Here is a 71,426-nt window from a genome sequence, read left to right on the forward strand (position 1 = left end):
TTTAATTGCTTCATGTTTTATTCCTGCATTGTGTCTTCCCAAAGTGTTTGTATAATTCTTTCAGTTCAGAGTGTACGTTGCTGTACGTTTACTATTCTCAGCTACAGACTTTAGACAGGAAATTCAAGATGAGATCTCCCTCCTACCCCTTTTTGTTACTCAAATTGGATCACAATAGGTTTCCCATGTGTGCACTTTCCCTCCAACATGGGAAATGACACCCAGGAAAGGTCCTGGCATTGAGGGACAAACGATCACTGAATCTGGAAAAAACTATTAATAACTCTTGATCAGCAATGCTTTTGGAGAAAGATCTTGATCAGAAGGGGTAGGTGTGAAAATTAATGAACAGAAATCTCATTTAAATGGAGTTAGGAGGCAAGAAGAGAGAACTCTAACACACGTCACTCAATGCACACTACTGACCCCAACAGGAAGTACCTTGCTTTTCCAACTGAAGTGATACTACCGTGTTTCCCTGCAAATAAGACCTAGTTGGCCCATCAGCTCTAATGTGTAAAATTAATATAAGACCTGGTATTATATTATATTACATTGCATTGTATCATATTATATTATATTATACCCAGTATTATATTATATTATATTATATTATATTATATTATATTATATTATATTACATTACATTACATTATATCAGGTATTATATTATATTATACCCGGTCTTATATTAAAATATAACTTTTATACTTTAAATTTTATATTTAAAACATATTAATTTTTGCTCCAAAAGACACATTAGAGCTGATGGTCTGGCTAGGTCTTATTTTTGGGGAAACACAGTATCTTACTACTCAGCAGGGGAAAGAAAAGATGCTTCCATGCCCAGTAACAGCTCAGCCAATGGGAGACTGCCATAACTCAGCCAATAAAAAGTCACTGTACTTCAAACTTTCAGTTTCTTCCAATGGACTCTTCGTTTACCACAGCGCCTCCCAAGTCCATAAAAGAGGGTTCTTCTCCTTTGTTTTGCTGGACTTGCACATGGTTCCCCCTTAGACTGCATGTCCTGAATTGCAATTTTTTTGTTGTTCCCAAATAAACCCATTTTTCTGGAGAAATATCTGGCTATTTGTTTAAGGTCAACATAACTAAAGCCATTATATTTAGTCCTCGGGTCCCCAAATTATTGCACCCAACTGACCAGTTGATCCTCAGATCCCAAACGGGCCATCTCCACCCGCCTCCAACAGCAACAGGCTCACTGACAGCTGAGGATGAAAGACTTCCTCCCCTCGGGATCGCTTGCCAGTCAAGTTCCCAACTTCTTCCGCTAGAAGATCCGATACTGCATATTCTCAGAGAAGTTAGCAGCCCCATTCTGCAAAGTGAGAGCAATGTGTCTGCACATTGAGGACTAAGTCTCACCTGTTACATATCAATTACTACTCAGGAGCTAGTGAGGGAAACCCACTGGTCTTGAAAGAAGAGGATCTGGGCCCAATCCTGAGAACACTAACAATGGCATGACCTTGGGCAAGTCACTGGATGCCTCGGTACCTCTGGTCTCCTGGTTCTAACGTGGGGACGCTATAATTACTGGGTTGTTCTAAAGATCCAATGAGAAAACACAATGAAAACAATGGAGAAGCCATAAAGAACCATGGAAATGTAAGGTAACGAAAACTTCTGGTCTAGCATTCAACTGCCAGTATATTTAACAACGCATTTTTCATTGTGTTATTGTGCAAACAACTTAAAGTTTAAAAAAAAAATGTATGTAACTCATTCATAATAATATGCATTAAATAAAGAAAAACATTAGAATCATTAAGAATCATTAAGGACTCCACAATTTTGACTAGAGATCATTTGTTTTAGAATTAAGGCTTTACCTTTAGTCCCAGTAAATTACAAGCCAAAATACCATGTTTAGCAATGTATTTTTTTTAAGAAAAAGGAAAAAGAAGCAATAGGATAAAGAAGGGAAATTAGCAGGATGTCATTACAAGAAAGGCACCGTTTAATAAACTAGAACTTAAAATGAGGTCTGTTTTCAACCTGAGTTTTTTCCCCTAAGGAGTGTTTAACTACTGCCTTATTTCCCAGACACAAGGCCCAGAGCTCCCCTCTCCTGGCTAGAGTGAGCTTCTGCAGAGCTCTGTGAAGTAAGAGCACGTTGAGGGGAGCAGTTACACCAGATCTCCCCCATCGTATCACCCAGTTTGGGTAAAGCACACAGAGAACTGACGTGAGTAAACAAGGATTTTCAGGGAGACATGAATTGCTCACAAGTTAATACACAACTGCCTCGTTTCTGAGCCTGGGAAGTCTTTTCTCATGCCTGCCTGTATTCTAATAAGCTCCATTACCTGGTCTCCAGGTCCACAGAAGCAGAAAAGCAGCAATTTGAAGGGCAGAGGGACGACTACAGGTAGGGCCAGTGAGAATATAGCTGACGGCAATTGAAGAAACAGAAACAATTAAGAAATGCCAAAGATAATTAAACAACAACAAAACAAAACAAAAAAAAAACACAAAACACCCAAGTCCTTTATGGGAGCTGAGTTATAGTTCAATTCTTACTGGTGACCATGAGTTATCATCAAAGTTCAATGAGACTCCTGTAGTTTTCAAGATAATAGGGTATGAGCCATTTTGAAAAAGGTCTCTATCACAAATAGTTAATCTTAATTCTTAAAAACTTGGCTATCTTGAATAACCCACTCCCGGAGGATTCCAGATTATTGTGGTTTTACTGTAGTTAGATAGTTTTATGGTTAATGTATCGTGGTATAAATAAATATAGCTTAGCCTAAGCGTCTCCACTGAAAATATGTATGTCATAAAGTGACAAATAAGATAGGTCAATAACCAAACCCATAGTAAATAATTCAAGTATGAAAGTACATAACATTAAAATAAACTAAAATTTGTCCTCTTCAAAATTGACAATAAATTTATTGAAAGTGGACCTTCAAAATAAAAAAGCTAAATGTCCAAAGGTAAATAGTGAGAAAAGAGGTATAAAATTGCTAACTTATACCCTTGTGATAAGCTCTAAAGAATTATACAGTACATTCATGAGAAGAGGCTACAGAGAAACAAACCTACCTTTTGCATCTGTGTTATGATGAAGTGAACATTTTACACCATTCTTATTTGATTTCACATCATAAAGAAATAGTATATGCTCTATAAATTGTTACGGAACAAATATAACTCGCAAGCAGTTTGGATGTCATATACGGTAAATAAAACATGGGAGATACCAGGAATATCACCAACTTTTTGGGGGGAAGGGGTGGTTAGACATCTAAGACATACAGAAAGGGAAAGAGAAAGAGTTTGGACCTCAAAGGAGATTGCTCCACTGACGGCTAGAAAGCATACGTTGACTTTGACTGCATCTGGGGCAAAAGCTGCTGGTTAGCTCATAGAGTAGGGGATTGCGGCTGATCTGAAGACACTCGAAATAGTACCAGAAGACGTCAAGGACAAAGTCACAGTCCCAGCCTCACAGCTCCCCTGGGACTAGCCTCACTACTAGTCAGGCTGACAAAAGATGTCCTGACATCCTGACATCTTTTGTCAGCCTGACTAGTAGTGAGGCTAGTCCCAGGGGGGCTGTGAGGCTGGGATTTGTGGCCCTGGGGAAATCGGGTGGCAGGGTGACCTCCATGGAGCCCTCAGGGTCACAGGGAGGTGACAAAGGCTATATGTATTATTGGCCAGCTTTCCTCACCTCCCTGGTGCTGGTTATGTCAGGGTTTTAATAACCCCACATTTTAGATTTTAATTTCCATGGCTATTTGGTTTGGGCATTTTATACAGTATAAGACCACAGAAGCAGGCATGCTTGCCTGTAATGTCTACGGGCTTAATTTATGCATTGCTATACTGTCTTACCACTCCGTTAACTCAAAGATGTAGTAACCTTTGCCATTTTCCCCCTGGGCTGTGAATTCTAGACAGTAGACCAGGCAATGGACACTGGTATCCTTGGTAAGGTCCCCAGCCTTACCCCAGTTTAGGAAAAGCCTAACTCCACACTCCACACCCAGAGTTCACACAGCCCACCAAAACGCAGGCGACACTGCCGACATTACAAATTCGCTTTAGGGCAAAGTTTTAGTCCCCGCATAGTTTCACAGTAAGCGTCCCACCGGTCTATCTCATAAAGACCTGGCTTAGGGATTAATTTTACAAACACCTACGCCACGTGCAGCGCGTGCCATGCATCTTTCACTCCACGTTTCGGGCCTCTGCAACTGATTGGCAAGTAGGGGCAAATTACTCAGTGTTTATGCTATTTTAGAGGGAGAAAATCCAGGGACTTAGAAACTCTAAAGGTAAACTTAGCAAGGCCTCTGAAGGGCTATTTAGAGACCAGGCAGAAGAAGGGGCACATTCTCTCTCTTTTGAGCAGGGTTTGGCAAACTACACCCTATGCACTAAATCCAGCCTGCAGAATGTTTTTGTAAATGTTATTGGAACACTTTTATAAAAGTGTCATTGGTACCCAGTCACACCCACTTGTCTATGGCTGCTTTTACATTGCAGTGACAAAATAGTTGCAACAGACATTGTCTGGCCCACAAAGCCTAAAATATTCACTAGGTGGCCCTTTGGAGAAAAAGTTTGCCACGCCCTGCTTTAGAGGGTCTCTCTCTGGGAAGGACGGGAACCCCAGGAATCTGCCTCAACTCTGCAAAGCTACATCCCCCCACCCAACCTCCCTCTCCCCCACCCCTGAGCCGTCCAGATGCCAGTTTCAGTGTTACTTGGTAATTACTCCTACCAGTGGCCTAAGACGCAACGCCCTTTCCGGTGGTGAGAGGCGCAGTGAGGACACAGGGCTGTGACATTATCAGAGCTATGACTGAATTCAGGTACAGGAAAATCTCAAAGAAGAAGATGATAAAGGACATGTGGGATTTCACCAGAAAAGCGTGAGAGGAGGGAGGGCCTTCCCAACAGAAGAGGCAGGAGACGTGCAGGTGTGGGGCTGGCCGTGCATGCTGAGGTCTATTGTAGGAAAACCAGTTGCGGTGAGAGAGGCGTGCATGGTGGCAGTGGGAGAAAACGAAGCTGGAGGAGTTCTCCGGTCAGGTGGTGAGTGGCCTTGTGAACGACGCTGAGAAGCTGACAAGTGTTAGGCAGGCGCACGTCTCTAAAGGATTTAAGCAAAGTTGTCACCTGATCAGAGCTCCATTTTAGGAAGATCATTCTGATGGCAAGGGTGAGGTAGAAGAGGGTGGGAGATGTCTATGCTCACTCACAGGACGCTGCACCCTCCCCACCGCATGGACTCTGAAAACCCTTAGTCTTCCTTCCATGTGACTCCAGGCAGTTTGACCTTCGTCCCCAGGGAGCTCAGGGTACCTTCCAGACAACTGCAACAACGGTGTAGCTCCCATCCCAAATCAGCATGTTTTTGACTGCCTCTTAGTCCCATGCTTCTCCATCCATCTGTCGTGCAGGGCCAATTGCTGTTTTGTTTTATTCCTGAATTCCAGTTGTCTGTGGATCAATATTCTTGTAAAATATAAAATCGTGTGCCTGGGTATCACGGCAATGTCAAAGTGCTAATACAAGTTTCGAAATGCTTTCTCTTATTTTTGGTATTTATCTTGTCATGGGCTGATAAGAAAAGTTTGTGGACTTCCAGTTTCTGGTCTGACGTGTAAGGAGCTTGGAAGTCACCACTCCACCCTAACAACAAGTAAAAAGCTAAGCAAACTGAAAAATCAGCAAATCTTAGATCTCGAAGAGAAGTGAGGTCACAGGGCAAACTCCCTCAAATTGGAGAGCCAGCCAGGTCAATACAGAGAATCACAACTTACCTCCGCCAGAACCAATTCTAGGGCAGGAGAAACCTAAACTGTAATTGATAAATTGCTGGAGGCTCAGAGAGTCAAAATCTCCAGGGGATGTAGTCATAGGGTGTTCTCCACACTTTTGTGAGTTTTCTCTCCAGTTCAACCAGCTTCGCACAGTGAATACCAGAGAACAACCTTCTCGAGCTTCCCAGGTTCCCGCAGGGGGAGGGGAAAAGGAATCATTTTGAAAAGTGCCAGAGCATTCTGTTCTTCTTAACAAGACATACTTTCAGGAGAAACTATTTTAATAGAGCCTGATCTGCTGGGGTTTTATCAGAGCCTAACTGATGTGGGGGAAAAGAAACACCCACTTCCAGTTGGCTTTGGCCTTCCACATAGAGAAAGGGAAATATGCAACGCCAGCCTTCTCTAAGGGGGTTCTCTCTTAGATGGGAGCCTGTCCCATCTAAGGGGGGTGGGTGACTGAGAAGCATCTCTGAAGTTCAGGCAAGAGGCACAGGCTCCCTAAAAGGCTGAGAGCTAGTCACAGGGCTAATGGATGCTTCCCCACCTACCATGACCTATCTCCACATTGCTAAAGGCCTATTTACAACAGTTCCATTTACACGGTACATCATATCTGAATACCAAGAAAAAATTACAAAGCAAAACAAAAACAAAAGCAAAAAACTAAAAGGCATAGCAAAAACAGAGTTTGAAGAGAGAGCAAGCATCAGAACCAGACTCAGATATGACAGGGATATTGGAATTCTCAGACCAGGAATTTAAAACAACTATGATTAATATGATAAGAACTCTAAGGGATAAAACAGATAGGATGTAAGAACAAATAGATAATGTAAGCAGAGAGATGGAAATTCTAAGAAACAATCAAAAAAGAAATGCTAGAGATAAAAAATGCTGTAAGAGAAATTAAGAATGCCTTTGATAGGCTTATTAGTAGACTGGACATGGTTGAAGAAAGAATCTTTGAGTTTGAGGATATCTTAGTAGAAATCTCTAAAACTGAAAAGAGAAAGAAGACTGAGAAAAACAGAATATCCAAGAACTGTGACATAACTACAAAAGATGTACATATGCATAATGAGAATACCAGAAGTAGAAGAAAGGAACATAGAAGAAATATTTGAAGCAATAATGACTGAGATTTCCCCAAATTAATGTCAGATAACCAAACCACAGATCCAGGAAACAGAACAAGCTGGATAAATGCCAAGGGTGGTGGTGGGGAACCCTACACATAGGCATATCACATTTAAATTGCAGAAAAGCAAAGATAAAGTCCTGAAAGAAACAGAGGAAAAAAATGCTTTACCTACAGAGGAACAAAGACAAGAATTACATCTGATTTTTCAGAATCATGTAAGCAGAGGAGAATGGAGTGAAATACTTAGAGAGGAAATAAAAAAACCCTCACCAATCTAGAGTTCTGTACCCTAAAAAATTATCCTTCAAAAGTAAAGAAGAAATAGACTTTCTTAGAAAAACAAAAATTGAGAGAATTTGTTGACAGTAGACTGGTCTTGTAAGAGATGTTAAAACAAGTTCTTTAGAGAGAAGACAAATCATATAGTTCAGAAATTCAGATCTACATAAAGGTTCAACACAGGAAAAGGAGTAAGTGAAGGTAAAAAACTTTATTTTTCTTAATTGACCTCACAGATAAAAGTTTATTCAAAATAATAGAAACAACGTATTTTATCACACACACACATAAAGGGTGCCAACAAAATGTATACACATTTTAAGAATGGAAAATACCTTATTAAAATTGTAAAAATATAAATAGATAACAAAAGATGAGCACAAGTCATGTGTATATTTTTTTGGCATCCCCGCTACACACACACGCACACACACACATACACACACACATGAAGTCTGACAATTAAGTTCACCAATTTGTTGCAAGTGTTGCTAACCTTTTTTATATCAGAGGGATTATTCATTATGAATTTGTACCAACTGGACAAACAGTTAACCAAGCTTGCTATTTGGAAGTGCTGAAAAGGCTGCGTGAAAAAGTTAGATGACCTGAACTTTTCGCCAACAATTCATGGCTCTTGCATCACGACAATGCACCAGCTCACAGGCACTGTCTGTGAGGGAGATTTTAGCCAGTAAACAAATAACTGTATTGGAACACCCTCCCTAATCACCTGAGCTGGCCCCCAATGACTTCTTTCTTTACCTTAAATTAAGATAAAGGAAATACTGAAAGGAAGACATTTTGATGACATTCAGGACATCAATGATAATATGACGACAGCTCTGACGGTCACTCCAGAAAAAGAGCTCCAAAATTGCTTTGAAGGGTGGACGCGGAGCTGGCATCGGTGCTTAGCTTCCCAAGGGGAGTACTTCGAAGGTGACTGTAGTGATATTCAGCAATGAGGGATGTAGCACTTTTTCGAGGATGAGTTCACGAACTGAATTGCCTGACCTCTGTATGTCAAGTATATTAAGCAGACACTGATAGGAATATCATAAAGTGCTAGCTACCTTCAGGATTTCTAATCTGTCAGCTAGATACAAACTCTGCGAGGGAAGGACCATTCTCATGGGAACTGTGGCGCCCACTCTATGGCCAGCGCCGTCCGGTACCCAGTATCTAGTAGGTGCTGAGTAAGCACTTGTGGAATGAATGTTGGCGGTAATAAGACCCAGATACCATTACGTACTAATTACTTAAGCATACGTGTAATCCAACCTCATCAAGTTTCTAAAAACAAAAGTATTCTCCAGTGTTTTTCCTGGAAATGTTTTGCCCCTCGCTCTCTTTAAATTTCTATGCACGCCTGAAATGTAGTACACTTAATTCATTGAACTGTTTAGTGGCTAACTATAACTAGGAACACCGCTTTTCTTACTTTACATGCTTTTGAACCCCATCTTTTTTCAAAACAAACGTTGCTCAATAATAATGAACAATTCATCTCAGACTTGTTTTTCACCGGACCATTGCAGCTATATTACACAACTAACAAAAAAAATGCAATAATGAAGAAAACGTTTCTGAGAAATTGGCCCTTTAAGAGAAAAAAAATGTACACCACTATAAAAGAATAGATTGTGCTCCCTGCCTGCTACTAGATTGCAAGTTCCAGACTCCTTGGATATTCTACTGGCACCTCAAAACCAAACGCTTGCCCACCCACAGTGTATCTTTTTCTCCCCACTAGACCTGCTTTCCCTCAGCTCCCTGTCTCAAAACACCAGCACCGCCTCTGACTGTTGAAACTGTCTGGACACTCGTTGACATGCTTTTTCTTTATCCTCACATGTAACCAGTCACCAAGTCCTTTTATTTCCAGCATCTTAGTATCTCCCATCAATCCACTGACATCTCTCCTTTCTCTGGCCACTCTTTTAGCTCAAGCAACTATTCCCTCTCACCTGGACAACTACTAGCAAAAATCACCGTACTCGTCTCTCACCGTCCAATCTTGCTGGTCTCCAATGCACTTCCTATGTCACCACCCAAAGTGATATTTCTAAAACACAGACTTGATCAGGTGAATGTAAAACAAAGAGCAAACTTCTCTGCCGGGCACATAAATGCCCTCCACAGCCTGGCCCCTGCTTACTCTCGTCTCTCTCCCATCTCTGCACACACCTCTCCCGTGACTCTCAAACTGCTCACAGACTCCCAAAGCACTGTGCTCTCCTTTGTCTTTGGTCTTTGCTTCCCCTGCCTGGAACCCACTTCCTTCAGGGCTCAACCCCAATGCCCCCTCCTCCGGGAAGCCTTCCCTGATCTTGTCCACCCTGTCAAGCTTGGTTAGGGATGGTGCCCCTGTGGTCCCATGTGGTCCCACGACACCTGGCCTTTCCCTCTTACCATGCTGTGCTGAAATGGTCTGTGTACGCTTTTCTCTCCACAGTAGTTCTTAGCTCCAAGCTCCACAAGGGCAAACGCCGCATGCTGTTCACCATTTTCTCTCCAGGCCTGAGCCCAGTGCCCACTTTCTTGAATTCAGGGAACATGTTGTATTCATATGTGATTCCCTGGATTTATCACAATGTTAAAACACAGTAGGTATGCATAAATGGTCATGAATTCTAGTGGTTAAAATCCAATTCTGAGATGAGCACACTTTCACTTGCTACTTGTCCCCATATTCAGTGCCAAAACGTTTATATGACATGTACAGATGACAGCAGACATTTATTTCTACCATATATAGAATAAAATATTACCAAGAACAGGGTTGTGATACAAGTATCTGTAAGCTGAATGTTCAGAATTGGAGACGTGCATCGTCACGTTGGCAGTATTTGCTTTGGAGTCAAAGATCCTCATTATCACTTACTAGCAAGTCATTTCATCTTCCTGGGACTCGGCTTCTTCATATGAAAAACAAGCTTTCTCCAGCTTCAAAAGCCTGCAAGTGGCAGTGGCCTGCTATTTTTACCATTGAGTTTGAAAGGTATTTTGAATAAGAAGGCTCCTGGAAAAAAATAAAGTAGTCTGCTAATGTCTTGCAACTGACACTTGAGTATATTCATACATAAAGTTGAAAGATGACAAGTGGGTTAGGGTAATTTAGCAGTAAGTTGTTCTAAAAACATTTTGTGGAGAAAATATATATAAACAATTATAGACAAAATTATAAAGTGCCTGGTATTTTAAAAGAATATACAGAGAATACAGCAATCACAGCAGAGTCAGGAAGTCTAGTGGTAACCAACCTATGATTTGCAGTATTTGTAAAAAAATTTTTTTTTAAACTGTCTAAAATTGCACCCGTTTTCTTTTTCTTTTATTTTTTTAACTGCTAGATAAACAGTATTACAAGATGATTCCACAACGGTTGGTCATTATATATATACTCAGAACTTTGAAGTCGCTGACCTAATGTAGCCCTTTTGCAAAACATGATTCTTTTCCGCCTCCAATATTGGCAATGCCATATAGTTGGGGATATCGGAATCAATATTATTACATATAAAATCCTGAATATCTTAATTTTAATGTCTTTTATAACTGCTTTGGTCAAACCTATGATTTATAGAAATTTAAAGCAACTCTAACAGACCCTATGTCTCTTCATTTTCCCAAGTTCCCCAGTTAAAGGGGCCTCAGTCATATTACAGCTTTCCTATTTTAGCCACCTAAAATTAGATGCATATTTAGAAAAGGCTCTTAGCTCTCTTACTACCTTGAAAAATAAGGTATTTTTATGCATTGAGTTTGAAAGGTATTTTGAATAAGAAAAATAATGCACAGAAATACTTGTATTTTCTTAGGGTGCTCAAAATAGTTTCTTAGTAAAGTAATCAGCTCTATATATAATCTTACAAATGTACTCTTTCTGTAACTTTTTATCTACATGTGATCTTGCTGTTTTAATTTTGGAGTTTTTCCAAATAAACTTAAATTCTTTTGCTATTTTAAGCCTAAAATAAACTAAAACTTTGAAAAGTATTATAGTGTTATAGATAATGCATTTAAGACAACAGACAAGTTTTATAAAATATTCTATTCCTTATAAAACATAGGAGGGAAATTATATTTTATTTTACACATACACACCCACACACCTATATACAAACAGATTGAGCCTCATGAACTAAAAGATACTTCCAAGCCCGAGTTTTTTTCACTGAAACCCACATTATTTAAATTCAAATATTACTCTGTTTAAAAAGCAAGCCTCATTTCTGGTGAGTTCCTAAAACATAGGAAGCTGTTACATATACTTTGGGGCTGTGATATAGCCCCTTTGATGCCCCAGGAAATTCTAGCCAGACCAGATTCCACCCCACTTCCGACAAACCACACCTTAGCTCATTTCCCTCCCTCTTCCTATCTGATGTCCTCCTTCTCCATATCACATATAGACCAGGGGTGCCAAAAAAATGTATACACATGTTAAGGGATGTTATCTTACAATGTGTATACAAATTTTTTGGCATCCTCTGAATATTCGTATGCTTCTTCAAAATTCCAGCCTATTTTCTGTGAGGTCTGCTCCAGCAGTTTCAGCATTGCTAGTCTCTCTCCTGAATCCGGAAGGTTCTTGATTTCTAGTAATGCATAACCACGTTGGTCTCTGTCTCAGTTCCTTTTTACTTTCCCCGTCCCCACTGCCCAAGCTAAGCGCGGTGACAATCACGCTAAGTGAACAGTAGCTGGATGGCTCTTCTTTACTGTTCCCAGGGCCTAGAAGTGCTAGATAATGGGGTGCTTCAATAGCTGCTTAATGATAAATGCCTACTGGTGTATAAAGATTCCATGTATACATACTTTTATCCAGGTCATTTTTAAGGGCAAGGATTTTGTGTTATCTTACATCATTTATATCACTATGGTCATGACCAAAATGATGAAACTATATTTAGAAGCATTGAAAGATGGGTCCCCTGAGCCTAGTGCTTCACTCAAAAAATTAAAGATTTATAATATTGACTGTTATTAGGATTATTGTAATCAGTTAACCACATCCAATGTTTCTTTAAAAAAAAAAAATGAAGCTGTATCTTCCATCAGAGTTTTAAAGTTAACATATATGGTGGAAAATCCGAGTAAAAATTATCCTTGAATATCCTTTTAGTGGGTCTCCCCTCAAAAATAGCACACACAATTTTGTACATACCTCACTATGTCTCAGTAATTATAAAACAGTATTATTTCCATCAAGGTTTGGAACACAGCTGTTTCTTCCATTAAACATCCTATAAAGCAGTTGCATTTTTAGGGGCCATGTACTAAGATAAATACTTAAATAAAATTTTTTCTTTTTCCTACTAAGTGCATCTAGTTGAATTAAATGAGCATTAAATGCAATACCACTGAATACAAATTGTAAAGATAATGAATTAATTCTATAAATAAAAGTTGCAGGGAAGATGACAGCAACAAAAGCTAAAGAGTCTATCAATTCAGAAATTGTTACAATATATCCTGGAATGTCAAGTCTCCATTAACACCTGGAAAACTCCCCCTAAATTTCTTCAAGTAACCTCTCAGCTTTGCTACATTTTTTCTACAGTATGTCTACCTTTATTCCTTTACACAGGAAATTGTTTCTCTCTCACAAGATAGTTCTTTAAAAATTTTTAAAAAGTATTTCTCCAGAAATAAAAAAATCTAGGTTGTGGAAAATTTTTTTTGACATCCGGGTACAAGTTATTTACGATAGTCTGCATGTTTTAAAATCCTAAACAAATCCAGTTAAAGCAAAAACACCACAAAAATGGAGATGTCCTCCTCGTCTTCCCATCCACACACAAAATCACTTCTAGTCTTAAAAAGAAATACTCTGTATAATTATCATATGAACCACAATTGCACTCCTAGACATTTATCCCAGGAAAATGAAAACTTAACGTTCACACAAAAAAACTGTAAACGAATGTTTATAGCAGTTTTATTTGTAATAGTCAAAAGCTAGAAACAATGCCCTGTCCCAGCTGGTGAATGGTTAAACAAACCATGGGCCAATCATACCAGGGACCACTACCCAACAATAAAAAAGAACAAATTATTGATATATGCAAGTTGAATCTCCAGAAAATTATGCTGAGTGAGAAAAGCCAGTCCCAAAAGGTTACATAGTACATGATTCCATTTAGGTAACATTCTTGAAAAGACAAAATTATAGCAATGGAGAACAGATTAGTAGTTGTTAGGGTTAAGGGGGTGGGTTAGGAAAGCAGTGAGTATAGATATAAAAGGGCAACCTGAGGAATCTGACGGTGTCAATGTCAACACCCAGGCTGTGACCGTACTAGACACTGGAAGGTGTTACTATTGGGGAAACTGCGTAACGGGTACAAGGAATCTCCATGATTTAGCACAACTGCATGGGAAGTCTATAATTATCTCAAAATATAGTTTAATTAGAATAATAAAAAAAGAAATACTCTAGCCTGATAAACTGACTTTGCCCTACTGAGATCTGAGCTTAAGAATTCATCATAGCACTTTGATCCTTGGTCAAAACTACAGAAGTGGATGAAGTAGAAACTGGGTTACTCCCAACACTGTAACTCAGAGCAGTTTCCTCTGCGAATTTCCCCAGTTCCCTAGCTGAGGGCTCTCTCTGGTGAGACATACCCCTTCACAGTGTTCACACCGCAGAGGCGGGAGGCCTGCCTGCCACAGAGGAAGACGAATCCTTCCGTTATCCTGCAGTCACCACAGAGGTCACAACAAGGAATTTCACAATGGGGAGGCAAGTCCTCATTACTGAGTCTACTCTAATGTAAGAACTCTGTGAAAACTGGATATCAACCTTCTTTACATAAATCAAATGTTCAAACACATAGCAGACGCTCTGCCAGTCAAGGCGACTGTTTCTTGTATGCGAGCTGAGCTAATAGATTTGTTAAGGAGAAAATGTTCTATTCCAGAGGGACTAATATAGAGAATTAAAATATAGACACGGATATGTTTCAAGTCCTTTTTCTCCCCCAAACATAATAGGGTCACAGAAGAAAGTGATTTTAAACCTACTCTAATGATACTGGATTGCCAAAAGATTGCTATGATGGAGAAAGGGATTTTTTTTTTCTTTTGAGACCTCTTTTTCAGGTATAAACATGCATTCAACCCAAAATAAAGACATTTTAGGGGGGAAAAGTCCACTTCTGAAATTGATTTTTCTTATACTTTGATTAAAACAACAAATGTTTAGTGATACTCTACAATACTAGCATTTCAAATAAAATTGGTGATCAAGAAGCACATAACCTTCTTCTGAATGACAACTTGGGATTTTAATGGGAAAAATACTGTAGTCTATAAATAGGAACATCCAAAACATTTAAACCACTTGAGCACTTGATTTTTCCATGTCTTTTGCATCTAGATTGAACAGACCTCAGGAAATTTCGAAGACCGACAGCTGAATCTAAAAGAAACAAACAAAAAAACATTTAGTTGTCATGATCACTGTCACCATCAATCCCTATTATCTTACACTTCACCAACTGCACTTAACTTTGCCCTGCTGCTTTATGCTTGGGAGAAGACAAATCATTAATCAATTATGTACACTAATTAAAAATGCTACCTTTAGGAGACATTTTAATAACTAAGTACCAGGGGTATTTCCTCTAACTGCTTACTTTAAAACATTCGACAACACATGAGCCAGGATGCACTGAACATATGCAAACACTTAATGCTACAGTCACATAAACTATCAAATTGTCCCCCAAAAGTGGCAGTACAATTCTACAACTGCTTGAGGTGACATGGAAAATAGAATTATATGCTAATTTGTTCCTATATTAAATTATCATAGGTCAGATCAAACACAGTAAAATGAATTCTGGAAAAAAATTAACTAAGTAGATTGGTATGTACTGTGACAAAGTAAACTGTTTATCTTAATAGATAAAAATACGTGAAAGATTTTTCAAACTCGGTATTTTCTCCTTTTCAAAAACTAAATGTTTTAACCAACCCAAGATAATGAATTGCATGATTTAAAAACACTTTATATAGTTATTCCCTGAAGAAAAACAAGGACAAGTTATTTTTTTTTTAAGGGGAGAAGAGAAACGGAGAAAGGCATAATATCCAAAACAGAATAATTTTCCCAAAAAAACTTTACTTTATCTACATATTTATTAAATTTAATTCACGTAAACAGTTCTACACATGTACTGTAAAATGAACACACATGTTCAAACTAAAGAATGAGATCAAAGGTAGTGACTATAATACATTTATTATTTTACTCCAAAATAAACTAAACAATATAGATGTTTTCCTTAGTGTAGATTTGTCTGAAAAAACTACAAAAAAATAACTATTAAATAATCTATACCCATTTTTTTCTGGAAGGTATAACTATCGTTATGCCTTATCCATAGATACCTATGTTCTGTGGATACTACATCAACTTAAAAAACTATAAACCAAATTAATCGTTGAAGAATTTGGATTATCAGTTTTATATATGATGATGGTACATCCCTCATATTTCTATTTTCAAGGGTCATTTTAATAGAGCAAGGGAAAGAATTTGAGGGAGCGGTGATGGAGAAATGAAATCTTACACCACTTGAAACCATGGGACCAGTATTTTATATAACATCTAGTTTATTGCAAGACGCAACTAAGACGAATGACAGATCATCTGTGTCCCACCCTTGGGCAAATACCTGGGAAAAAAATAAAATAATTTTTTTGTTCTAGAGTCTATCCTTTTTTCCATTAGAAGATATGTCTGTATTTTTCATTTTATTGCAACATTTCCAATGCCATGCTACAAAAGAACTAGCACAAAAAGCCATCTGAATTTTCTTTAAATCATAATTCATTTTTAATTTCTAAAGGGACTTTACCTATTGCTTTTAATAAGACTTTATTACTATTAGTTATCATAAAATGTTAGGTTCCCATGAAGTATCAGTTTGACATCTTGTTCAAATACTGACTTTTCGGCTATTTATTACTGGCATTGTTTACCCTATTTTCTCCTTACCAAGTTAGCTATGGAGATACTTATTCAGTCATAAAATCTTCAGGCTCCTTGATGGACTATAAAATAAAGCGATATACATCTCTGCTATCATTCTTGTTTGAAGGACCTTATGTACTGAGATCTTAATCCATAAAAAGGTTAGAATTACATTTAAAAAAGGGGTAGAAGTCTGACAAAAATGAAAACATGCTATGTTTCACGATGCCTACAATATCAGGACTTAAGTAAATTAATCTTCATTCCCACTGAAAGCAATCTGATGTCCAGGGACTGGGAATTATTCTACCATAAAATACGGCACATTAAATACTACAATAACCCATTTGAAATGTCTTCAGATAATTATTATGTCATCTACAAATGATTGTATATATAGTTATATTTTAATATTCATTATCGGAGATTGTAATACAAAATATGTTGAAATTGTAAAAATATTAAGTTGGGTAACGATAAGATCAAGCAAATCTGTAGCTATTCTGTGGCTAAAAGACTCCAAATAAGATTTGAAAAAGAATCAGTAAAAACAAGGGCAAAATATTTGGACCCTGGTTATCATTCCTAATGGTTTGCATATAAAACTCCTTATCTCCACTAGCTGGTTGAAAAGAATGAAAAGCTTCTTAGAACCAGCTAAAAAGAAAGTCTTTACCATGCTCCTTGAAAAAGCTCATTTTCACATTACTCAGGCTTCATTATGCTAAATCAATATTCGTTTAGTCACTGGGGTTATTGACATATTTTAAAATAAAAGTATACCCTTCAGCTACTGCACTCATTACAGGTAATTTGTCTTGTCAGAGAGCAGGGAATATTATCCTAGTCTTTCAGGGGCTGACAGCCCATGGAAATACCTCCCCATGGTTACAACTGTAAATAATTTTAAGGTAAAATATTGAAAAATCAATGACTGTTTCCTGCAATCTGTCACAAACAAATCAATCATAATCTGTACTGCCAGAGAGTATGATTTGAAGGAGATGGGAGCAGATGTAATTCTTGGCTGGAATCTCTCATTTCAAAATCACTTCACATAATGGTGTCATCATTTAAACACTTAACAGTCAGTGCAACTGCCACTGTAACATCTAGTTGGACAAAACCACAAGGAGGAGGAGGAGAAAATGCCATCACTATTATGTTAACAAACATTTAATTTAAATGGTTGCTGTATTAGGAAATTTCAGCTGAAAACAGTTTTACCTGCCCCCTTTCAGAGTTCTAAATTAATCAAGGCTGCTTTCCTATGTACTAATGCTTAATAAATTAGCCCATGACTCAAAATTTTACTTTCTAAAGCATGTCCATTTTGAATACAGAGAATCAAATTTGGAGTTAATGAATTAGACGTTTGGATTGTAGAATATCCATAATTCTATCTATATAACAAAGACAAAAAATAGTGCCATAGATGTCGAGATCATACTTTTAAAGTAGGTCTAAAGGTCTCAGTTGCCAAGATATTAAATTTTATATTTTCCTTCTATTAATACATATTACATTTCAACTTTATAATATTGTAGCATATTTTAAGATGACCAGCAAGATCTACTAAGTCAACTCAAAAATACCCTTGCATTCCCTAAACAAGCTATACCATAGACCGCTATTTTCAAAGCTGGAGTAATAACCCAAGTATATAAAGTGTAAAAGTTCGTCAAGGTCATAATATCGAATTGTTTTGCAAATGTAAACTGCTTTCCAAGTAATCACTTTGATATCACCATTTTTTCTAGGCTACATGTTAATGGCTTCCTTAGCTGCTTACAAGCTCTACCTAGGCATGAATAAAAGAATCTGAGATTGGTATATTTCCCCTTCCTGTTGTGTTAATCAAAAATGTCATTTGATTTAAAGATTTAAGACTCTTTTCCTGAAGGTTTTGTTTTTAAATGTATACTAGCTTCCTTAATAGAAGAAACTGATTTTCGTTACCACAATGCTTACCAATTTCCTCATTATATAATTAGACACCATGAAGCCCTTTATTGTTCTACTAATATCCCTCCATAGATGTAGTTCAGGGAGTAGGTATTTTTGATGACTAGAAAAGTGTATTTTTTTAAAAAAGGAAAAAAAAAGATATAAACACCATTACACAACTTAAGCCTGTATAAACAGTCTTAGCTGTAGTAACTAGTCTTTTATAAAAGGGTTTTATGTTTTCAATGTAACCTGCATATTCAATGTGGCAACATAGCTTGAGACATAGAAGCTTTTTTATTGATACAAATTGAACATAATTTCCGTTCTTTAAGAATCTTAGGTTCATTCTTTAACATCAACGTTGGGTTTTTGAAAATGAAACAGCACACAAATAAATTATCAAATATATCATGCAGAATAATACAAAGTCCTCGACCATTCCATTTGAGTCCCTGCAACAGCTGCAAAAGCAAGCAGCAAGCCAACCTAACGAGAGCAAAAGGACAGAATTACCCGTAGCCAAGGATTACACGAAAAATGGAAAGGGACTTAAAGCTGTGAACTAGAAAAAGCACTCGTGTGTGTTTGTGTGCGTGTGCGTGCGTGCGTGTGCGTGTGTGTGTGTGTGTGTGTGTAAGCTCCTGGCCCGCGGTGCACTATGGCAGCTGAGGCTGGGCCCAGCTAACTCCTTGGTAGAGCTCTGGAGCCAGTTGTCAAGCCCCAAGTCTCCCACTCACAGTTTGGTTGTGGCTGGCAATAAACCGCCCTGCAGAAGACAGCATTCCCCCAGAGAAGGCAACAAAGGCGGGGAGGTAAATGAGGACAGCCCAACAACCTGCTAACTGCATACACATCAGCTACCAACTAAAATGACATCTACTACAACTGTACAGGCCACCATCACAGATCCAATTCTCAGAAAGACGCTATTTTAAGGGTGCTGAGTATGCCTAGATGAGATTTCTCAGCTCTCCCAACACAACCCATAGCTCTGGGAGAAGCAGCTCAAAAACTCAGCACAGGAAAATCAGATCATTTTCATATCTCAAATGTAAAGAAATGGCTGTCTACTAGATAAAGTTCTTATATGTAATAAAGGCTTAGGATTACAGAGGAAAGTATTCTTTTAAAAGAGATAATATTACCTCCCTATCTTCAGAATCTCCTCCTTCCAATAGCCAGCACAGTAGCTCCATTATGAACTGTAGATTCTTAAAAAGAAAAACAGCAATAGTTAGCTTCATCTTTCCTACCACTTCCTTCCTTCATGGAATTACAATTTAATTACCAATACTTCGATTGATTTTATTCCTGAATGATACATTTCTCAAAGAGCATAGTCTAGCTATTTCCACCAGAGAACATTTAACACAACCTTCTCAATTAATCAACCATAACCTATTACTGCTGAAAGGACGTGTTTTCTTCAGATTTTTAAGAGTGGGGAACCTCCCCCCTCACCACACACACACCTATTTTATATAAAAGAAGTGTGAGTTTTAATACATTTGAATACTATTAATATATATAACATATGAATCTTAATAAATTTTGGTTGACAACAGATAAAAACCTCAACTAATTCACATATATGTTTAGATTTTTTCCTATATTTATCCTTAAGAGGAAAAAAACCCCAAACCTCTTATCTCTTAAATTGAACTACTTTACACATGGTTCAAAAAAAAAATTAAGTTTAAAGGCAAACAAAGAGCAATCAGACTGCTCACTGCTTAGTATTTTCTTTCTATTTATGTTGTGTATTTTCTAACTGGCTGTAATGCTTCAGCTCTTGGTCATACATGAAACCCCATCTCCATAAGACCTAATCAGTGATAGGGGAACACAAATGTGTTATTTAAGAACAATTATATATTACTTCATATTATGTTAAAAATCATTTTAATACCTTTGAAAGTATTCACAGAGAAACATTTGTTCTATTGCAGGCTCTACTAACTATAGCTGCCTCCTGTAAAATTAGCTTTTTTTGGGTCATACAACCATCTTTTTTTACTTAACAAAATGGTCTCTATCATTAAATCCAGTTCCTTGCTCTCCCCACTACACAACACAGATAGTCTGCAAAATAATTTTTTCTCACAGCTTTCTCATCTGCTTGCACTGAGGAGCCCCACTTTTGATGAGAAATGACAAGTTTTACATACAATTGTGTACTCTTTGTCATTAAGAGAGTTTGGTACTCATGACTGGAGCTGATACTCCCACCAAATTTATTCTGAACAGAATGGGTAATGAAAATAATAAAATTAAAAAAAAAAACACCCAACCTATAATTTGATATAAACAGATTATTTCCTTCAAATAATCATTCTATTTTTACAAAAATATCGTAACCTTAGTGTTAAAAGTTTTATGAAAAGCATGGAGTTTATAAATTTCACTAACCAATGATATCATTAAAAATAAATTATTCAGTGTATTTCCATGAATCAAAAATTTTTCTATTTACCGAACCTTTGTTTAATGCATTAGTAAAATGTTAATAATCAAAAGCCTCAAGTGACATTCTGTCCCTAGTCCCTATTACCGATATAAATACTTTGGTAAAACCAGCACATGCAATTTGGGGTGTACTCCACATACAAGCATACTGTGCAGACACTCACTTGCAGATGAGCCTGGGGCTGTGCAAGGACAAAGTTCAGGCAATATTTGGAGGAACCCCATAGTTCAGAAGTCAACTTAGCTGAAAACATCCAAATGTATTATGGAAGCACCATACTTATCACCTGCACAGAAACTGGAAATGATTCTGTTTAAGGAAACACAGAAGACCAGTTAAATACTTTTGGGATATTAGATATGAATATCTAATCTAATTTTCTCCAAGGTATCACTCCATATTACGGCAAAAAAAAACAAATAAAGGCTGTATCAAGATGTGGAATATCATTAGCCTGAGAAAAGGCTAGCAAAACGGATTACATAAATGACAACTGCCGGAGAAAATTATATTCCCTTCTCCTGAACAAATGTTAAGTGCATCCTTACTAATAAAGACTTAAACTTAAACTACATTAGAATATACTGGTTTTCAATTTTGAAGCACCTAAGTTAATTTGCCAAGCTAAATTGGTGCTTAGGTATACTCTAGCTATAAAAATATTGAAGACTTATGCAGAAATAAGTCATAGGAATCACACTTCAGAGTGGTGCTGTAAAAGCAAACCAGTCATTACTGAACAAGAAAAAAATAATTCCAAGATTTTACATCTTCTTAGAGTGCTTCAGCTGCTATTCTATAAAGAACAATTATTCTCTATAAAACAGCTAACAATTACACCAAAAAGAAGTTAAAAATACAGAAGCCAACTCACTGTTGAAATTGAAGGGAAATAAACAAATACATTGCGATATTACCACACAAAACAGGCTATGCTATTTCAGAGTTAAAACATCATTCCAGAATATGATATTGTTTTCATAATCTATAATTCACTCAGGATTACATTTCATTTACTTGCATGCTATCAACTAAAGAACGCTTGAATTTTTCCTAAGATTTCTGTAATATTAAAATATACTAATAATTATCTGTGTTACTTATTAAAACAGGTGATAGGTAAATAGTTCGTACTGCTATGTCATTTAACACAGCACATCAGATTTGAAAATAACACAAGGATAACAGCGTGGGGATGCTGATCTTAGCAGCCAGAAAAAAAATTCTGATGGGGAAGTTGGGGGATCAGTAAAGCATTTATCTCACAATTAATGTTCTTGTTTTAGTTTCAGAAAACAAATCTAAATAAGTCTTTCTTTGATTTTAGTTTACCATGTAATTCTAGCCAGCTAATTAACCTTGGAGTCACAAATGAGCTGTGACTCTACACCTGGCTTCTCCGATCATATGCCTGTGGCCTCCTCCACTTTCATTTCCTCTTTCTACAATGAGTTTTAATATTAAAGAAAAACACTCACACATCTTACATACACACTGATGGAAAGGCGGCTTCCAGGAAATCAGGATCTACAAAGGGGGGGTGGGGATCCTAATGCAATACTGATGTTAAAGGGTTTTAGGTGCTGGGGAAGCCAAGGGTAATATGATCAACAGCATCCCTCTTGCTTTTGTTTTTGCATTCAGAGATGTGAAGTCAAGGACAGACAGCAGTATTAAGTTAGTGATCACCCAGGTTACCATCCTTATCCTTAAGTTAATAAGGAGCTAAATGCACTATCTTCCTTTGCTCATCAATTCCAATTTACAGAACAACATTTTGGAAGAAATAAAAGAGTTTTTTGCCTATTTCTGGAAATAAAACCAAGGCATTCCATTAGCAATGAAGCTAAGTACCTGATGATATGGAAAAAATTGCTTTAGATCATTAAAACATTCTAGGGAACTGTTCTCCAAAAAAATGAAGTGGCATAAATTCCTCACATATTTACCTTTTTATTATATTTCTGTTTCTGCATAAAAAGCATCCCTTCCTCTATAGATTTATTCTGAACACTAATAAACGTTTGCTTAATGTACTGCTCTGTTAATGCTTTTCTTTTTAAATTAGTAACCATTATTCCACAAAGATAGAGCACAAAGAAAGCCGACAAAGGCATTGCCAAAACGCCACAAGTAGTATTAGGACATGCCAGAACACTTAACATTAAACTATCATTTCTCTCTACAACTTCTGTTGCCAAAGTGCTCACAAAATCTGGAAGCTCAAAGACAGGTTTCAAGTGCAATTAAATTCTCCCAAAGCAAAACTGTACAAAAATATGCTGCCCTTCTTATGTCACCATTTTATAGACAACATTTTCTCAGGATCTTAATTAAGATAACAGATGCACACCTGTGTCAACATTCTCCGGTAAGACAGCCTTATCAATCATAATCCTTTAAGTACACTCCAAAACAGCAAAGCGATATGACAGAAGCAATCTGTTGCCTTTCCTGGTGTGGCTGTTGTGTCTCTCCCACAAAAATTATGAGATCTTTAAAATACAGCAGACCTACTTTTATGAGTCTTTTAAAGTTTTAACTGTAAACAGTTATTACACTAAATAAACAGGAATAACCTCTTTTGCACTTGATTTCAACAATAGCAACTGTACAGCCAAAACTCGAAGAGCAAGCTCTAGGGCCACGTCTTAGCAATACAACCGTGGATCTTACTTTAAAGCTTTACATTTTAAGAGTTATGCAGAACTGGATCCGTGCAGACATGACAAACCCATAAATCCTTAATAACGTCTAAAATTACAATTTTTGAAATCCGACGGTAAACACCATCAGGGCAGAGCTATTCCCCCTAGTTGAAGTTAAAATGTTCAGAAAGATACAAATGCAATAGTAGGCTCCATCCCCCGAAACGGTCACCTGAAATAAGAGGGAGGGAGCTCTCACCTCTCCTGGGGGAGAAAGCTTCCGTGACAAGAGCCCAGTGAAACCACTACTAACAAGTAGGCAGGTTCCCAAACGGGATAGCTGATGAATAAAGGGGGGCAAGGAGGGAGAGAAGAACCTATCGCCACGACCACGAGATTTCAAAAAAAAAAAAAAAAAAGAAAGAAAGAAAAAGGTAAAACCCCGTGTTTACCAGCAAAAACGGGAAAGCTTTTGCAGGAAAACGGAGGGAACCCTGCAGACGCTATCTGAGTCCCGTCTGCCTGCTAAAGATCAGCTCTTCCCTTTCACGTATTAACACGCGTCTATCGCAGACGCCGGGCGGCTGTGGCCAGCCACGCAGCAGAGCCATCAATGTGCAAATAAAGCAGAAAATAGAGACATCCTTTAAGAAATGAGTCTTAAATTTGACGTAGAGCGGAGGTGACAACCACGGCAACAGAACCATAAATTCTAAATGCTTCAATATCTTTCAGGATTCTCCCCAGTCCTTGACACCAAACAGAAGACAGTAAAAGAAAAGGGGGTGGGGGGACCGGCGGGGGGCAGAGCCAGCAGCCCGGAGTGGCAGGATGATGTAATGAGGATGTCTGTGTGACAGACTCGGATTCTCGGTGGGACAAACCTCCGTGGTTCCGTTTCAGAAATCCGCATCCTGGACGAGGGCCGAGAGGGTGAAGCCGCCGCGCGTAGGCAGGGGGTACTCACCCACGCGCGCCCGCCCGGGGACCGTGACGCCCGGAGAGGCCCGCTCAACACTTACGCGGCCCGAGTCCACCCGGCGACCGGCGGCGCACTGCCGCGTCCAGCGGGTTCACCAGGGAACGTGAACGTGGCTCGAGGGGCGGGAAGCCCGGCTGCGACGGGGCGGACACCCGGCGGGATGGGGAACCCGGGGCTCACCGCTCATTCGCGGCGCGGGCGCGCGGGCCGCGGACGCTCCCTCGTGGCCGGCGCGAGCTCCCGGCGGGCGGCGCGCGCGGGCCGCTACCGACCGTTACCGCGAGGGGCTGCGGCGGCGGCGGCGGCGGGCGGAGCCGGGGGCGGTCTCTGAGGAGCGGAGCGACCGCGAGAGGCGGGAGAGAATGGAGCGGGGGGGCGGGGGGAGAGGGAGGAAGGGAGAGGCGGGAGAGAATGGAGCGGCGGGGCGGGGGGAGAGGGAGGAAGGGGGAGACGCTCCCGGGCGCTCCCCGAGCCCACTCAGGCCTAGACGGCTCCCGGGAAGACACCACCTCTCGGCTGCCTGAGAGGCCGCCGCTGGCCGGCTCCGCGCTCCTTCCTCCTCCAGCCGTCCGGGCCACTCAGCTTCGCCTCAGTCTCCGCAGATTCGCAGCCACCTCGGCCCGGCTGTGCCCGCCACCGAGGCCACCGGCTTCCCGTCTCCATGACAATAGTGCTCCGACGCCCCGCCCGGCCCCACCCCCTCGGCGCCGTGACTCGAAGGGAAGCCTGCTCACGTCCTCGGGGGGCGGAGTCAATGCAGGCCCGCGTCCAATTAGAGGTGAAGGCAGGGAGGGAAAGCGCCGCGAGGACCGAAAGGGTTTGGAGTATATCCGCTGGAGGGGCGGAGCCTGAGAGCCGACGGCGGGGAGGAGTCAGCGCGCGTGCGCGAAGTCGCGCCGCCGTGCGTGTAGGAGTGTGTTGAATGGGTTGGTGTGCGGGGACCCGAGCTTAAGAAATAAGTGTACCTCGCCTGTCAAAGCCTTTGCGGGGCACTTTCTGTATAGTAGTGCTTCGACTTGCGTGTGATCCCAATGTAAAAGACTACAAAGTCCCTGATATACTGAGCTCCAGCGAAGTGCCCAACATTGTGCCGGCCCCTGTGCTGGTTCACCAGCGCCCCTGTCTGTCCCCTAGATCGAGAGCGTCTGTGGCTTGTGGCGGCGCGGGGTGGACAGGCAGAGGGTCTGTTTTGTCCTGTGTGGCCGTCGTGGGCAAGGTCTCTCTGCCTGTGACTCAGTTGTGTGTGTTTGCCTTGCCAGCGCCTCTCTGAACAAACAGTGGTTGGGCTGGGCACTGCTCTGCGCAGTGTTTACAGTGGAGCATGGGCGGGTGCGAGAGCGCGTGCGAAGAGGAAAGGGATCCGCACCCTCCACAAGCACCATCGGCCTGGCGGGACAAGCTGGGGATGAAAAGCGCGGAGAACGAAGCGGCTAGGCATAGGGAGGGGGTGGCGGTAGAGGGGAGTGGGGTCCCGAGAACTATTCCATCTTGCAGCTCTTGCCCACTACCTCCCCTCTAGAGAAAGGCTATCTCCACATGTCCCGGGCCCCCAGTGTCTTCTCCCTTGCCGTCTGGCAGGGAGTTGGTGAAAGGAAGGCCGGGTCCGATGCGTGCAGATGTCCAAGGCCTGTCTCTCGCCCACCTGCTGCTGCTACTGCTGCTGGCGGAGAGGGACAGGCATCCCGGATTCCCTGCTCCCCGGACGAGGGCACTCATCGGGCTCTCCCAGGGACCTTCATTACGCGTCTGCAATTCGCTCTTGGGCCCCCTGGCTTGGGGAAGAAGCCAGGGGAGGGAGGGCGGCTACCCGCTTCTGAGTCCAGCCTGGCGAACGAGAAATCCTCGAACTCCGCGATTTACTATGGCGAGAGAGAGCAGAGCGTTCGCTGGCGCGCCTTCTCCGCCTCGTTCCCTTTGTGCTTCGGAGCGGCCAGATCCGCCAGGGCCCGCGGTGCCTCGGAACCGCCGCTGCACCCGGACTTAGTAGAGGAGGAAAGTTGGAAGAGATCATAGCGCCTGGGATGTGATTGTCATCCTGGGGCCGGCGCTCGAGAGTCTGAGAGAGAGAGGGGGAGAAACTGGGGACGGGAGGGGGGGTAGAGAAAGAGGAGGGGGGGAGAGGAGGGCCGCGGAGGAGAGGCGGGCGCGAGGGAGGGGCGAGGGGAGCGCCAGCGAGCCGGAGAGGGAGCCCGGGAGGAAGAGGGTGAGGACGAGGCGCGCCTGGCGGCCGGGTTGGCTGCGGCCGCCCAGAGGCTCCTGCCAGTCCAACCACCGACTACACCCCGGGAAGGAGGAGCTTCAGGCGCGCACAAGGCGTCAGAATCTTCAATTTCCAACTTAGCATCTTGGCAGGACCTTTGCGAAGCCAAAAGCAGAGCCCCCCAGTGCAAAGAGCGAGGGGGAAAAAGAGAAAGCAGCAAGGAAAGGGGGGAAAACCCAGCCGGGGCGAGCAAGGCGCGCAGAGAAGCGGGCTCGGCGGTCGCAGCCGGAGGCGCGCGGGAAGCTAGCGAGGAGGCGCCGCGAGCCGGAGCCCGGGAGCCGGGGCCGGAGGAGCAGCGGCCCGGGGCAGCCGGAGGCCAGGTGCCCGCACGCTCGCCCTCGCAGGGCGCCGCCCGGCTAGTTGGCGGCCGCAGCGCGGCGCGCCCCATGCCCGTGTGTGGCCATGTCCTACCCGCAGGGCTACTTGTACCAGCCGTCCGCCTCGCTGGCGCTCTACTCGTGCCCCGCGTACAGCACCAGCGTCATCTCGGGGCCCCGCACGGATGAGCTCGGCCGCTCGTCGTCCGGCTCTGCGTTCTCGCCCTACGCCGGCTCCACCGCCTTCACGGCGCCCTCGCCGGGCTACAACTCGCACCTCCAGTACGGCGCAGACCCCGCGGCGGCCGCGGCGGCCGCCTTCTCTTCATACGTGGTGAGTGAGCGGGAGCCGCGGCCGGCGAAGGCAGCAGGGGCCGCGCGGGGCGGGCGGGGGCTATCAGGACACCGGCCTCCGCGCCACCGCGAACCGCCCCCGCCAAGCTCCGCGGCGCCTGCAAACTTGGGCGATGTCTCGGTCGGCTTCGCCCGGGCCACGGGCTCGGGAGTTGCTCGGAGAGGAGAGCCGCGTCTCGCTTGGATCGCTGAGCTGGCGGAAAGTGTTTTTGAGGGGGGAGAGGTAGCTACAATTAAAGAGCAGCTACTGGTTCAAACGTGAGCGCCAGGCTGCCCTGCAGTTTCTACCTTTTTTTTTTTTTTTTTTTTTTTTTTTTAGTTTTGCAATTTTGGAAAAGTAGTTCAAAAGAAATAGACTCGAAATCTGAGCAGAAGCGTGCGAAGTCTATGTAAATGTGTTTGGCCTCGCCTTTAATTAGTCCTCCAAAATGTTGCAAATCCGTAATCCTATCTTCGCAATCCGATTTGGAGGTATTAAATTTCTGAAAAGTCGGCGGAGCTGCGGTGCATCCGGGATTTTTCGGCCGGGTGCACTTTCTGGAAAAGCGCCGTGACTTCGGTTTGGAGTAACATTTTGGGGAGGGTGGGAGTGTCGGGGCAAGGCTTAGCTTTTCGTTTGTCTTTCTTTGGAGCGGGGGAAATGCCTTTACTTCCCATGCTCTCCCCCCTTGCCACTAAGGTGAAGCCACCCAGGCGCGGAGCGTAGAGTCGCCGCCGCTGCCCGGGCCTCTCTCTGGGTGGAGGGCCTGGTCGCGGTGGTCGGATCTGCGCACGGGGGACGGACCTTCCTGGGCAACCCAGGGCCTACAAGGTGCCGCCGAGGCCAGAACGGCTTCAAGCACCGGCAAAGGACCGGACTCAGGAGTTGGAGCCTCCGTTGCCTTCTGAGGAGGGGGAGGGGTTGCCTTTGGGTCTGAGCCCGCCAGCCCTAGTCCAGCGGAAGCCTGAGTTCGGGCCTCGTCGCCCGCAGACCTCGGGTCGCAGGGAAAATGTGATTTGGTCGCCCAGGTGGCAGTGGAGACCGCGGCCCACTCTCACCTTCTTTCTGCCTGTTCCCCGCAGGGTTCTCCCTATGACCATCCACCGGGCATGGCAGGCTCCTTGGGGTACCACCCTTACGCGGCGCCCCTGGGCTCCTACCCGTACGGGGACCCGGCGTACCGAAAGAACGCCACAAGAGATGCCACCGCTACACTCAAAGCCTGGCTCAACGAGCACCGCAAGAACCCCTACCCCACCAAGGGCGAGAAGATCATGCTGGCCATTATCACCAAGATGACCCTCACCCAGGTGTCTACCTGGTTCGCCAACGCGCGCCGGCGCCTCAAGAAGGAGAACAAGATGACGTGGACTCCGAGGAACCGCAGCGAGGACGAGGAGGAGGAGGAGAACATTGATCTGGAAAAGAACGACGAGGATGAGCCCCAGAAACCGGAGGACAAGAACGACCCCGAGGGGCCCGAAGCAGGTTGGTGGACGCGGGAAAGGGTGTGTTGAGCAGAGTAAAAAGGAATAGGGGAATCTGGAGAGGGGCGCACGGGGCCTGGAGGCTGGGGGCAGGGGTCTTTGCCTTTGCGGGCGGGGACCTGGGCCCCTTCTCCCCCAAGAGGCCTCTGCGCTTCTGATGGCCTGGGTTTCTCCCGCAGGAGGAGCGGAACAGAAGGCGGCTTCGGGCTGCGAACGGCTGCAGGGGTCGCCTACTCCCGCCGGCAAGGAGACCGAGGGCAGTCTCAGCGACTCAGATTTTAAGGAGCCGCCATCCGAGGGCCGCCTGGACGCGTTACCTGGGCCCCCCCGCGCCAGCGGGCCCTCTCCCGCGGGTCCAGCAGCGGCGCGACTGGCCGAGGACCCGGGCCCTCACTACCCCTCGGGCACACCGGCCCCGGGCCCTCACCCAGCCGCGGGAGAGCTGCCCCCGGGTCCTGGCGGGCCCTCGGTCATACACTCTCCCCCACCACCGCCGCCGCAGGCGGTGCTGGCCAAGCCCAAACTGTGGTCTCTGGCAGAGATCGCCACATCCTCGGACAAGGTCAAGGACGGGGGCGGCGGGAGCGAGGGCTCTCCGTGCCCACCGTGCCCCGGGCCCGTAGCAGGGCAAGCCCTAGGAGGCAGCCGCGCGTCGCCGGCCCCGGCGCCATCGCGCTCGCCCTCAGCGCAGTGCCCCTTTCCAGGCGGGACGGTGCTGTCCCGGCCTCTCTACTACACGGCGCCCTTCTATCCTGGCTACACGAACTATGGCTCCTTCGGACACCTTCACGGCCACCCGGGGCCCGGACCGGGCCCCACAACCGGTCCAGGCTCGCATTTCAATGGATTAAACCAGACGGTGTTGAACCGAGCGGACGCTTTGGCTAAAGACCCGAAAATGTTGCGGAGCCAGTCCCAGCTAGACCTGTGCAAAGACTCTCCCTATGAATTGAAGAAAGGTATGTCCGACATTTAACGCGGGCTGCGTCGGTCCCGGACTTTCCTAATTTATTAAAAAACATGGCCTTGGCAGTTATTTTTCCATCAACAAGAGAGAGAGAGAGAGAGAAAAAACCTACCCCTCCTATTAAAAAGTTTATAGTTTATGGAGATGGATGACATAAAAATGTAAACATCTCCACACACACAGAAATGTCTTAACCAACCGAAAAGAAAAAATTTAAAAAAAGGATTTGTATTAAATCTTATTCTGTATATTTAATGTAGCATTTTGTATTTAAATTGATAATTCAATATCTTTGAAGTAAATTATGAAATTAAGACACCTGTACAGGCATTTAATGTTTTTTGTAATATAAATATATACATTTGTGTTTCCCCCCAAACTGTTTCATAGTTTAAAAATACAAGTTTAATTTAATTTTTTACACCTATTGATTTTTCTGGGTATGAGCTAAAGTATTATTACAGAAAGGAAACAGGTTATACTCTTAGATTTAAAAAGTAAAAGAAACTGCAGCTGCCTTTGTAAAATGCAAAATATTTAATTAAAAGAGATTTTAACATAATCAAAGCCACTCATTACTTTTTAGAAGCCTCAATAAACTGTCCATCGTCTTGGACAAAAGGTGCAAACTGCAAGTTATTTTCGAGGTGGTGAATGAAAGGTTCCACAGAACCTCAGTGTGCTGGGGTTCATAATTAGGCTGCAAGCCGGGGGAAAGCTGGCCCTGCCGGGACTGCAGGTTTGAATCACTGATGCGGGCTGCTTGGGGGAGATTGGACCCTGGAGGAAGGAGGAGAGAGACCCAAGTGTGTATGCCCAGAAGGGAGAAGAGATGGCAAAGCCAGCTAGAGACAGGCACCACCCGAACTACATCGCTTAACCTAATTACTTCCAATCAGTGTCGTGTTTTATGCAAAGCAATCAGCTGGTGAACTTTGCTAATGAGTTCGATTTTATGCCGGATTTAGCCCTTATTACTATTTCAAAGGTGCTGTGGGCTAATGCGGGCGGGGAGCATTAGGGGGTGCCCAGGAGAAGGCCTTCCCACGTCACTGTCTTGTCTACCCCTTCAAAATTGGGCATTGATCTCTTCGTGGGATTTGATTAAATTAGTAAATGTTCCATCCGCGACGGTGCGGGTGGTAGGCAGCGGGGTAGATCCCCGCACAGCCGCGGGGTTGGGACGGCGGGACCGGCGAGGGGACGGTTCCCCCCTTTCACAGGTAGGTGTCACACTTGTCCTGAATTTCAAGCCTGCACTCCGCAGAGTAGGAGATTGGAGAGAGAGTGGGTGGAAGTAGGGGAGTGAGCCCCACAGGAGCTTGGGGGCAGCGAGGGGAACCCCGATCGGGCCCAGAAAGCAACCCCCACCCCCGCCAAGGGCCCCGTTTTGGACAAGTGGCCTTCAAAAGTTCGAGGAAATTTGCCTAGATAATGAGACCGCTGTGAACTCATCAGGCTTGTCGTCGCTTTAGCACTTTTCCCATCTCAGATAGGAGAGTCCGAGTAGCTACAAAAGCTTTTTGAGATTTTATTTTCTCGTTTTAATCCCGCATATTTCATCTCAAAATGAATGGTCAGGATGCGTCTCAATCCCAAATGAGGAGACACCGCCCTGCGCCAGAGGCCCGCCAGCACTGCGGGTGCTCGCGTCTCCATTTTGTGCGGAAGATGTGCAACCGCGGACGTGTGTTACTTCGTGGGAAATTTTCGGTCGTCGGGGCTGGGGAGGGTTTACTGCAAAAACATACTCCAGCGAGTAGAATAAATTTGCTCTATTAAACCCAAGCCTTAGTCTAGAAAGAATGCGTTTGCACACAACACTGCTTTAATTAGGCTAAATCAAAATGCAGTTATTTGCATTTCTATTAAAGATCATTTTAACCCTACTTGCTTTTGAAAACACACCCGAAACTTTCATCGGAGTCTTTACTTTTGCTATTTTTTTAAAAGCTGCAACGGGGCTCCTTTAGCTTATTCGAATTTAAACGAGTTTGAAAGCTGCATTGTCCAGATGTTTTTTTTCCGAACAGCAGTCGACTTCAGAGTTTAAATTAGTGAGAAAATTCACGCAGGGAAAATGGTTTCAAAGCTGGAAGTGTGAATGATTAAATATGCATGAGACGGTCGTATTTTATTTTGTCCCTTTAATTATAAATGATTTTTTTAAACAATTGAATTCCAGAGATGACTTGCCCTACCCACCCCCCGCCCCCCCGCGCCCCTTGAGCCCCAGCCCCCTCCACCACCCCCAACAGCCTGGTTCACAATCAGATTTCCCCCCGCCCCTGTTGAATATGCAGCCCCAGGAGTCACCTTGTCTTCTGAAAAGTCAGAAGAATAGGCCAGTCCCCTTCTCTTAAGAGAGAGTTTTAGAACGACATCAACTCTGCGGGGTTTTGGAAGCACTGGCCCTAAACCCTGTCCAACGATTTAAAAGAGAAAATTACAGGCCTCCTTGTGTTCTCGGGAATATGCAAATGGCGCGGCGCAGGCCTCCCCAGTCTGGTTGCAGAGGCTTGGAGATGGGAGGCGAACGCCCGCAAAGCTGCCTGGGAACAGGAACCGCGCACCAGGGAGCCCGCGGCGTTTCTCCCCAACGGGGGGCTCCGCGAGGAGCCTCCCGGCTGGGGAGCAAAACTGCCAGAAGCTGGAAGACTAGTACCCGAGTCGCTGTCATCTCTCAGCATCCCTCCTGCCCCTGGCCTCTGCAGGGTCTACGGTTTTCTTTGCGTACTTCGCCTCCAGTACGAGCCCCCAATTACGTTTAGGGTTTTTTTCTCCTTCGCAGAGCTGGGTTTTCGGTGGCCAGTGGTTTCTCTGGTGTCTGGAGTCTTTCCAGTTTGGGGGCAGCCTGCCGGGCAGATCGAGGTTCGGGCATTTAGGAAATGTCTCCGGCGTCCAATCCCAGCAATAGTTGCGCGTCTGTACTGTCCCAAGTCTCTCCTCGAGCCTCCACTTGACCGCGTCTTGGGCCGTGTCAAAGGCGAGGCGCCTTGGAGAAGCCCGAAGAAAACTTCCGGCGTGTGCCAGGATCGGGGTTGTTCGCAGGCTTGGACTGGGACGCGGGAGTGGCGTGAGGCAGCGCCTAAGACATCTCTGTGCTGGGGCTGCGCGGGCATTTGCCACCTGTGCTTGGCTGCACTGGTTCCGGCCCCCTAGCTTGGCACTTAGGGACTCGAAGGCGCTGAATCCCTGCCAACAGAAGTAGCCAGATCACTGAGTGGGGTCTATGCAGTCAGCGCTCTGAGGCAGCGCCAAACCTGGGACAGGCTGGGTGACTTCCCCTACCCCTCTGAGCGGGACGGATTCAGTTCCTCGGGGTTGAAGAGCGAACAGCCCAGTCAATCTCCGATGGCTCATAGGCAGGCATTGAGGAGAGGCTGCGGAAGGTGTGTGTGGGGGCGGGGGGGCGCTTTCTTTCCCTAGCTCCTCGGCTAGGAGTGCTGGGGTCTGAAATGTTCGCGGGCCTGGGTGGCGGGGCTGTATCGAGGCCTCCTGGTTTGCCAACCTCTCGCGGGCTTCTCATTCCCGCTGATGTGCGCAGCTCTTGGAGCATGGGAGGGTGTGTGGGGGAGGTCGTGCGTGCGGTTTCGTAACGGGTCGTGCCTCCCGGCCCACCTGTCCCCCACAACTAGCTCCCAACTCGGCCGAGGCACGGAATAGCGCTTTGCCAAGCGCCCAAAGTGAAAGGAATGTGATTGCGCTCCCAAGAGGGAGCCGGACGCGGATGCAGTTTAGGAAGGGCGCCGCCTACTGGCCCCCAGGCGCCACGCGGTTCGCGGAGAGGAGGAGTTAGGCGACACCCGGCTATGCCCCCCTAACTTAAGACTGGGCCTTAGCTCTGAACCTCAAGCAGGTCAAACTTTAGCGGCTCCACCACCCCACTTGCTGCTGCCCAGGACCCAGGATCCAACTAGCACTGGGGATTTGAAGAGCAGAGTCTGTAACTAGAACGGTTTTAACCCTACGAATTCCCGCCAAAGCTTGGGCACAGTCTTGAAAAACAAACGGCAGGCTGTTGAGAAATGTGCCCGCGGCTGAAATAGCCTGCGGGTGGGGGCCGCGGCCCCGGCAGTGTGCGGGTGCTCCCGCTCCGCTTCAGGTGCATGCACTTACGTTTATGCTGGTCAGGGCTCTGGACCCTGCGCAGTTTTGTTTAATTTGCGGTTTGGCATATCTGGGGTCTACCATGCAACCTTGCCCCCAAAGACCGTTTCTGTCTTTTGGCTTGTGGATTGGATAGGAAAAGGAAAAACAAAACAAAACTACCTCCCGGTGCTTCAAACCCTTCTTTTTCGAAAGCACCTTTAATGAGGTCGACGTGGCAAGGCAGGAGGTGCTCACCTAGGCTTTCCCCTTCACCCCTCCAGAAGCGCTAACGGGTAATATCAACTGGTCTCCCCATGGTGCAGGGATATTGGGAAAACGCACGCGCCCTCAGCACGGTTCTTCACATACCTCGCCACTTGGTCACCGAACAGGAGGAAAATCGGGCCTAACCAGGACCTTGCCGCCTGCCCTCCCCCCAAATTGGCTAATGCTGCGAGATCGTCCCAAGACCCACCCCGCGGGTCTCCCTTTGTGACCAGGCTAGAGCTGGCCTCCTTTTCGTTTGCGCGCTAAATGCGACGTGGGTCCAGGGCACAAAGCGGGGCCCAGGTTGTGGCCTAACAGGGGACCGCCTCAGAGGCCGGGCTGCAGATCTTGCTGCACCCTCTGCTGTAGTTGCCCCTCGGGGCCGTTGCGGGTCTCTGGGCTCCTGTAGGCCGCAGGCCCCAGCCCTGGATCCCTAGGGCTGACGGCCCGGCCGCGTTCGTTTCCGGCGCCCGGAGGAGCGCGGCGCGCCCAGACGCCACTTTTCCCACTGAAATCTGCTTTTATTTGCTCCGAGCAAACCCTGGGCTCTCAGCGCTCCCGCCTGATGGATGCAAATGTAAATGTGCACTTACTTAATTGGATCAGGCCCCAAGATAAAAGAGATAAACGGCTCCCCGTTTGCTAACTTATTTTCCGAGGCGTGCAGCGCCGCGTGGAGGGGAAGCGAATGAAGGCGCTACGCCGCGCCCGGCGCTCCAGCTGTCCGCAGCCGCAGAGCGCTGGCCTGTCCGCTCGGCTGGTGCTACTCGTCGACCTCCTTTGCATGGGCCCTGCCAGCCGGGTAAGGCTCCCGTGGGACCTTCTGTGCACCAGGACCTGAAAGTGGAAAGGCGCGGCGTCGGCTTCGCGTTTGCAAACACCCCACCCTTCGCCACAATGTTCTCTGGCTTGTTCCCCTCTCCTTCCTTACCTAACTTCCCATGCTGCAGTCGTACCGGCCCGGCCCATTCGATAAAAAATTCTTTCTTGTTTCTGTCCCCAGGCCTAGTCTTTCACTTCAGGTGGCGGTTTCAGAGCGAAAGACATGAGAGCCACGAAAAAGACTAGGCGCGCCCCACCTTTCCCCGCTACCAGAGTCTCATGGAGCTGCCCTTTAGACGGAAGGACTCTCATCTCTGTTCCCAAGTGGTTCTCCTTTGGAACCTGGCACTTCTTTCAGAATCGGCAGAGAGCCATAGATTCCCCCATCCCCGATATTGTACGCACGCAATACACACAACCCTTCAATAACTTTAAGGGATGGCTGAACCCCGACATCTGGACTTCAGGAGAAGAAAGGGTTTCCTGGCTCTTCCCTCTACAGGGTCAGAGTTCAGAACTGCAGCGCCAGCGGGTCCTCCCCCGCCACCAAATTCGTTCCCCAATTTTAGGCCTAGGTTTCCCTGCAAAGTTTCTGTTCCGTTCAGGACTGGGGAGGAGGCCCGAGTGGGCGAAGGCAAGAGGCCAGACGAGATAGACTGAGGATGGGTGCAAAAGACCCGGTCAAAGGGGGCGCCCTAGGCGAAGGCCATCGCCCAGGAGCCCCCAGAGGCAAGGTTGGGCGGGGCTGGGCAGGGCGGGGCCTGGTGAGGCCGGGCTGGGCAGGGCGGCCGGGCCGCGCCCCATCGCCAATGCGCTGATGGATTGGCTTGTCAGGAGAGCTCTGTGCGCCGAGCCCATCAGAAAGCACTTACCTCGCTAAACTGAAATTACTGTCTTTTCAGGGGCTAATTTGTGTTAACTCCCATGGAGGGGTTTGGAGGGGGTTTGATGAGGCATAAAATGATGATTAATGAATTTATTGGCCGCTGCTCATCAAACAAGGGTTGGAGAGCTCCGGTCCGCACCAGCAGCCTGGCGGCGGCGCTCAACACATCTGGGGTTCGGTCTCCCGGGGCTCAGTGCCTGCAATGATTTCCCCTACTGCCGGACCCTGGCCCTGGGTGCTTTCCTTGACCTTAGATGCTTTCTGCAGGCCTGCCCCGGATTCCGGGAGGAGACTCCAGCCGTGCCACCATCGCCCCCTGCGGGCCAGCTGCTCAGACCTGGGGGGAGGCCAGGGCTCCAGAGGCTGCAGGTCCACAGGGGGGCGGCGGTCTCTCCAGCCTAGGCCTCAAGAAGCCGAGACTCCAGTGTGACCAGGTCACACCCCAGACAGAGTGGGGAAAGAGATGTGCGTTGTTGTCAAGAGACATTGTGGCTTACTGGTTGGGTGCCTGGACCTTGGTTGCTCAGTCCTACCTCTGGAATTTACTAAGCTGTGTGCCCCCCTGGAACTTACACTTTAGAGGGGAGACAGAAAGTAACCAAACAAGTGTGATAATGGCTTATCATAATGTCCTGGTGATGAGTGTTAGGAGAAAAATTAAGGATGGCAAGGACATGGAAGGGAGTGTGTTCGTTTAGCAAGGGGAGTCTGGGAAGCCTCCCTTAGGAGGTGGCATTTGAGCAGAGACCTGAAAGAAGTTAGGGACTAGGTCATGAAGATATCTGGGGGGAGAGAGTTCTGGGCAGAGAGAACAGCAAGTGCAAAGATCCTGAGGTGGTAGCAAGTTCGAGCAACCGCAAGGAGACCTTTGTGGGAGATGAGACCACAGCAAAGCCAGGTTCAGGTTATATGTCCTTGTAGGTCCTGGTGAGATCTTTGGGTTTTATAATGAGAGACAGGGGAAGAAGAGAGAGAGGGTTTTGAGGAGAGTGGCAGGATCTCATTTATGTTCTAAAATCACCCATAGGTGTGAGGAGCTGAGACTCTGGGAGGGCAAGAGTAGAAGCAGTGACCAATTAAGAGGCTAATAGAGAATTCAGGGGCAAGTAATGCTGCCTTAGACCAGGGAGGTAGCCAGAGAGGTGGGGAGAAGTGGTCAGAGTTGGGCTGTAGTTTGAAGGTAGAGGCTTTGCTGGTGGATAGCGTGTGGGGGAGGAGAAGAGGGGAATTCTGGATACCTCCAAGGACGTGGGGTGAACACCCAGGGGCTTGGGGGTTGCTATTTGCTGAGATGTCAAATGGTAAGGGAGAAGCAGGGATTTTTTTTTTTTCCAGAGATGGGGAGGTGGGGAAGTACGATATTCTTTGACCTGAACCCAAGCCCTCTGGCCCAAAGGAGTTGCCCTAGTGGACATGCCGGGCGTCCAGTGGCCAAGGTGACAGCGTCCAGAGCAAACCCTCCAGTGAACTGATCCACCCGTCTGACACCATCTCTGACCAGCTCGTCTTCCCTCTTATATCTGTCTTTTCTTTGTTTTAATCAGTGGAGAAACTGAGGTTCAAGAAGTGAAAAATGACTTTCCCAAGCTCACACAGTGAGTTTATCGGCAGAACCGAATCAGTAACCCAGGTCTCCTGACCCTAGGTTTCTCCCTCTGCCTCACTCAAGCTAAGTTCTCTGGGATATCTCTATTTTAACAGAGAACTCCTGGAAACAAAATGCCTTAACAGAGAGGAATGAATTTATAATGGTGGAATCTCAGACACTGTGACAGGCTGTCAAGGGAGATATTTTTAGGCTGGGCTGAGAAACATCTTAGCCCTCCTGGAATGCTGCTGGAGCATGGCCATCTCCTCAGGACTCCGTGTGTGAAGTACAGATGAGGGGAAAGCGAGGGATATGCCATCTCCCCCAGACAGTCAACAGCCAGGAGGAACGGGGACTGCTGTCCCTGCTAAGGAGTGTGTTCTTCCCTAAATAATTGCTCTCCAAAAAGGTTTGCTCGTTTCTCTTGTTGTAAGGGACTCTCCACCCACTCACAATTACCTCACATAATGCAAGCAAAAAACTTCAAGTTCCTTTGCCCATCCTTTTACAGAGCAGCTCCTATTAAACAAAGATTTGCGTTGGAGGCAAGTCCTGAATGATGGGTCTTTTCGTGCATTGCTTTGAATTTCTTTTCTTTTCTTTCTTCCTTCCTTCTTCCTTTTTTTTTTCTTCATGTCTTGGCTTGACTTTTTTTCTTTTTCTCAAATCCTTTTCTTGACTGCTTGTGTTGTCTATATGGTCGTCAGCTTGGGGATGTTTTTCTGTAAAACTATCAGTGGCTTTGTCCCCAAGGGAGCCCACAGGCCCTTAGGAACAGCAGCTTGACATCTTTCAAGCAGAGTGAGACATCTGTTAGGCCTCGATTGTGAATACCCTCACAGTTCCCGGGCACCTGCCCAGCTAACACGGTTTGACATCAGACTAACCACACAGTTGTCATTTCTGAGACTTTTTTTTTTTTTAGATCCAAACCACAAGGATTTTTTTGTTATTGTTGTTGTTTGTTAGTTTTCTTTGCCCTCTATTTGTAGCCAGCATCTAAATGTAAACCCTGCGGCTCTTTTTCCAAATACTCATACGTGCAGGTGTCCGTTGGTTGCTGAGGAGCGATTTTCCTGGATGACAGAAAAGAGTGAATTAGTGGCAATGCAGAGAAAAAGGCTCATGTGGAATAAACACCACCTCTTTGCTCTCATGAAGAGTGTGGTAGAAAAATCATCGGCCTAGTTTATTTTGGTTGGTGGAGTTGTTTTGCTCTCCAGATTTTTTTTTTCCATAGTCTCTTTTTGGTTTTTAATTTTCCCTTTTAATCTGGTAAACGGCTGGCAGGTCCTAGAACATATAGGAATGTCTGAGAAGCCTCCATAGGACTTGACGCTGCAAAGAATAAGCCGTTGCTTTACTTAGTGCTCCTCAAAATGTACTCATTCAAGCCCCGCCTTCCAGGTCCTTGTCATACTCTCTGACAGTTAAAACTACTATTTACAGAACAATTTCCTTCAAATTTTGCCACCGTTTACTTATTTTGAAAGGAATATTCATTCATACCTCTACTGTAACTGAGAAACTATATGACTCGCCCTCAATAGAAGACAAGTACAAAAAATATCCAAATTAATTAAATGAAGTTCTTGGCCCCCTGGGTTTTGAAGGTACCTGGCCTCTCTAGAGGTTTCTCCAACCCCATTCCTTCTGCGTTGCAGGCTGCCCTCTAAGTTCTGTGAGACACTTGAGCATCTTTTCACCCCCCCCCCCAAATCATCACATGTCCCCCAACAGATGTGTGTACTACTCTTTGGAAAATAGCAACTGCTCATTTTACATACATGGAAACTGACTTGAGAGGTAAAGAAACTTGCTGAAGATCACACAGCTGGTTGGCGACAAAGCCAGGGATAGCCGCCTCCCTGTTCCCACCCTGCTCCCTGCATGCCGCCCCTGTCCTAATAATCCTTTGTGTTCTGATCCTCATCTCTCAGCGTGCTTCTGGGGAGGCACGACCCAAACCAGAGAAGCTTTCGAAACCTGCTACACTGCTGTTCCTTCCATCCCACTGGTTCTGCAAGGCCTGGATCCCTTTTGCCTGTCTGTGGGTTATTACTCTTTGGGGGGAATAGCAAAGACCCACTACCCAATATGCTCTTTGACAGCACAAAGGACTCTGGCCCTTCTCCTTTCCTTCTGCAGGGGAAGGAGAGGGGGCTGGAGTCTCCAGTTCTGAGCACAGTTTGGGGAGGGTGCTGGTGGCTTCGAGAGGGTAGATGCCATCTCCCTTTGACAGGTTCCTGCCCCAGCAATCTCTCATATCCCCTTTCTGCAGATGCCCACAGTGGGAGGTTCCCAGTTCACCCCCCTCCCACCTGAAGCCACCCGCAATGACACAGGGTAACAAGTGGAGGGGAGCTGCTGAGTCACCCTCCCTAGCCCCTTTCCCTTCTCTCTTCTCTCTGGCTGGGGACCTTCAGCATTGCTTGCGTATCAGGTAGGCCCTCCCGCACCTGCCCTAGAAGCCCTACCATGATCCTCCTCGGTCCTGTAGCATACCACACACCTGGCCTAGCATCCAGCTCTAGCTGTCACCCCTGCTCCAGGCCACATCTGACTACCTGAAGTATATCTCCAGCGGGAAGGACCACAAGGAACTCAAATTCAAAATGTCTGAAACAGAAGTCACCTCCTCCCCATCCTGGCCTTTTCTCAACCCCAGATCAGTTTCTCTTGCCTCCCTTCATCCAGCCACCGAGTGGAAGGACTTGAGAAACGTGGTGACACCTCTCTTTCCCCCACGCCTCATATGTACTCACTCCTCAAGTCCCATAGATTCTTCTGAGAGATCTCGTTCAACTGCGCCCCCCCCACTGCTCTCATCTGAGCCTTTGTCATCTGTTGTACAGACTAGAGCACGTCCTCCTGACTGTCTCCCTGCCCCAGTCATCTTCATAGCCCCAACCTACAGTCCAAAGCCTGGAATGTCCTGAGCCTTCAATACATGTGGGTGGGAATGAAAACAAGTGGATGGACCACACGCCACTGTACTTGTTTGTCTTTTCCCATAGAAATATGAATTTTGAGCCAGCTCTGGGGTCAGACAGATGTAAGCTAAAATTCTGACTGCAATCTATTATCTTGAGTATGTTAGTGAGCCAGATTAGATGACCGAGAAATCTAAACAGAGGCCCTCGATCTGTGGTGACTGAGAAAGTGAGCTCTAGTGCTGGTCTACCTGGAATCCACTTCTGTCCATGCCATTTGCCTGCTGTGCAACCCTGGGAAGCTTCCTTAACCTCTCTGAAATTCACTGTCCTCATCTATAAAACAGGAATAGGAATGGTATCTATCTCAGAGAGTCAGAATTAAATGACATAACGTAAGCAAGCCCCACCAAAGTACGTGGTTGACTCTCTTGTCATTATTACTCGATAAATACAGTTTCAGATGATCAAAAATGACTTCATCTGAGAATTTCTAAAATGATATAGTGTTTTTCCCCAGTTCTTAACTATTTTACATCCTTTTTTGCTGACCAGCAATGGTTAAGAAGTCCAGAGTTAAAAGAAAAAAAAAAAAGCTTACTTTAAGAATCACTCCTTGGAACATCATTTCATTACTTAAACTTTCTGCTGACTCATGTGTTCCTCGGTAACTGAGTCTTTCTTTACCAATAACTTTAATTACATCAATCACTCATTCCAAAAACTGCTCAATAATGAAAACTCCTAGAGGTGACACCATGGACTTCTGTCACACAAGCAGTGACTTGTGGATGGAGAACAGGTTTTTCTTTCCTTTGCTTTCTTTTTTAGCTATCAGTACGTCAAACCGGGAAAACATGTTTATCTTTCATGATATACTATCTGTCCATCTATCGCTCTATCAATTAATAATTAGCAATCTTCATAGCTGGTGCAATGACAATTCATCAGTTCTTTTTTAAATTTTTATTTCTTTTTTAGTTATTTTTCATAGCTTCTTGACTTGAATGGAATGGAATTTCTTTCATCTGACATTTCTTAGTCATAAAGCCCATGTCTTCATCTTGGGGGTAAAAAATAAATGATGTTTGAGATTTCCAACACTGAGTCCTTTGCTAAAATCTGCTAATTATGTAGTTCAGGGATTAACATATTATCCAAACAATTATTCTGTTATCATAATAATGCCTACCTTACTGAGCTCTTATTATATGCCAGTTATGGTACTAAATGTTTTATATACATGATCTAGTACAGCCTCATCAAACCTATGGAGTAGGTACTATTATTATCCCCATTTTACAGACAAAAAAACTAAGGCACTGAAAGGTTCATTTGCGTAAGTAGGTGTTAAAGTGGGATATGAACCTAGGAAAGTCTGACTCTCGTTTTCTGGGCCTCGGTGGAGCCCAGAGGGAGTTGCTGGCTGCTGTCTGCTGCTTCAGGCATTAGCTGCAGGAAGCAGGGAGCCTCAATTTGGTGAGACAAGTAGGAGGTGGGATGGGGGCAGGGTGCATCTTACAAAACCCTGCCCCATAGTGCATGCTTGTCCTTCTTCCCCTCCCTTCCAGCTCTTGTCCTCTCCCTCTTGGACTGTGACATCAGCCTCCTAATAGGTCTCTCTGTCTCCAGCCTCTTTCTCCTCTTTCCATCTACATACTGTTACCCAGTTATCTGGGAGACAGTAGCCAGGAGAGCTACGGGAGGTTGTAAAGCAGGAGAATGACAAAATCAAAGCGGCACTTCAAAAAATATTAAAGTCCCAATTCCTCTCTATGTCATTCGACGCTCTTCATCTGTCTGACCCCATTCCCCTCTGTGACCCTGTCTCCCCAAACCCTTCATGGGTATCTTGTGCTGTGGTCACACTGTCGGAACAGTCTCTCCCTAAGTCTTTTCCCCAGGCTGGTTCCTCTGTCTTGGAGCAACCCATCCCAGTCACCTGTCTAAAGCCACTCACCCTTCTAATACTGAGCTCATGTGCTTCTAGAAGCTTCTAGGGCTCCTGCTCACATTTCTTCCTCTCCATGGAGGCAGGGGGAGGCTGCTGAGGAAGAGGCAGCAGAATGCACAGGCTCTGGGGTCAAGGAAAGCTGGGTGCATCATTCCTCTGCCCGGTACAAATTGTGTCACCTTGGGTAAGTGGCTTAACCTCTCAGAGCTTCCGTTCCACCCCAGTAAAGCAACAATGATAATATCTGTGTTCTGGGAGCACGTCTGTGGAGTGCTTTAGAAAGCCATTCATTCTAGCACTGCCTGCAAAGCCAATAGGTTCATCTGTCACATATTGAGTGCCCATGTGTTGGACTGGAACCAAGATTATTCCAAAAAGCACACATTTCTATGAGCTCCGTACTGGCCTTTCATCTTTGCATGTGTGGTTCCTTAAACATATAGACCTGGTTCTGAGCCCTTGCGGTCTATGTGTCTTGAGCTGGTACCATATGCTTTGTCTTACTATGGCTTTGCAGTGTGTCTTCAAGTCTGCTAGGGCAGTTCCTACTTTTTGCTTTTCTTTATCAAAACAAACTGACTGGGCATTTATTCTCCCACACAAAGTTTTAGATGAGTTTATCAAGTATTCATTTATGCTTGTACTCGTTACAAAGAGTATACATCATTTATCGATACTGCCAAGCACAGTCTTAGCTTCAGCGCAATGGGATGACAGCGCCTGGGTGGCCCTCTGAGGATACAGGTTGAGGAGGTAGTCAAGTGCACACCAGAGTTGTATCAGGATCTGTCTCGGGCACCCCAGGAGTCAGTCCTGAGTGAACCTGGGGGCCCAGGTGTCTGACCTTGGGTGGACAGGAGGAGCAATGGCCCATGATGACTCTGGGGCAGGGTGAGGGAGGACCTGGTGAGCCCCACCCACTGACGCTCAGTGCTCTTTGGAGGGGGTAGAGCTCACTGTGTGAGGACGTGGGCCCTCTAATGTACCTACACTACGTGAAGGACTTTCCTTCACTATGATCAGAGTTCTCTCAATATCCCTGGCCCAGTCCTGAGTCCTGACCCTTCCTATTGAACGACAAGTATGGAGGAGGCAGAACACATTGTGACTAAGAGTGTAGGCTCGAGAACCAGGCTGTCTGAGTTCCTGTCCTCCATGCTCCTGGCCCCATCTGCCCCACCTGTGCAAATGGCACCACCATCTAGAAATCTGAGAGTCAGTCTCAGCCTTTGCCATCTTCTTCACATTACCACTTCCAGTTACCAAATCTGGATCAGATTTGGTGGATTCAACTTCCTTGATCTCCATTTCCCTTTACTCTCACTGCCATCACTGTAATCCAGGCCACTGTCAGTGACCTTCTCAATGACCTCCCACCTTTAGCCTTGCTCCCTACAGTTGGCTGATGTTCCCCACTGAAGACAGACTGCATTTTCTTCCAAAAAAATATTTAATGGCTCTCTTTTGCCCTCCTACAAGGCCCAAACTCCTAAATATGACACTCCTTCAAACTTTATGCTCTAAAACTATTTCTATGTACTGTTTTGCCTCTGGGCTTTTGCAATGCTATTCCTTCTGCATGGCATACCCATGTTTTCACTCTCTTCCCCCACCTTTCTACAGTCAACCCCTATGTAGTAAAAGGTCTGTGCTTAAAGCTCCCTCCTCCCCCGCAGTGCTCTGTCCCTCTCAGTGCTAAAGGTATAAAGTAAGGAATAAGAAAAATTTACTAGTGAGAACTTAGGTACTTAATTTACCTCTGAGGTTCAGTTTCTCTATCTGTAAAATGGGACAAAATCATAGTGATAAGAGTGCATTCTAGGTAGACACTTTAAAATTCAATGTACAATTCAGTGTCTCATAGGATTGTTGTGAGGATTGAAAGAGATCATTGCAGGCAAATCTCATAGGCCAATGGAGGAATAAACAAAGGCATAAGGCCCAGTCTTAGTCTTTAGGAAATTTCCGTGAGATCAGATTTATACCACCAAGCTGACAGCAATTTGAGAGCCATTGCCTTCCTTCTTTTTTCCTAAAGGAACACTAACTTTGTTTGGGATGGCAATATGCCCAGCCCCAGGAGATGAACCGTTTCTGTCTAGACCAGTTGAGATACTTCCATTCCCCTTTGCCAGATGCTCATGTTTCCAGGTTCCCTTGCAGCTAGGCGGTCATGTGACCAATTCTGTCCAATGAGACATGAGGAGACATCATCTACTAATCTTTCTGAATCTCAATCTCTACTTTTGTAAAATGAAGAGGTGGGATCAAAGAGCAGTGATGTTTAATCCCCACCTTTTTTTTTTTTTTTTTTTTTTTAAAGCAGAGGATCTTCTTTATTTGGGGGGGGAGGTTCCAAAGATATCTTATATGGAATTCTAATACATATAACAAAGCACAATTATTCTAATTGAAAGGGATATTGGAGAGTGCAGAAACCCCAAGCAGCCCTTGAAGCACATCTATAAAACAACACTTGGAAAACCACTGGGTTGGGGCATCTCTACATCTTGTAGTGGACATGTGTGATTTTATTTGTGAATATTTTTGGATACTTACTCTAATCTAGCATCCTTAATTTTCCTTGGGGACCATCTCTCCCCTCTTCTGGGAGCATATACTTTTGATGAACTTATTTCAATTCTGATTCTAGGGCAAGACATGTTATTTAGTTCTGGCCAACTGTCCATTCCCCCTGGATACAGTGACTGGTTAAGGAATGTGGACCCAATTTGGTCCACAATTTGGTCCACAATTTGGTCCACAAAGTGAGATTGAGACCTAGGATGTTTATTAAAATTGAAGATTGGTGGAGGCTTTCTTTTCCCATTGAACTTGAACCCCGGGACTATGAAACCTGAGAACAAAGTCCACATGGAAGGAAATAGAACTGAGAGGTGGAAATAGACCAGATCTTAAAGACTTTGAGCCCTTGGATTTAGCTTTTCCTAAAGGCAGGCAGAGCTACCACTGGATTTTGGGTTTTGTCAGTCAATAAATTCCCTTTGTTTAAGTAGTTTGAGTTTCACCTTCTGTTTTTGCCACACAAAGAGTTCCAGTTAGTACAGATCCTTTCCAGACCCAGAAACTGGGGATCTTCTGAGCGGTAGATATGAAGGCTGTTCACAAACTTTCCAGTTTTTCCCCTCCTGGGCACGTGACAGGATTGTACTTCCCCACTCCTTCTGTCTTCCTTTGCCAATGAAATATGCGTAGAAGTGATATATGTCACTTCTGGGTCAGTGCATGATTCACCACTCTTTTTTTTCCCCCCATAATGATGTTCCAGATGGTGGAGGCTCCATCAGCCTGGGTCCCAGACTGAGGACAACGTGGAGCAGAGACCCCTGCTGACCCCCGATGGATATGTACCGTGAGCAAGAAATAAACCTTTGTTGTTTTAAGCCATTGCGATTTTGGGTAATTTGTTATAGCAGCACACCTTAGTTTATCCTGAATAATATACTCAGAATGATGCTTCTCCTCTTCCCAGTCCTCCTCTTCCTCCTCCTTCTTCTTGCCCTCCTTCCTGCCTCCCTCTTTTTCTCTCCTGTTGCTGCCCTGCTCTGCCCAGCCGTCATATATAACTCTATTTCTTAACTTATCTTCTGTCAACAGACTGTTAAAAGGCACTCATTATTGTTCATCTCCTGCCTTTCCAGTAATATCCAAGTGGACATTGGCAGGAGATAACCAGCCTGCCCCTACAAAGCCATGCCCTGGCATCACCACCAGTGCCAATCAATTACAGCTATCAATCAATCATCCTCCCCAGCACTGGCCTCAGCAGGCCAACTTCCTAATCAGATTGCTGGACTTGCAGGGCTCCGAGTTCTGGATAAAGCCTTCTCCAGGAATTCCCATTCATTATCTTATGAAAATCAACAAGATCTTAAAGGTTGTGCTATGGTATTCATAAGTAATGTTCTGCCAGGATATTTTTTTAAAAAATCAACCATTAAAAGACATTACATTGGCTTTCATTGTTAATAAGCAATTTCTAGAGCTGGTTAGTTAATTAAGCCAATACACAAGATTCTGCAACTGCGGTGGAGGTTTGGCAATTACTATGCTCTTTGGGAAGCAGAAAAGTAGAAGTAAAACATTCCTGAAGCTTGAGTGTGGTTATCATTAACCTATATGACACTTGCATTGCTCAGGCCTCTCACACTTACCTTCTGACAAGAACCAGACAGGCCATATGGGAGTTGTGGGGACCGTAGAGAACTTCACTGTGATACCTTTCCTACATTCAGCTCTAGCTGGTAGTCACCAAACAGGAACGTAGGCTCAGTGTTGCTAGTTCTTTCACATTTTTTTTTTCAGGGCAATTTAAAATCCGTATAAATCATCAATTACATCACATTTTCACTAAAATACTGTAACATCCAAACTTAGTGGGCAACCACAGGTAGAATGTTTGATAGTATAGAACATGGTCACCCTTATTATCTCTTCCCATTCTGCATTATTTATCTCCATTTTACAGTTTAGGAAACCAAGGCTCAAAAAGGTGAAGCGACTTGCCCACAAGGACATAGCCAAACTCCAAACCTCAGATCTACAGCTTCTGACTCCAACTCAAATCATCCTCCTATGTCCCAGCTATCTCCGCACAGCTCAAGTATGTGGCTGAGAGGTTAATTGTTCATCAAAGACTCCTGCTCCCATTTCCAAAGGATAGGTTGTCAGTGGGAAGCACCTACAAGCTAGGACTACATTTCCCAGCCTCTCTTCTTGGTGAAGTCATGTGATTAGTTCTTGCCAATGGAACCCCACAGGAAATGCTATGCGGTATCTCCAGGCACCAGCAGTTAAAAAATGGGTATACATTTCCTACCCTCTCTTTCTCCTTCCACAGCAGAGGATCCTTGGAAACTATTGTTGAAGATAAAAGGACCACGAGCCAATGAACCTGGGTTCCTGAATCATCATTTGGAGGAAATCCACCTCTAATCAGGAGCATCCATTTTGGACTTGACTTCAGGGATAAATAAACTTCCATTGTATTTGAGCCATTGTACATTTTTGGTTTTATTTGTTACAGCAACTCGCATTACCTTAATCATAGAGATATAAGTAGGGTTTTTTTTTGTTTTTTTTTAAATCTTTTTTTCTCCTTTCTATATGAGTGGAGGAGTTTGTAATGGATAGTGTCATCCAGTTGAAGTCAATGGGACTTGAGTGAGAAAATGACTCATACTAAGTCTGGTTTCTGGGGTTGGGGTGGAGTGGCCCCCTGAGTGTCACTGCATCTTGCTCCCCACCCCCAAAACCTTGCTTTGATGAGGACTTGTTCATATTTCAGCTGGAGTTGAACATATTATCATTGAGCCTTCCTGGAGGAAGACGAAAGACAAAACAAGCATTTGGCCTGTCTGGGCCACACACCCACAACCAAGATAGGAGTCAACATGTTTGGGAACATCAAAGACAGTGTGATATGTTAAGCATAAAGAGATTAACATTTACAGAGATTGCCCCTCGGCCTATTCCCAGGAATCCAGCAGACAGAGCCAGAAGGGACAATTAGCATCACCCATCTGCATTGGGGTCTTCTGGCACCTCATACTAGAGTTTCTTTTGAGCTTTCTGCTAAATTAGGGATGGAGGAAGCGAAGTCTGGTCTCATATTTGAACGAGAACCCTCCATACACAAGGGAGATGTGAAAACGCATTGGGAAATTACAGCATGGGTACCAAGTCCTGGGGGAGAATTCTGCCTCCACAAATGCCAAGTCACTGAGAGAGAGAGAGAGAGAGAGAGAGAGAGAGAGAGAGAGAGTCTTTACCCACCTTCTCATAGTCAGAAACAGTCAGTGCCCTCCTAAGCCAGCTAATCAGTACAAAAGCAGGGCTGAAGCAGTCTGCAAGAATGGAGGAGGGGTGAGGCACTGGTTTTTCTCTTTGAAGCAAGAGGCCAAGAATATCTCAACACACTCCAAGTACCAGCAACAGTAGGCAATGGATGGGGACCAAAATCCCTTACAGCTGTTGGAAACCATACCCTATTCAGAGATAATTGGCAATTAGTTAAACAACTCCTGTTTAAAACACTCCTTCTGCCACCCTCAAAGACAGCTGGGTTTAAAAGGGGGCGGGGAGGGGCTTCTCAAGAAATGTGAAAAAAGACTTCTCAATAAAACAAAACAGGAGTAAATGAGTAATAGAATTTAAAAATATGCCTACACAATGGAACATCTTTCGAATGTCCATTGCTTCAATTTTTCTCTTGCAGCATAACATGGTGGTCAATTTGGGGGTCAGAAAGGCCTAGGTCTGAGTACCTGCTCTGCCATTTACCAGCTTTGTGAACTTGGCAAGTTTCTGAAACTCTCTACGCCTCAGTTTTTCATCTGTGAAATGGGGATAATAGTGATTGTATTGGGAAGATTGAATGAGATGGTGCATGGAGCCTGGCACATAGTAAGCACTTTAGAAGCATTAGCTCTTAGGCATACATGATTATTCCAACCCAAATTCCTTAGCCTGGCATTTCTTTCCAAGCTATGATTCCAAACTCTTCTCCATTTTCATGTCCCTTATTAACTAGCAACCAAAAAGAACCAGTCCCCAAAGCCTTAATTTCTTAATCTGTGAAATGGGATAGATGAACTGGATTCTCTCTCAGGTTCCTGTCAATCCTTTCTTTCCATCTGGAATGTCAGTCTTACCAAATCTTCAAGGTCAGGCTCCAACGCCACCATGAAGCCTTCCCTAAGACAGAATTGATTTCTTCTTGTAAAGCTCAAACCAGAGTTGCAAACTGGCACCCTTTTGATTGACTGGCACTGTATTTTCAAAAAATCAGAAAATACTGCAAAATAATTTGGATTTCCAGCAGCTCTAAAAAAGTCAGAAGATCTGGCAATCCTGGCCCCATCATATTCCTGGAAGAAAGCAATGGTGTGGAGATGGGTCACTGCTGCCCCCTGCAGGTGGGGCAGGCGTTTACAGATTCTCCACCTCTGATGCTTCCCTGATAGACTTAGTCTTCCTGAGCCCTCAAGGCAACTGAGCTCATCATCATCCTACCCACCCCCTCTACTTTTTTCTAGGAGGGGATACTTCTTACTTTCTACTTTGTGTGGAATGATTGATGTTTATAGACATCTTCATCTCCTCTGCTACAGACTGTGAGGTCCCTGGGGAGGGGGGACTCTCTTTACTCATTTGTGAAGCCCAAAGCCCAAAGGTACGCAGGGGGGTCCTGTTCATTCCCTCTCCAAAGCCAGCTTTGGAGAGGGAATGAACAGGACCCCCCTGCGTACATGTGAATGGCACCTGCTGGAGTTGTGCAACCAGCCCTGTGATTGAGCGAACTAGTGATTGAGTAAAAGGATGAATGAATGGTGAAGACATGCACTTCTGTAGCACCTACTATGTGCCAGGCACTGTACCAAGTACTTTATAGATACTTATTCATAAAATGAATGAATATATGAATGAACACTGAATGGAGGTCCTTCCGCTTGGTTCTCCGCTCAGGGCTGGAGACCCTTCCTCTCTGGAAGACCAACTTTGAGCCTGGTGGGTCTGTCTCCAGTACTAGTTTTTGTTTTTATCAAGATCTACTCACATCAATGGAATGGGGATAAGGAAAACTGATTGTTCCAACCTGAAAACATTGTTCACTACCCAAAGAGCTGCCCGAGGTCTCAGTGGCACCCTAAGACCAGCAGACAGGAGTCAACATAGCTGAAGAGCTAGGCTACCTTTTTTGTTTCCCTTCCAATGTCACCCAGAGCAGCTGTTAGTCTTATTTCCTGGGGTGAGAGTAAAATACTCTTTGTGCTTGCACAAATATTTGCACCAATCTGTTTCACAGGTATGGTGTTTTAGAGCTTTGAAATATTTCCTCATTCATTATCTACTTTGATCTTGAAGAATAACCCTATTTCTCTGCTACCATTCCATTCCCCTCCCCCTTTTTTTTGGTACATAAAACATGCATTACCTTATACCCATTTTACAGATGAGAAAATCGAGGTCAGAAAGGAAGAAAGGATTTGCTCTAGGTAATCCTGCAAAGCAGAGGTGATACCTTGGACTTCTGGCTCAAGTCTTTCCCTATGTTTCATTACAAAAATATCCTAGGTGAGGAAAATATTCCAATCCCTTAACCACCATTGTCATATCAACAGACTGGAGAGTACAGCAGTTTTGTAGATTGGGGGTGGGGGAGATAAGGTGCAGGGAGGAGAGGCCTGGCTAGCACGGAGCTGGGGAAGACCCTGAGGACAGGGGCAGAGGAGGTGAGGGTGATAGCAGGGAGACAAGAGTGCAAAGGCCCTGGGAACAGATTCTAAGTGAATCAAAGAGGAAGAGAGCAGGAAGGGGCCTTGGGAACACAGGAGGAGCAGGGCAGAGTGACGAGGAACGCAACCTCTGGAGCTGGACAGGCTTGGGTTCAAATCTCCCTCACTTTGAGCTGGGTGATCTCAACTTCTGCGGCCTCGGTTTGCTCATCTGTAAATAGGAATTGTGATTGCCCCCAGGTGGTTGTGAAGAGGAACCAAGACAATATATAGTAAGTGCTCAATAACTGGTAGCCGTTGCAAGTGCCAGCTACCTTGACCTCCTGGCTATACCTCTGAGGGAAGACAACGGGCTGGTCTCTAGTCACACAGTAAACGAGGCGCAGAGGCCGGGCCTCCTGCCCTCCAGCGCCAGGCTCTTCTAACACATCACTCAGCATTCGGGATGGCTGGTCTGACGGCTCCTGCATGAGGAAAGCCCACGCCCCACCAGGCTGATGCTGTGCCCACTGTTTTCACTGCCATCGGCGTACCCCAGCCTTAGCAAAGTTCCCTTTTGGCCTAAAAGCCAGTGGGAGACTCAACAGGAAATGTCATTTTATGCCTCCTCCACTCTCCCTTCTCCCCCAGAAATATGTTCCTCTTCCTAGGCTGAGAGCGTGGGTTCTGACTCACCTGCACCCACGGAGAAAGCCCCAGGACCACAGGGAGTATAGAGCCTCCCGCCGAGGTCCGGCGCAGGTCCAGCGCCAGCCCATCCCCACCTCTCCTCCATGCATGCCGGCAGCTGCTGCCTCTCTCTGCCCCACTGCACAGCCCTCTCCCTAAGCCTGCCACCCTGACCTGTGTCCTCACTAAAGTTCAACCTCACCCCTGCCTCTGAGGCTGAGAAGAGTCAACCGTCGCAGCGCCATTGACGAATGCAATAGAAATTAGAGCCAGAGAGAGCGAGAGAGACAGATTCATAATTTATGGTCTGGTGGAGTGTGAGTGACAGGTGGCAGTGGGAGGCCTCAGCACCTTATCGATCCTTTCAAAAAACCTGAGAAAGGGCCCCACGCTGGGGGCCAGGGGAGGCTTGGCAGGTGCAGGCAGGGGCCAGGCCATTAAGGACACACTGCAACCATGCCAGCTGCCAGGGTGGGCAGGGGGCTCTGGCAGGTGGGGCCCACACTCACGGGCCTCCCATCAACGACACCATGTTAAAACATAAAATGCATGCTTTGGCTCTTAAGCCAAACGTGCGTGAGATTTTTTAAAAGCATTGATTCAGGATGGATCAATGGAAATGAGGCATATATATATTTCTTTCCCTGTGCAAAAAGAAGGTAATAACACTTTGCAGAGAGGCACCCGGCAGGGGTGGTAAGAGTAAATGTTATGTGAGGAGTGCCTTCTCCTCCACTGGCCACCAGAGAGCTCTGGGAGGAAGATCCAGGCATCTGCCTCAGCTGCCTCCCTGCCCCCGCCGTGCGGTGTCTGCTGTGGCGGGGAGGGGAGCGTGCCCTGGTCTATACTCCAGGTAGAGAGCTGCATTCCATTCACCTAGCTCTCACCCTGTCAGCATCTGAAGATGATTCCATTCTTTCTCCAATTCCTAAGCAAATCCAGGCAGCTCCACCTTTAGGATGCATCCGGGACTCCCCCTAACCCCCCCGTTTTACCATCTCCACTGTTGCCACCTGGCCCACGTCTCACCTGGATTATTACTTCGAGGCCCATTTCCCACGCTGCAGCCAGACAGCTCCCATCTCACCCGGAGTAAAATGGGGTCCTGAGTGACCTGACCCCACACCCTCCTCCCCCTCTTCCTTTTGCTCAGAGATCCCCCCGCCCAGATACCTTCCCTGACTCCCCGAGCTCATCCCGTCCCCCGCTCCCCCCATCCCATGACCCTGTACACTTTCTTTTCATAGCACCCAACACTATAGCATTGCTATTTGTCGGTTTGGTTCCTTATTGCCTGTTATTCCTTTAAAGAATGAATTACATGAGGAAAGGGACCTCGTTTGTCTTGTTAACTGCTATATTCTCAGAGCCTGGACAGGCTTTGGCACAGAGTAGGTGCTCAGCAAATATTCGTTGAAATAAGGGAAACAGGGAACGTGAGAGAAGGAAGGAAGGAGGAAAGGTGGGGGAAGGAGGAAAGAAGGAAGGAAAGAAGGAAGGAAGCAGGGAAGGGAGGAAGGAAGGAAAGAAGGAAAAAAGGGAGGGAGAGAGGGAGGAAGGAGAGAGCCACACCCAAGTAGGAGATCAGAACGCCCTGCGACAGCACCTTCACCACTGTTGCTGTGAAACACAAAAACAAAAAGAAAACCCACCAGTTATAACCTGCAAAGACAGGGGCTGTTCATCTCTAGCTGGGTGTTCTAATAAGAAACTCTGAATTTAGGATTTGGAATCATTGAGGAAAGCATGTCATCAACAGTTGCTCTTTTGGGAGGATAAGCTCATTTTTCTGCCCGAATCAATGAAACTCAAGCAGCATCCTAAGCCTTTGTTTCCCCCAACCCGCTCTTCTGGAGCTTGGGCCTAATTAGGGGTGAAGCTGTTCCATTGGGGTCCAGCAAGGCAGCGGAGGCTCCTGCCCCAACACTGTGGGCCAAAAGGCTGCAGATTTGGCTAAAGTCTCAGGGGTGTCCTGGGCTCCCTGACATCCTGGGTGCGGGCTTCTGGGCTTTCACTTGGAATGGAGGCCAGAGGCCTGCTTTTATTTCTCTTTCTGGAGCCACACGTCATTTTTCACTGTCCTGAGCCAGGAGAGTCAGACAAGATGATGAGATGAAATGAATCTTCACTACCTGTGAGAGAGACTGAGAGGTAATTCCACCAGCAAGCCTGTGACCTGGGCCCCTGCCCCTTGCCTCACCACTGGGCCCAGCTTGGAAAGAAAATATTGGAAAGAATCATTTGATTTGGCCAGTGTTCATGAAGACAATTATTGAATGATTTTCCTAAATCATTTTCCAAGATGCTGGTCTCATTCTATTTGTTATGTATAGGATAACTTAACCCCCACCTTTGGCGGGGGCGAGGGGGTGGGTAACAGGGATGGGGAGAGGACGGGGAGATTAAAACTGCTTACTCAGAATTCTTCTCTCTCCCTTTACTTTTCTCCCCGATTGCTTCAATATATCTCTTTCCTCTTGTCCCCTTCTCTCCCAATCTCACCCGCTCTCCCTCCCTCTCCCCTCCTGACTGCTTCTCTTTCTGTTTCTATTGTCCCACATCTCATCTCCCGACCCCCCTGCCTTGGCCTGCAGGCAGGCTCACAGACAAACTTGATCCCTAATAGTTTCTGACAGTGAGATCACCTCACTGTGCAGAGCAAGGAGCCCACCTTCTCCCTCAGCAACACCTTTTAGTGGGCACATCCTGTGGGTTTGTATCTGTGAGAACGCAGTCCCACGAACTTCCAAAAGGAGAGCGTCTCATCCTTGGTCCTCACTGTCCCAGCTGAGGGAGCCTCTGCATCCCTGATCTGGGCTCCATCAGGGAGCATCCAGCTATTCATCTCGTGCTGTTCAGAGTTGGGGAGCCCAGTGTTTCCCCAGATACCTTCTCCCATATCTTGATGATAGTTTTGCACAGTATTCGGTGCCCCTCAGGCCTAAGGAGGACCCCTGTCTAGGAGACAAAGCAGAAAAGCAGAAGGGCCCTGGAGCCAGACTGCACGGCTTACCAGCTGTGAGATCTTGGGCAAACTGCCTAAGCTCTCTGAGCCTCAGTTTCCTCATATGTATAATGGGAGTAAGCCGTATCTCCTTCATAGGGTTCATGTAAGGATGTGCTAGTACTTGCAAAGCACTGAGAACAGTGGCTGACACGTCACAAGTATTCATTCAGTGTCAGTTATCGATAGTCTGTGTCATCTCGTGTGTTCATCTTGGCAGTGCAGTTGTGAGGTATGGGAGGTACTGTCTGGCCTGGACCCAAACACAGCAAGCCTGTGAGCTGCCGCGAATAAATCTGAAACTGTGAGCAAATCATGTTTCCTCCTTAGATCTCAGTTTTCTTATCTCTACAGTGCAGACACTGAGTACTAGTAGCTGTGTCACAAGAGTGCTGGGAAGCTAAGTGAGCGAATACATGTTAAGAGCAAAGATTCTAAAACCAGGACTTGTGTGTTCAAATCCAGGCTCCACCACTTATTAACTGTGACCTTGGACAAGTTACTCTCTGTGCCTCAGATATTTGGCTTCCCTATGGTTCAGCCCCGCCCTCTCCCACCCCCATTCTAACTACCTTGTAGCTAAGGAGCTGCATTCAATTCCCATTGCTGAATTCCTGGAGTGAATTTTGTTTTCCTGGATGTGCTCTGAGTGACCAATACAAGGGGCAGCTACTGCTTAGTGCCAGACAACTGTTGCCCAACAGACACAGGGGCCTAGCGTTGCCTGATCTGATCTCTGAGGCAAAGCCAGATATCTGGATTTTCACGTGATAGTAGCAAATACGTAATTCAAGTTTTAAGCTTTAATTCTGAAGGCTGAATAAAGCAAGTCCACAGGTCCCAGTCTGTAAGTCTGTTCTTTGTCATGACTCAGTGTTTCTTCCTGGGTCCGATCCTAAGGAAGGGACTAGGATTGATCAGTTCACATCTTTAAGACAGGTCACTGATCACCCAATTGATTCAGTCCTTTGGCCAAGTGGCTTAAGTTAGGGGGACAAAACCAAGTTGATTAAGGAATATCAGGCTGGATATCTGAATGGGTACCTGAGTCCATTTGGCAAAATGGCTTGACTCCCAATCCAGTGCTCTTTCCACTTTACCAGTTAGGCCTCCTCTGTAGTTATTCAGTTTTGTTTTTTTTTGGTTTTTATTTTGTTCATAATCAAAGGTAATTCTATAACTTAGATCTCCAGACTTGGATGCATATATTCTGGTCTTAGGACTTCAGCTTATTTTTCTGAAAGATGAGAGGCTTGCACCTTTTTTTTGAGGATCATTCTAGGCCTGATGGTCTATGATTCTGCAGCTGTTCTTTCTCTGACATCCATCTATCCATTCACCCATCCATCCACCCATCCGTCCATCCATCCATCCATGCATCCATCTACATGTCCATCCATCCATTGAGCCAACAGATACTTACCAATTGTCGACCATACACCAGGCACTGTAGTAGGTGCTGGATGAAGCAGTAAATAAGAAAGCGAGGACTGCCCTAATAGAACTACATTCTAGTCAGTGGGGAATGTATTTGCTTATTATAAGTAAGAAAATAAGTATATACACCAGATAATTTTAGATAGTGATAAGCGCTATAAAAAATATAGTAGAATAGATGGATAGGGCTGAGGGTGGAGGGATATTTTAGATTGGCTGATCAGGGAAAGCCTGGGTAAGAGGTAACATTTCAGCTCAGGTTTGAAAGAGGATCTGGGGGGAGAATGTTCTAGATAGTGGGTTCAGCAAGTTCAAAAGTACTGAGAGGGGAAGGCAGAGCAGAAAGAAGGCCAGAGTGGCTGGAGAACATGAAGGAGAGAGTGTTAGAAGATGGGGCCAGATTTTTCTAGAGGCTTGTGAGCCATGGAAAGAACTTGAAGTTTGATTCTGAGTACAGAAGAAAGCCATTTCTTAACAATGAGGCGCTCCCCTGCCTGTCATCTAACTGTGACCACTGTTGGGCTTTTACCCTGTTTCCCTGAAAATAAGACCTAGCCAGACAATCAGCTCTAATGCGTGTTTTGGAGCAACAATTAATATAAGACCTGGTATTCTATTCTATTATATATAATATAACATAATATAATATAATATAATATAATATAATAGACCCGACCTTACATTATAGTAAAATAAGACCGGGTCTTATACTAATTTCTGCTCCAAAAAAACACATTAGAGCTGATTGTCCAGCTAGGTCTTATTTTCGGGGAAACACGGTATCTCTCCAGAGACCAGCACCAGCTCATATTAGCCAAGCCAGATCCCAGAAGTGATGGTGTCAGGCACTGGCCTTCATGCCATTGAATGCTGGCTGGAGCCAGACTGGCTTAGGCCACTCTAGAGCATAGGAGGGGTGTGTGGGGTCCACAGGGCTCTAGACATGCCACTCGGCCTGGATGAGGCTGTGAAAGCCAGTGCTTCAGGGCTTGTGGTGGTGAGAAGGCAATTCACTCTGGTGGTTAAGGGTCGGCTAAGCCAAGTTTAAATCACCCTCTGCTATTTGCTCACTGATGACCTTGTGCAAGGTCCTTACCTCCTTGAGCCCCAGTTTTCCCATCTGTAAAAAGGATATAATCACAGTGCCCTCCTTTGGCCAACGAAAGGATTAAATGAGATGATGCACAGAAGTGCTGAGTACATAGAACTCAATATGTCTTAGCTAGTTTTTCCTTTTGTTTTTTGTTTTTCCCTTATCGTTATAGTACCATCAAGAGCAGGACTCTGTGGAGTGTGAAAAAGGAGGGGGTGGGGGCTCCAGGGTGCCATTTGGTCTTAGCACAGTCCTCTATTAGAGGCAGAATTGCTGTCAGAATGGTCTTTAAAAGCAGAAATGTCACACCTAGCGTGTAGCAGGCACTGTTGTAGGGGACAGAGCAGTGCCGGCTATACTCACGTTACTCTGGCTTCCCTTTGCTTGTAGAATAAAATTCAAAACAACAAGTGTGGTGGTGGTGATGGGGTAATGGGAGAGAGTGGTCTGCCTTGGGAGAGGCAATCGGGGGGGTCACTGTGTGCAGAGAATGTAAAACAATAAACCAAGTAAAAGTTCCTCTTGTTTATTATCGCTCTGCGCCAGTAATTCTAGACAACGTCAGTAATAAATACTCCTCCCCACCTGACCTCTGACCGAGTAGTCTTATAATTTGTCACCCCTACTGAGGCATCGGGACAACAGGTGTAAACTGACACCTGGGAGCTTCTGTGGGACCTGGCCCCCACATGCCCTTCTAACCTAATTTCTTGACACTTTCTACCTCCTTTAAACTAAATGGCCCACTGGCTCCACAAATATCCCAAGCTGCTTCTTATCTTGGGGCTCTGCCCAAGACGCAGAGGATGAGACTTGTCTGGGGCAGGGGGCTGGGCACTGCAGCCAGAGGGAGGAGGGTCCTGCAAGAGGGCTTCCTAGCACTTCCCTTGGTTCTTGTCCAGGATCTTCCGACCATGAAAACGCCGTAGAGTCTTGGCTTAAATCCTCAGAAATCCACCCGACAACTAAGCCTAGGGTAGGATAAGATCTCTTTTATGTAGTTCTTTCCCTCCACATTTTTTAGTACAACGGCAATGGCTTTGTTCTTTGCTTGGTTATGATGTTATGATCCCCTCTCTCAGCAGTCTCGAAGTTCTGTGACGTTGGAGGCCATGTCTGATTTGCTAATGTTTGCGCTCTCAACACCTAACACAGGGCCCGGCATAGTTGTCACCTACTCAGTACTGATTGAGGGGATGCGTGAGGGAGCTGAGGTCCCAAACTAGCCCACGTTCTTTCCACCACCTTCCTTCGAAGACTGCAAGCCTGGTTGGAAAAGCTGATCATATCCAGGCTACAGATGTTCCTTATCCAAGTCAAGGCCAAGACCAGTGGGAAAGGATCAGGTCCCAGCAAAGGATCCAGATGTGCAAATTCCCTTCAATGAGGCAGATGTGACCCAGTGATTCCAGGCGAGGCGTAACCGTTGCATCTGATTCACTTCCATTAAAGGAATTGTAGCAGGTGCAAAAACCGGAGATTATCCCAAGAATTAAGATATGAAAAGCATGTTAGATCACTAAACTCCAATTAGGGAAATTAAATTGTGCACACTTCCCTCCTGACGCAATATCGGGAGCTTGCATTAGCTCTGGGCTCCGGTTCTAATAAAATTAGAGAATAACACTTTAATTGAATTGTGCTTAAAAGGATCATGCTGACAAATGTGATTGTATCTGGCTGGGATGCACACCTTCTCCAGCAATCATTAAATCCAATGAAATGCCAGTCTTGGGATCTTGACAGTTCTCTGAGACAATCTGTGAACGGTGCTGTATCTTGGAGTATCTAATCAATTTAGAGCCGCCTCATTAGGACTTGGCTGCTAACGGATACTTAAAAATCAAAGCAAATTACTGCACTCCATGGATAACTAGCTAATCATATCGATACAACATGGCTGGATTGTGTTGCAACAATTCATTTCCTCTTTAAGAAGCCACTGTCACCCATAATTTAGGGATTGAGATTCATAAGCCTGACACAGACAGCTCCCATGTCAAAGATTTTCCTGGGCTCAGCACCAAGGGGTACATGCCACCTCCACCAGTGGGGGTGAGCCAAAGCCAGCCCCTTGACTCCTTCTATTTACCCTCTACCTACTGCTCAATCTCAGTCCTGGACTAGCCCAAGACTCCTATTGTACAAAAGAGGAATTAGAAGCTCAGAGACAGACAGCATCTTTCCTAAGATCACACAGCAATTGGTGGCAGAGCTAGGATGTGGCTCTTCTTGACTTCACATCAAATTTTCTAATATAATTTTAATAGAAATTTAGAGCAGTGACTATTCCTTCACTGTTAGGCTACTTGGGTCCTATTTTAATATTTTTACTAATAATGAATATCACCACCGTTATCATCATTCTAATAAGAACAGCCTATTATCCCAACAACCCTAGAAGTACGGTCCGTGATTCCTATGCTAGGCCCTAAGTCTGTTCCCCAAGTATTTCTGGCCCTCCCTCTCCAGGACACATAGTAGGACTGCACTTCCGGGGCCCTGTGGTTGGATGTATCAGAAAACTAATTCTGGCCAATACATGTGGACAGAAGAGACAGGTTACTTATAGCCCAGAGTGTGATTGCTGGTTCAAGGTCTCTATCATTCTTTTCCCCTCGGGTTCATTGACCAGCAACCCTTGACAATTCAGGTAGCTGCCCTGAATACAATGAGCAGAAACTCCAAGGCTGCCCACGATAGAGTGGGAGTGGGAGTGAGAAATTCGCCTGTGTCACTGGGTGTCACCGAGCTTTCGGGGTTGTTTGCTACTGCCAGATAACCTAGTCTGTCACGATGGGTAGCATCATCAACCCCTTTTACAGATGGGGAAGCTAAGGCACACAGAGACAAGGGGCTAATCCTGGGTCCCCTTCAGGCACGATCAGATTCCTGTACAGCGCAGAAGTCTCCTTGGCTCCTGCCCTTTCTACTTCCCAGCCTCTCTCCTCATTCTTTGGCAACTCCCTGACGCTACCTAGTTTCTAGGCCTGTAGGGTCACCGTGAGTGGTGGGAGCCAAGAACTGCTTTTCGGAGACTCGGGGCAGACCTGTCCACATCAACTTACCCCTTGTCACTCAGCGCATGCCTGGGCAGATAGACTTTTTAATATGCTCTTTTAAAGGAATCTGAACCACTGGCTTTCTCTGAAGGAGTCCCTTTGGTGTCCCCAGAGATAAACATTGTCAAGCAGGAACTTGATGAGAGCCATGCTTTACCCAAGGATTGGTCCTTTGATGGAAAAGTTCCAGGCACAGTGAAGACCTGGCAGGGACCCTTTGACAGGAGCCTATCTGCTCCGGTTTTTCCCACCGCTCAAGACCCCAGCTTAACTCCGTTGGCAGCTGAGGGTGTGAGTTATGGGTGAGGAAGTCTCTGCAGTTCTGTTCTCCTGAGTGTGCCTCCCCGCTGGCCTTGCAGAAGTTTGAGGAGCGGGGCTGGAGGGAGGGAGCCTGAGCTCCCAGCTCTCGAATAGGGAGAGGAGGAGAACGTTTGCAGAAATTGTATACAGCTTCAGGAAATGTATGCCCTTTGTGAGCCATATCTGAGTCGGTTAAGACGGTAATTGCAGACCTTCCCCGACACAGAGAGGGCAGGATGGCATGGCCTGCTATTATGTTCTCGCAGGCACGGCAGCTTGTTTACAGCAGGCCTGTGGACTGCGAGGTGACTGTCTGGTGGCTCCAGGGGCACGGGCTTGCCCCCACCCCCTGCTTGCTCTTGGGCTCATGGCCAGCAATCCTAGTGCTCAGTTGTGGGGTGTTCCTAGCCAGGATGCTTGGAGGAACAGCTGCTGGGGTGCAGACGTTTCACTAGATTCCATTACCAGCTCCCCGTTCATACCTCAAGTCCTGCCTACCTGCCCTAGCTGGGCTGCTCTGTTAGAAGGTCCTTGGAGGCTAAAGGCAAGAAATGTGGGCCCTGGTTTGGACTCCGTTACTCACCCACTGTGACACCCTGGCAGGTTACTTCCAGCCTTTCCATTTTAAAATAAGAGTCCCACTAGATAAGCACTAATGAAATTTAGATTATGTACCAATTCTTTTAGGAGGGATTGCTTCTTGAGGATACTGAGGTTTGACATGGATTATTTTTATTTTAATATCACTTCAATATTTATATGTATGTTGCAAACAACAGAAAACAATGGTGGCTAATATATGCAGAAAACATCCATGAAAGGCTATAGAGTAGCTAATAGACTCTCCCTGAAGACTTGAGAACAAGAATGGAGGCCCCATGACATCCAATCAAAAGGCATAACTGGTCCTACAGAGCCTGATACGGGGCCACTGCTGGCATGCCTGCCAGAGCTATCTCATGACACCACCCATGCTGCAGGTGTGGCAGCTACCACAGCCACCAACTTCCCCTGAAAGGGTTCCCCTCTCTCCTTTTCTCTATCACAAGCTTCTGACGAGTCTGAAGCTTTGACTGGTGGACTCAGGTGATTTTTCTCTAGCTGCAGGGGAGGTCAGGAAAGCAAATTGCTAGCATTTTCAGCTTCTCCATTGGGATGTCGACCCTGATTCATAAAACGGGGATTCCACTGTCGTAGGAAGAGGGTTCAAAATGCTGGGTGACAGAAAGATCAGCAAGTGTCCCCTACAAAATATAAGATTGGCTTACAGCCCTTATACAGCTATGTAATGCAAACACATTGATGAATTAAATATAAACTTAGATTAAAAATAGCAACAAATTTTAAAATGTTGCCATTCACATTTTAAAATCTAAATATTTAAGATAAAGAATAATATTGCTTTACCAACATCGAATCACTACTTGAAATAAGAATATGGTGCTGGCTGCTACACCCATACTCTCTTGAGTTCTGGAAAGAGTCCATAATACATTTTTCAATTGGTTCTCATTTGGCACTACTACATCTTGTCATATTAAGTCTACCTCTGTTCCTTTTCTTCTTACCTCTCAATGATTACCATTGGACTTCTCGACACCAGTGCGATTATAAACACAAAAGTAGACATGCCATTGGAATGTATGACAGTTCTCAGTTATCAGGGGGTCATCCCAGCGGGCAGGATGGTCTGAGAATAGTTATAAATGGGAAAACCCTTTACAGTGTCCTGAGTCTGCTACAATCTAAGGGATTCTCTCACATGCTCTGCCTCAGACTTTGGTATGGCAGATACTAGTCCTGATGGACAAAATTTCCCGCCCCCCGTCCTCCCCCACCGCCTTGCAGACACACAGAGAATTGCACTTCCTTCTCCCTTTAAAGGTAGATGTGGCTTTGTGACTTGCCCAGACCAATAAATGTGTCACTTCTGGCTGGAAGCACTTCAGAGTTAATTCACGACTCTCCACTTTCCCTTCACCCTGTCCTGATGGCCAGTGACATTTCAGACGATGCCTCTGCCAGCCTATGTGAATGAAGATGACACGGAACAGAGCTCTGTGCCAGTGTGTAACGGACATGTCATGTGAGTGAGCAAACCAATCCTTCTTGTTTGCAACCACCGAAATTTCGAAATTCTTTGTTATGCAGCATGACCTAGCTTGTCCTGACTGATGCACTATGTAAGGCAGGAATTACAATTGCTGGAATCTCCTTTTTACGTAACAGAGAACTCTGGCACAGAGAGTTTGAGGACCTTGCTCAAAGTCAGACATCTAGAAAAATTCAGATGTATGACTCAAATCCCAGCCTACTCATCCCAAACGGCATGCTTCTCCCAGCAACTCACACGGCTAAGAAGACAGGGTCTCGGTAACGAGCAAGCAAGGCTGACAGAACACGTGGCCTGTCTCAGTGGCTGGAGTACAAGTTTTCAGAGCCACCTAAGTAAGAGATTGTTCTGAGTGCCAAGCGCATTTCCACTTCAGAGTTTCCCAACTTTAACAGTGAGGTATTCTGAATATTTAAATTGAAAAAGTCACAGTTCTCAAATTCCCCCCATCAACCAGGGAGGTCGACAAAATGATAGCTGTGTAGGGAGCTGTTGAGCTTCCATTCCAAGAAGCCGTCTCAGGCTGTAAAGCTGTTCACAAGAGTAATGTGTGTCCCCATGCCTGTGGGTGGCCAAGCAGCCTGCAGGAGAGGGACTCTACTTTCTGCCTTGAGGACTCCGTCTACCTTCACTAGAGAAGCAAGTATCTCATCTGGAGACAGACAATGTGGCTTGTAAGACAGGTGGCTCAGGAAAGCTCCAGGGTGTATGGCAAGGTTCACAGTTGCTCCCCACGGGACGACATTAGGGGGATGTGACTGGAAGAAGGCACAGGTTGCATATTTTAACCAATATTTTGTCCAAATGAAACAGCATTCACTGGGGGTTCAGAGCTCAATTCTGGTTTCACATTTTGAGAACCAAGTTCCTACACGTTCCTGAATATTTCCAACTTGGGGCTTTTTGCCAAGCCATTTGGGTTGAAAGCAGGTGTATTAGTACACATCTATATCACTCTCTATATATACTAATACTGTACGTACTAGTTTATATCTATGTCTCTATCTCTGTAGATATCTCTGTAGATATCTATCTATATCCCTTTTTTGATAAAGATCTATCTATCTATCTACCTATCTATCTATCTATCTATCTATCTATCTATCTATCTATCTATCTATCTATCATCATCATCGTCTACAGAGAGATTTATTTTAAAGATTTGGCTCACATGATTGCCGGAGCTGGCAAGTCTCAAATTCATAGGGGAAGCTGGCAGGCTGGAGATTCAGGTAAGAGCTGATGTTGGTCTTGAGTCCAAAGGCTGGGAACTCAGACAGCATTTCTATGTTGCCATGTGGAGGCAAAGTTCCTTCTTTGAGAAACCCAGTCTTTGTTATTAAGGTCTCCAGTTGATTGGATGAGGCCCATCCACCTTATGAAGGGTAATCTGCTTTACCTAAAGTCAATTGAGTGTAAACGTTAATCACATTGAAACAGTATCTTTTCAGCAACTAGACTTGTGACTCGTGACTCGTGTTTGCCCAAACAACTAGTCACCAAAGTCGAGCCAAATTGACTCATAAAATTCACCCCCGCTGCAGGATTAACCTCAAGCATGTGCCGTGGAGAGAGGCACGTCCGTGAACAATGAAGCCATCTAAGGTCCTACGGGCCATGACCACGCACAGAGAGTTCCCCTTCTGATTCTCCAAGCTCCTAGCGCCAACTCCAGCTTGTGGATCCTCTGATAAGTAAAACCATTTCTATGAGAGAGCTAATAATGACAGCGGGTAGCATTTATTCGGGCCTGTGCTTTACATGTGCGCCTTCGTCTAACTGTTACAGTCCTGTGAAATAGGGGTATTAGGATTCCATGTTACAGAAATGGAAACCGAAACATAGAGCACTGAAGTTTATCACAGCAAGGAGTTGGATGAGATTTCTCTCATCCTCTGTTCTGCTTTTCCTCCTAAATATCCCTACGGCTCACTATGGAGGGCGTTGTCCTTGTATTTTCTTCAGCATGGAGCCAGGACTGCCCACGCTCGGGGACTGAGTCTGCTTCCTATATGCTCCCTGTCCCTCTGTGGTACCAGAAGCAACTGGGCCCAGAGCCCCAGGCCAGCAGGCTCATTTGCGTGCTTGTCTGGGAATAAGATCTGCATGTGGGCGTCTGCCAGCGCCTTTACCCACCCTTTTCCTCATCAGTGCCTCCTCTTACTCAGTTGACAACGTTTGCTCAGTAACCACTCTGTGCTAGGTGTTCAGGATGTAATAATGAATCTCGACGCGGACAATGGCAGTGGGGCAGTGATCCGAATGATGATGACGATGATGAAGGGAAAGGCGCTGGTGATGACGCTGATGACAGTACAACAGCCTGGACAGGGCTGATCAGTGCAAGGCCAGCCGCTCCCTTCCCTCGCCCTGGACATTACGCATCTGTGTCAGCACCCTGTGCTCGTGTGCAGGGAAACGAGTGTCCTGCCCCTTGTTAACTGCTTGGCGATGCAAACACGTGCCATTACCCACGCCACGCACCAGGCCCTTCCATGTCTGGGTGAGTCAGAGGAAGGGGAGTCCTCGGCCATGGCAGGGGCAGGTCAGGGCATTCGGCCTTGCTCTCTCACAACTCAAGGTCTCGTCTGCCTGCTGTCGGGGCATGCGTCTCACTTGGCTGCTGATAAGGAGCGGTGACCACACGTGATCATCCAGTAAGGGCGGATTCTCCCCTCGCTGCGTCTCTACTAGAGCCCCCAAAAGAAGAGAAGTGGAGGCGGCGGCCACTTCCTCTGGCCACAACACCACTGCCGCTGCAGTCTCTGCTGGACCGAAGGCTCAGGGTACGCTATAAACATCTGCAGTTCTTTAATGAAGGGTCAGCTACTTCTGAGGAAGGATGAAGTGGCAGGAATAAAGACTGGGAACGACACGTAGTTCGGTCATTCTCCTGTTTCATGAAAGCCTTGGCAAACTCATACTTTCACGGGGATGGTCCCTTACTCCACCCACCCCACCCCACCCCACCCCACCCCACCATGGATGGATGATCTTTCTCCTCCTGATGACTCTTTTTTTTTTTTTTTTCACATTTCCACATCTCTCCATATGCAGGCATTTTTCAAATTCTGCAAAATGGTGACCCCAACCTGTCCTCAAGAAACTGCTTCCTGCAAGACAAAGGAAAGGAGTTCCACCACAGCTCGCTTCCTGGGTCCCCATAGGGCTCTCCCAGCTCAGCCATGGCAAGTCCCAAAATGGCACAAGGGATGGAATCAAGTCCCAGGGGTGAGGTGGAAGGTGGGTGCTGTCCTCTGCAGCACTCAACTCCCCAGGTCAGCCTGGGGTCCTTTCTAGTTGAGCCAGCCAGTGAGGGAAAGAACAAAGAGCATCACACAGGGCGGCCGGAGTTGATGGGAGAACTCTGTGCCCCACTTATCCCTACACTAGACCCCTTCCCTTTCATGCTGAGCATCTGTGGAAACTTCTCCATCCCATGCTCTTAGGAGCCGCTACAGATAACTGAAGTTGATACCCGAGATGAACCTTTTCTGCCCCCTTGATTTGTGAGGCTGGAGCAACACACGTTTCTTTGCTACGCTGTTTTGGAGGTGGGGGTGGAGGAAGGGCACCATGACTGTCAGAAAAAATTGTGAAAGGCTTTGAAATGTGCAGCAAAGAAACTGCCAGGTGTGTCCTGTCTGGATTACCATCCTTCTGGATTACCTCCACACTCACCTCTTAGTCTCTGAGCTATTTTACATCTCTGCAAGTTGTAGAAAGCTAATAGTAATTCAAATGTTTCTTGTCTATAGGAATGCAAATGAATTGTGTTTGGCAGGAATGCAACTGATTCATGTTGTGTAGAGAGATCATTTTTGCATGTATTTGTAAATTCATTTCAGCTTTCTCGATTGCCTATGTATGTGGGTTCTTTGAATCCTCCTTTGAATAGTAGTTAATATCTTACTAGTTGCCTCATTAATTGATGAGTTGAATAAAATCTTTGGCATGTGCTCATTTTATATTTGTGTGAATCATGATTTTACCATATATATATGAGATATATATATATGTATATATATATACATATATATATGTATATATATATATGTATATATATATATCTCATATATATATCATCATAGTGTTTTCCTCCTCCCGCTGGGGATTTTTAGTTGTTAAAGCATTACATATATGTACATATATATAATATTATATGGTATATATGGTATACAGTATAATATGGTATATATCATATATATATACCATATATGGTGTATATATATTATATATGTGTGTGTATAGATGATATATATATATATATATATATATGTACACACACACACACACACACACGTATATATGTATATTCCTTTAACAACTAAAATCCCCAGAGGGAGGAGGAAAACCTAGGATACATTATTCTCCCCTGATTCTCAGGAGGCTCACACCCATCCCGGAAGAGAGGCAGGGCAAGAATTGTTTATTCCACTTTGCTGCGAAGGAAACCGAGACCCTGGGAGGACACTTTCAGATACCAGAGGTCACACAGCTGGAAATGGTGGAGCTGTGAACTCAAACCCAGGTCTGTTAGATCCTAAAACCTGTGTTTTTTACCACTGTGTCTTGTTTCCCATTCAACTGTTCCTTGAGGCAAATGGGGTATTAACAGGGTGGATATGAACACCTTTCCCATTTGGTAAGTGATGGCACTGAGGTGCAGAGAAGTTAAATGACTTAGAGGTCACTCTGGGTCCAGAACCCAATTCTGGACCTCTGTGTCCTGGATCATTTTTATATAATCCAACGGAGTGTACTTTTCTAGCTAGAATGTTCCTTGAACATCTGTTCTAGTGTTTTGTTTTGTTAGAAAAAAAAGATTGGGAAGATTACTAGGTGGTTTTGGTTCCTAAAATGCTCTCTGAACCTTTATTCATAGAAGCATAAGTGAGGCAGGAACCTGGGCCAAAGCGGGCAGCATCTGCCTTGCAGGGTTCAGGCCTGGGCCCTGGAACGGGCTGGAGCTGCAGAGCTGGCATGGCACGCTCCTCTGGGGGCGCGGGAAGGTCATGGCCTGTAGAGGTTCCCGCTCAGAGGGCGCTGCCCAGGACTTGCTAAGGCACAGCAGTGTCAGGCCTGGGAGGTGCTGGGAACGGGGAAGACTCATGGGCTTTGGGGGTCAGGCGGCCCTGGGTTCAAGTCCTGTCTCTGCCACTTATCACATGTGCGACCTTCAGCATTAAATATGTGGCATTTCTCTGAGCTTCAGTTACTTCATCTGTAGGATGGAGATAATAACCTCAACTTCATAGGGGGACCCCAATCCAGCCTGCCTTCCACTCAATGAAACCCCATGTCTATGGGCTGCTGCTGCCCAGAGTGGGGGTGCCATGTCTCACTGCACGTGTCAGATGGGCCTGGGCAGTCACTAACAGCTGGCATGGCGGATGGAGAAGCCTTAGGGCCATCTCATCTTTCCCTCATACTTCTTTCCTCTCTCTGATAATAAATCTCCTTTACTTCTGCAAAATGGCAGCAACTCGTCACAGCTGGCAAGTCAAGTGTCATTGGTGTCTGCTCACAGAAGGTAAGCAAGTCTTTACCTAAGACAGAGCAGTGGAGGCAGGCCTAGCGCCAGGCACTGCCAGTCCCTGAGCCGAAGCTAGGACCCTCCCTGATAACACTGGTCAGATTAGGGCCCAACCACCGTATTTATTTCCATGTCCCAAGAAAACCCACCCCGAGAGAAGCTCGAGGTCTGCCCTTCTGTTCGAGCTTGCTTGGCCCTGAGCTTGCGTCACCCCCAGGCCCTTGTTGTTTTGGACACGGGCAGGTCCAGGTCCTGCGGGAATCCTCTGTAAACTTTACCTCTCGTCAATGGTCCCCGTTCAGGAAAATTGGCTCCTTTGACACCGTTTTAGACAAACCATAATGTGTGTGGAGCTGAAAGAGGTTCTATTTACAAGTCTGCAGGAAATAGCCCTGGGCAGAGGGTGGTAATTGTAGGGTGAAGGTTCACCAGGGGCTCAGAGGGGAGAGAGGACCGCCCTGGGCAGAGGGCAAGACAGAGGGCAGGGGCTGCCTCGGCCCCCAGGACCTGTGGCAGCTCAAGGGCGGAGGAAGGATGCCCAGGCCTTTCCTTCTCCCTCCTCCAAGCACGTTGTCCCCTCAGCACTTTGTACTTCACATCCTCTCCCGGGATGCTCTTCCCCAGGTGTGTGAGTGGCTCATGCTGATTACCGTTCCCAGCCTCCTACACAATCTCTCTCTCTCTCTCTATCTCTCTCTCTCTCTCTCACACACACACACACACACACATATACACAAAGCTTACATATACACACACATGTACACATACATACATGAAAACACATGCACACATATACCCATACATACATAGGCACACACACGTATACCTACATAACACACTCCCTGTTTCTTAAACTCTGCTTTCTTTTTCTTCACAGCACCCGTCATCTCCGACCACAGTCCTTCATGTATTCCTGCACGCCTGTCTATTCCTTCTACAGCGCAAGTTCCACGAGGATGTGGGGCTTTGAGTTGCCCCCCACTGGACTTTCTGTTTGCATATGTAGTGCCTAGAAAAATGCCTCGATGTAGAGGGTGCTCCCTTAAAAAGTATTTAAGGAGTGACTGAACAAAGGAACAAGGGAGTGGACGAATGAATGACTAGATCTCGAGTTAAGGCCTCGCAGTTTCCCTCCCCGGGTGTGTCCCGTCTTCCCTGGTAGAGGTGGGCTCACTCATGCAGGAGACGGACCTTCAAACTGAAGAACCACAGACCCTGTTTGCGTGGAGCTCCCGTCTGGTGGAAGCCACAGGGAGTCACCCAGATAGCTTTTTACACGGTGGGCAGAGCCAAGGAGCTGAGGGTGATGCATCCAAGATCAGCCTGGATCAAGGTGAGATGGAGCCAGTGTTCAGAAAAGTCCTCCTGCTCCTGGGTCCACCTGCTGAGCAGATGGGAACAAAGAGCAGAGGGAGACAACAGACCCCTGGGTCTTCAGTACCACAGTCCTTGAGGATATGGCCTTGACTTGTGGGCTTTGGATATGTGAGAAGGGGCACCGGCGGGGAAGGGCTGGCGGGGTGTGGGGAGGGGACATCATCACTCAGATTTCTCCCAAACCATGTGCTCAGCAGGACGCCACGCGGACAGGGCAGGTCTTTGCTGCATTTACAGCTGCTTCTCAACATCCCAGACATCTGTCCTCCACGTACCAACTGCGTGGCCTCAGCAGGTCACTTAACCACCCTGAAAGCTCCCGGCTAATGGTGGCTGGGACTGACATGAGCCAAAAGCAAAGAGCTCCTGGGTGGGTCTGAGCCCTCAGCAGCCTGTCCCCAGGACAGAACGCGGATCAGACTCCTGTCACCCAGGAAGGGAGGCCCGGCCCGAGAGAGGGTAGAGGCCAGTCACCTCAGTCTGGCCTCAGTATTTTTAGCATCTTCCCTCCTTTCCTCCTTCCCACAAGCCACTAGCCCACTCCTTGCCCAAATAACAGTCACCAAAATAGCTCTGGCAGTTGACTGAGGGGTACTGGGAGGGTCCCTACCCTCCTGCCGGTCAGTCAGGCGTGAGCAGAGGCCCTGGGGCTGGGCGAGGCCCAAGCGGAGGCTGTTAATTGTACCTTTGGTCCGAATGAAAAAAAAAAAACCAGCTCTCCTCAGGGCTGATTGTGGCAGCGGTTCTAAGGAGTCAGGTGCCTGCCTCTTGCTCGCTAGGGACAGCCGCCGCAGGCTCTGGGGTAGGACTGTTGCTCGGAAGGCAGCAAAAAGGTGGGCAACGTGACCAGAGAGACCAGACAGGTATCCCTGTCACACATGTCATACGGATCGGGAAACTGAGGCCAGAGAGGACATGTGCTGGGCCATCGCCACCTCAGAGAGACCCTGCCCCTTAGCTGCTATCGTCGTCTTCAAAGCACCAGTCTGTCCAGAATAACATTATGTATCTGTTTGCAGATGTATTTCTTGCCTCCCTCACTAGAAGTCAGCTCCGCAGGCAGTGTTCTGGTCATTTTATCCCCAGGCTGTCCTCCACACCTAAACCCATGCCTGGCACTCAGCAAATTCAACCTTAGCAAATAACTGAATGAAGAAGAAAACCATGACGTACAGCAGATCTGGCCAAGTCTCAGCTTCTGCTGGGTGGTGAGAGGCCAGAAGAGGGAGAAGCAAGGACCCCACCAGCACAAATTCCCCCAAGCAGCCCCACGCACCAGGGAGAACAACCCTTCCTGTGTGCCCAGCTGTCTACTGAGCTCAGAACCCACAGCCAAGATGGTCCCTGTTAATAACCCTGAACTAAGCACTTTCTAACGGCTTTATTTATGTAACTAAGACAGGCGATTCTGGCAGAAATCCTAAAAAGTAAGACCCATTATTATCTCCATTTTATAGGTGATGAAACCGAGACCCTGAGAAATGAAGCAACGTGGCCTAAATTGCACGTCCCCTCGGGATCACGGCTGGGGTTTGAACCCAGGCAGCTTTGCCCCCACGGCCCTGTCTTAATTTCTGCACACACAGCCTGTTGTCTAAGGAGACCCCTGAGCTCAGATAGCTCATGAGCGTCCCTTAGCCAGACTGCACTCCTGTCGCCCGGCCTCTGTTAGCGATTCCATCAGCAGTGCCTGCACATCCCTCCAACAGTTTGTAAATGGCTTCAGGCGGGTCACCTCATTTGCTTTTCATGACACCTCTGAAAAGCACTCCATCCACCCCCATCCACCCCCATTTTTCAGAAGTGGCAACAGAGGCCCAGAAACGCCACCTAGGGGAGAATCTCCTGACTTCCTCTGCTTTCCCAGAGCGTGCTCACTAGGCCTCCATTTCTCCCTTCTGTGCCTCTCCGGGTTCTGACTGGGGCCCAGACTAATGTGTTTGCAGCCACTTGGCCCCTTGGCCCTGGAGGCAGCCCTGGCGGGAGCCTTCATTACCACCGGGTGGCTGTTAAACACCTTCTTGACTTTTTATGAGCTTTGTCACCCTGCCACGCTTATGGCAGCACCATTATGGCAAAGCATCAAGATGAAGAAATAAAAGCGGAAGGGGTTGGACGCTGGAGAATTCCATTCAAGAGCACAGGCTACAGACCTGCGACCCTGGGGCAGGGCGTGACCTGGGATCACTGCCTGTGGCCCCAGCAGCCCTCTCTCCCGCAGAGGGCTTCTCCAGGAGCCAAGGGACCTGGGTTCCAGGGTCTTCTCCACTGACTTTGTGCCTCGGACGCCTGAGCTTGCCATTGGAGAGAAACAAACATCTGTGCTTTGGGCTTCTTCTCCAGGGGTCTGGCCAGGATCACAAGTACGGGACACAGGATTTAAGGTTGTCTGCAGGCAGGA

At 46.0% G+C, this 71,426-nt stretch overlaps 1 protein-coding gene and 2 long non-coding RNA genes across 10 annotated transcripts; 1 reads left to right on the forward strand and 2 right to left on the reverse strand.

Moving 5' to 3' along the window:
- Nucleotides 1-14,323: 14,323 nt before the first annotated feature.
- LOC117034264 (uncharacterized) lies at nt 14,324-24,534 on the reverse strand. Of its 6 annotated transcripts, none has more exons than XR_004425062.1 (4): nt 24,450-24,534; nt 20,803-20,948; nt 19,318-19,383; nt 14,324-14,662 (listed from the first exon to the last, which is right to left on the reverse strand). It is a non-coding gene; the product is annotated as an uncharacterized LOC117034264 (long non-coding RNA). The 6 variants fall into 6 exon arrangements; XR_004425066.1 differs by having other exon boundaries at nt 20,803-20,936; nt 24,450-24,472; XR_004425061.1 differs by lacking the exon at nt 24,450-24,534 and adding an exon at nt 24,310-24,443.
- Nucleotides 24,535-26,438: 1,904 nt separating this feature from the next.
- On the forward strand, nt 26,439-47,145 carry IRX5 (iroquois homeobox 5). 3 transcript variants are annotated; one of them, XM_033129479.1, is made up of 5 exons: nt 26,439-27,180; nt 28,263-28,668; nt 28,847-29,626; nt 45,466-45,549; nt 47,038-47,145. In XM_033129479.1, the coding sequence occupies exons 1-4, from the start codon at nt 26,932-26,934 to the stop codon at nt 45,528-45,530; spliced, it is 1,500 nt and encodes a 499-aa protein (XP_032985370.1). In that variant the 5' UTR covers nt 26,439-26,931; the 3' UTR covers nt 45,531-45,549; nt 47,038-47,145. The 3 variants fall into 3 exon arrangements, with proteins under 3 accessions (XP_032985370.1, XP_032985371.1, XP_032985372.1); XM_033129480.1 differs by having other exon boundaries at nt 47,041-47,145; XM_033129481.1 differs by lacking the exons at nt 45,466-45,549; nt 47,038-47,145 and having other exon boundaries at nt 26,441-27,180; nt 28,847-29,732.
- On the reverse strand, nt 31,945-35,494 carry LOC117035551 (uncharacterized). The gene is made up of 3 exons (XR_004425213.1): nt 34,925-35,494; nt 34,587-34,830; nt 31,945-32,829 (listed from the first exon to the last, which is right to left on the reverse strand). It is a non-coding gene; the product is annotated as an uncharacterized LOC117035551 (long non-coding RNA).
- Nucleotides 47,146-71,426: the final 24,281 nt, after the last annotated feature.

Source organism: Rhinolophus ferrumequinum, chromosome 15 (assembly GCF_004115265.2).
Source record: "Rhinolophus ferrumequinum isolate MPI-CBG mRhiFer1 chromosome 15, mRhiFer1_v1.p, whole genome shotgun sequence".
NCBI classification, from domain to species: domain Eukaryota; kingdom Metazoa; phylum Chordata; class Mammalia; order Chiroptera; family Rhinolophidae; genus Rhinolophus; species Rhinolophus ferrumequinum.

Excerpts from the sequence above, each read along its gene's own strand:
- IRX5 (XM_033129479.1), top strand. The coding sequence starts at position 26,932 with ATGTCCTACCCGCAGGGCTACTTGTACCAGCCGTCCGCCTCGCTGGCG. Across the intron at positions 28,669-28,846 it reads CCCCGAGGGGCCCGAAGCAG|GAGGAGCGGAACAGAAGGCG; the intron begins GTTGGTGGACGC and ends TTTCTCCCGCAG. Across the intron at positions 29,627-45,465 it reads TCCCTATGAATTGAAGAAAG|ATGGTGGAGGCTCCATCAGC; the intron begins GTATGTCCGACA and ends ATGATGTTCCAG.